This window comes from Haemaphysalis longicornis, unplaced genomic scaffold (assembly GCF_048455015.1).
Source record: "Haemaphysalis longicornis isolate Haplotype H1 unplaced genomic scaffold, Haemaphysalis longicornis Haplotype H1 scaffold_9, whole genome shotgun sequence".
Taxonomy (NCBI): Eukaryota; Metazoa; Arthropoda; class Arachnida; order Ixodida; family Ixodidae; genus Haemaphysalis; species Haemaphysalis longicornis.
The window spans coordinates 156,569,365-156,629,593 of record NW_027526460.1 but is presented as its reverse complement, the minus strand read 5'-3'; the positions used below and the strand labels follow the sequence as shown (position 1 = coordinate 156,629,593).

Sequence of the window (60,229 nt, the reverse complement as noted above, 5' to 3'; positions counted from 1 at the left end):
CAGCAGTGCCGCGCAACCAGACGGCAAAGCGGCCACCTCTCCCAGGCAGGACAGACTTCACCAGTGATTGCAGACAGAGCTCAACTCTGCTTAATGAAACTGCAGATTTATGACTGGAGGAGAACTGGCGCGGCCAGCACGGCACAGCCAATAGCCTAAAGGTGATGCCAACAAAATTACATCACACTTCCATAAAAATTGCAGAATTGCAAAAGCTGGATGCCCTGCTGCCATTAGGGCACAGCTCCTATGTGTTCTGGTCAGGTTTTGCCTAACTGGAACTACTGAGTGCCAAAATGGATGGCGAGTCGGTACATTTTTGAAAAGAATATCGGCACAAAAACACGACAGAGCCAGCGGCGGATCCAGCGCCAGCGCTCGCCAAAAACTCGTGACGTCACTTCATGTGCGTGGCCCCACGAGCGGCGAGCGGGCGCAACACCCTCTCAAGCAGGCGCCGGTGAGTTCCGCACAAAGCGGTGAGGTCAGTCAGGGATTCTGTCATATGCGCCGTTTGGGAATCGGATGAAAGCGCGGGAATTTGAAACAAACGATTTTCAGGCCGTTCAATGTAATTAACTATCGTGCGCTGAAGTATTTGAAGTGCTGTTTCAGGTTCGCCAGACCATTAAGCATCGATAAAAGCAATGAAAGTGTAACATAAAATTTTTTGTGTCAGTGCTGCTTTAAGGGTCGGGGTCAGGATATGTGGACCCTCCTCTGGATCTGCCAATGGACACAGCGATGTGTCTTTTCGCACTCTGTCTTTTGTTGTTTTTGTGCTGTTTGTTCTTTTTAAAAACACTGAAAGCTGTTTCTCATTACTGTCACTTGCTCTGAGCACACATTGATGTCACAACGATCAACTCTTCCAAGAATCGCCACACACTGACGCTGACTTCAAATCACACTCTCCTGGCCTCCCCCGTAGGAGCACAGAGCTGAGCTTGGCTTTACTACTGCTCTGAGGCTTCCATCCTGGTGGGCACATGTCCATGGATGCATACCTACTTTTACGTTCGGTCTTTCCCTAACTGGAAGAGCTACTTGTTCACATAAAGTGTGCAGGATTCGTTCTTTGTGAGTTGGACAATCAGCCAATCACCCAGTCAGTGACATATACTACAGGGTGTTATGATGATAATTGGAACACTAAATTGTTTCCCGAGCGAACTGCTGCTCTGTTTGTGGTGAAACTTCACACTAAGGTTGCATTTTGTGGTCTATTTTGTTGACATTGAGAACACCAATGGTATTTAACTTTATTCTGAAAATAAATAACAATTTGATTGTTGCCCACGGGAAAATGACGGCCCATTCGAACGGGCGAGCCAGTGCAAGGTGATCTTGGAACGACGGCACTAGAGCCACTAGACCAGATAAGCGTAGCTTATTTAGCAGCTCTAGACAGCGCCACCTGGGTAACCTCGGGTATGCAGAGTGAAACGGACGGTGGGGATCCATGGTACGAAGGAGCCGAACGTGGCAGCAGGGGATCTTTCGTCCCTAGCCTACAATGATCCCAAATAGTTGCTTAACAGCCGATACCAATCATAATGAAATATTACCACAGTTTGTCATTGCCAATAAACGTTGGATTTGTTTCCTCGCCTGCTTTCACATTTTCTGATCGTCTGCTACCTCACTTGGCTCCTTCCTGCCATGGAAGGAGCGTGAATCCCCATTGTCCGTTTCGCTCTGCGTACCCCAGGTGGCGCCGTCATTCCAAGGTCAGCTTGCACTAGCTCGCACGTCCATCCTCCATGCATCCAAATCGGCTGCCATTTCCCCATAAGCGAAAATCCTTTTTGTTTGTTTTCAGAATAAACAGGTAAGTACCGTCGTAGTACGTGGTGTTGAACAAAACAGACCACAAAATGCAACCTCCGTGTGAAGTTTCAGCACGAACCGAGCAGCAGTTCACTCAGGAAAAAATTTTGAAGTGTTCCAATTGCCGTTGTAACACCCTGCATATCCACAACAATGACGGAACAGAAAATACAATAATGACATCAAAACACCTTAAGGGCAGCTTGATCAGCACTGGACTTGCACCTACTATTGTAGGCGTCCACAGACGATGTGGCACGCATCGGGGGGATCTCTCCCTACAGATGCCTGTTCTTCTGCAGAGTACTGGTCCGAAATACTGCAAAACCTTTCTGGGCATGCCTTACACACCCATCCCGGCAAAGATCTAATTAGTGTCGCATGATGGCGGCGATGGGAGCAGTCGTAGGTGATTTTACCCAACCGCTTCCACTCACTGACTAGCCAGAGTCACTGCAATTATTAATAATGACTCTGGCTAGTCAGTAAGTGGAAGCGGTTTGTCCGGTTGGGTAAAATCAAGACAGACTGATCTGTTTGCAGTTGCGAAACGACACCAGCGAGGATGGCCGTACTAGATGGGAGCAGTACGTCTCGATTTTTACCCAACCGGCCAAACCGCTTCTGCTCACTGACTAGCCAGAGTCATTATTAATAATTACAGTGACTCTGGCTAGTCAGTGAGCGGAAGCGGTTCGGCCGGTTGGGTAAAATCACCTACAACTGCTCGCATCGCCGCCATAATGCGACACTAATTAGACCGTTGCCCCCATCCCTGCCAAGCTCCCAGCGGGCTCAAAGGGGCCATGAAGACAAAGCATGACCTTGTTCAGCTGGAAAGAACTAGCCCTTGGTCACTCGCACAGCTTTGTTCCAGCCAAAAAATCACACTACGGAAAAACTTTCCGATTTCACACTACACGCCGTCACCGGTGATGCAATGGAAGCCAGCACTAAAAACCCCGTTATCAGTGCATAAACTGCATGCCAGCATCCAAGTGATGCAATGAAATGGAACTGGAGGAACCAACACAATCACCCAGTCTTGTACCTTGGCGACGGCTTAGGTTGGCAGCCGCAAATCACAGAGGAGATCCTGTGATGTTGCAGAGAAATTGCTGCAGTGTAAGGGTGTTAAGGAGCTCCCAGAGACCCTGGCATCATCACTGGAGCAGTGGGAGACTGTGCTGACCAGCGTGGACCTGGAGAACCAGCGTGGCCTGCTGACCCGGGCAGTTCGTGCTTCCGCAGACCATGCCATCTTGGACCAGGGACGCCAACCACCCAGGATGACCACCTCAAGACCAACGAGATCATCCCCCACTCCCTGACCCATTTGGGGCCGATAAACGTCTATACGACTACCATTTAATATCCATTATTTATTTGAAGGTTGTGACAAAATTGCTATCACTACCCACTGCGGTGGCTCAGTGGGTAAGGCATTGTGCTGCTGAGCACGAGGTCGCGGGTTCGATTCCTGGCCGCGGTGGCCGCTTTTCTGATGGAGGTGAAAAGCAAAAACGCCTCTGTGTACAAGATTTCGGTGCACGTTAAAGATCCCCAGGTGGTCAAAATTAATCCAGAGCCCTCCACTACGGCGCGTGTCATCGCCTCCGTTGCGTAGGTGCGTTAAACCCTACAATCAATCAAAGAAGATTGGTATCACTGTTTTCTTAGAAAAAGCAGCCATTTTAATGAACTGAATTTCTATTTTGTCTTCATGGCCTCTTTAAAGGGACACTAGAGAGTAAACAAGATTCGCCTCTATTGGTACAGCATTGCAGTGTCTGAACCACAAATATACCATTCCTGAAAACAGCAGTGGCTTGTTTGTGCATAAAATTAAAGCGCAAGTACAGGTATTGCCCCCTCCACTCGCTTTCCTTCACAACATTTTGTGACATCACAAGTCTCGAATGTGAAGCAAGAGATTGGTGGAGTTTGTCCAAGCAGATTCTCGGATATAAAACATGCAAGTGTGAAATAAACGTACGCAGGAATTCCTGCTGCGCACAGGGTGTTCTTAGAAGCCATTAACCTCAGGTCTTCAACATTACCAAGCAGGTTCTGCTAGTTCAACTGTTGCCAAGATTTCTTTCAGTTTCAGTCCAACGTTTTGCAGAGTCCTAAGTACTAATGCCGAAAGACTTGTGGAAGTCAACTTGGGGTCTCTTTTTTTCTCTTTTCCAAGCGTGGGTTGACAAGCAGTGGTGAAACTCCGAAGTTAGTGGTATAGTTGCGTAAACGATGTGTTCTACTGTCAGCTGTCACAGTGTTTCTGCTGCCTCTCCTAGACGGCAGCACCTACCTCATGGAAAAGCTTTGCGATCTTTGGTGTCATGTGCAGAAGAAGGGGGACACAAGTGAGAGGCACCTCTAATTTCTTATTTTGGTAAGCACAGAAGATCGTCTGCCATCAAACAAAACCAAAAGCAGCCTCTCAGTTCCAACAAAAAGCCACCGAGTGCCCCTTCGACTGTACACATCAGTAACTTCTACTTCCTTGGATCTGGCGGCCGCTTGTCTATCCTCCCCATAGGGCTACTGGAATTGACAGCCTTGCATTCAGCAGCGCAGTGCTTTGGGGGAGGGGAGTTAGTGTACAAAGCCCTGGCTAGCGGAAGACTAGTGGACGACTATTGCCACGTACCGTGCCGACATGCTCGTTTGTTTTGACGACAGCGCATCGCTGCACCGGATATCTTGCGCTGCGCTCTAAGCAAAGCGCGTGTGTACTCCTTCTTTTGTATGCCCACTGCCAATCTTGTTTTGATACAGAAAGGGTGCGGCGTAGCGGTTGGTTTCCGGGACGGTTCTAGTTTAATCCACAACGTTTTCAATCTAAATCGACGTTTCTAGAAACAAGAGCACTGGACATAGATACAGCCACAGGAAACGCCGCGGCACTGGGTTTCCCAATGCTCCTCAGCGAACGCCACTTCCTTGACTGTCTCTTTACCGTTTGTGTCGTCTTGAAGTTTACTGCAGAGCAGAAGATCACTCTAGTAAACGTTCGTTCATTTCAAGAGCCTCGCTTTTCAAGAGGCTCGCTTTTCAAGAGCCTCACTTTTCAAGAGGCTCGCATTTCAAGAGCCTCGCTTCTCTCTTCCCTGTGTGGCGCCATGGCGGCAGGAGACGGGGCTCAGCGCAAGCGCTCGATGCGTGCCACGTACAGGGGCCCCACGTTGTTGGGCAGGAAGGGCAGGGCAAGCTGGCCGTAGCGGCAGCCGCCGAAGAAGCGGAAGGGCAGCGGTGCGAACGTCTCGGAGAGGTCGACGAGCGCGTAGCGGGCACTGCTCTGCTGCCACAGCTGCTGCAGCGCCATGTGCACGACGCCGTCGTTCTGGACGGGCGACAGGGCGCACGTGGAGTACACCAGGCTGCCCCCGGGGCGCAACAGGGGCAGCGCCTGGCACAGCAGCGCCATCTGCCGCTGGGGCAGGGAGAGCCGCTCCTGCAGCCGACGGTGGCCAAACCAGTTCTGGTCGTCCTCGCTCACTGACAGCCGGTCGTTGGTGCACGGAACGTCCAGCAGAACCTGCAGGCGGGAAGTCCCCTTTGAGTCTGCATTCTGTTGCACTCGACATAGAGCAATAATCGTAAGGAGGGCGACACGTCACAGGGCAGGCAGGGGCCGCCAGAAAAGACCAGAAGGAAGACGAGGGACTTTTGGACGCCATGCGCACAGTAGCAAAGAATTCAGTCTAACGTAAATGCAGTTATTCTTTCTTTACTCAGGCCTCAGATTCCTTTCTTGAACACCCTCTGCACAGCGATGGAGTTTTTCACGTAACTCTTTCGTTACCGTGCCTATTCAAAATCGTTCACTTTGAACGACACCTTGGGAGCCCCTTTTCATAGCGTTCCAGGCGTTTCTAGAAAAAGTAAAGCTATTTGGAGTTAGCTCGGAAAACCTCCTTTCAAAATGAGTTTTTTTTTTTTTTTTTCAAACAAAAACGTGATTTTCGACACGCGTTTGCATCAGTTGGCCGTGGTCATCGCGCGTAACTACTCTGCATCAGTGTTCGGTTTTTCTTAGGGCACGAATGGTGAATCAGAAGGTGATTTTCAATCATCAAGTTTGCACTTTGACTGCAATTATCCCTGAAATCGTCTGAGAACATCAAGCAGTGCCTGTTTCCAAAGTTATTTTATGATTTTAGTTAGTTCTACTGCCTTTGCACATGTTGTCCTAAGTGAAGTTGAAGTTCTACTTAGCACAGGACCACTCGCAAATACTTTACAACAGTGTCGCTTTCATTTCTGCATCACGAAATTCATATTTGGCGCTACTATGCCGTTACCCAACTTCCAAGCCTATCCGCCATGGTGCTATCAGCGTCCGCCACTGATTTCGTCCCACCCTAATCCGATTTCTGCGATAAGACCTTCCAATGCAAGTCAAAAAACAACACCCTGTCACCAGATATCAGTCCTAACAAGGAGAGCACTTCAAACTGGCCTTGCACACTGCCGGCTGTTTTCCGGCCAGTTTCATTTCCGTATCAGAGTATCTCCGGAGGTTTTTTGTAGAACTGTCTATTTGGACAGAATCTCCAATAGGTTTGGTATTGTTTCTTTTCGAAAATGTTAAGTGACACTGCAATGCAGGAGGCTCATAGTGCTGAGCTCTTTCGTCGGGCAACACCTACTCGGCGAAAGCTTGCAGGGCACGATTCTAGCGCATCGCACATCATTCCTGCAAGCAGGGCTACAATAGCGAGTCAAAAGGTGATAATAAGCTGCAAGTTTATGTTTTGAGAGACAACTGACAGTCAACGTCAACAAGCATCAACCACAAAGTTTTGTTTTGAACTCCATGCAAATTTTTTCGCATCGCGTGCCTGTCCCGACTACTATGCTGGCCGTAAAGGCAAAGTCATTTTTTGACAAGGGCCCGCTTGCTCGAAGCCGAATAAGACGGAGTTATTCAGGGTCTTATGTTCTTTAGGCTATAAGATGCTTTCCAGAAAGTTACAACACAGTAAACGAGACTCTAGATAAGATCGCAATAAGACCGAATAAGCCTGCTCCGAGCAGTCTTATTCAGACATGCTGGTGTGGTCGGTCGTTTCATCATCAAGATCGGCCTCCATACCGTGAAAAACGAGTGCAGAAGCCGTAGAAGTGGCGAACGATGCCTGGTGGTGGCTGCTCGATGTTCGGCTTCGCCTGCTCAGCGGAGCTCGACGCCTTTGGAAACGCCATAGGGAGAGCGGGTGGTAAGGGCCAGACAACACCGGCGCCGGAAGCCGCAAGGCCTACCCACTCCGATGTGCACTGTTTCCAACTTGCCCTGTGTGCCATGGGCGTGTGCTTGTTTTTACCAAGTAGCACGGCTTTTTTTCTCCCTCACGTCAAACGAAGATGGACAGGAATGGTCGTCTGGGCCCGATATTTGTCCCGAGCAGACATCGGGTGGCTGAGCGCGCGGAGTGAATGCGTGATCGTCTGCTATGTCAACTGTCGGCGCCGTGGCCACGAAAAGGCGGCACGGAAATGACGGAACAAATGTATTTTTTATAAAATCACGCCCATTAACTCAGAAACAACAAATAGGCGTTCACAATAGAACTGCGATGTGACAAGAAAACTAAACACAACTGCAAAACGTAAACGGCCTGCTATACCTCTGCCCGTGAGCATTAAATAAAATCGCGTTTTCAAGGAGAAGCTGTGCAACTTCGCGTCTCCTTCGAAAGTGGCAGTTATGAAGCTTGGTTGTTTGGGTTTGTACAGTGTAGACCGCTTATAACGTATGTCGTGGGAGCCGCAAAAATCCGCACTATAAGCGGTACCGCACTATAACCAAAACATGCTCGAAACCAACCACATCGCAACCTACCTCTCAAGTGATCATATATTTCTCGTCACTCAAATGCACAGCACTTAAAAACAAAGACAGGGTCTTTATTTCGTTTTTTTTTTTTCACATCTAGCTGCTGCTGCAGGGTCTTACTTATATTGCAGGCGCGGTCTTCCAAACGACAAGCACGGCTATATCTTTCGTTGTGTTTGTGTTTTGAAGGACCATGGCTGCGTCTTTTGCGTCTATGAACAGATGCCATGGGACAATGTGATAAGAACGGCAGCGCAAAATGCTTTTTTACCCCACCTTGTGTTCACGGTGCCGCAGGCAGCTGCTTATCAGCGCAACGCAGTAGCGGTGGAAATCTCTGGCTTCGCGCTGCTCGCTATTTGCAGATGTTCGAAAAGGGAAAGGGCGGTGGCTTATCTGCACAACGTCCGCATGGAGCGATTTCTTCTCAGAAAAACGTGCAGTGCATGCCGCAGGCGCGGCGACGCCGGCGCGGATACAACTTGCGTGATGTGTGTGGCGCAGTAAGAGCAGTAAGAGGCGGCAATATGGTGTTGGCACTGGCCGCGAAGTGATGCAGGCAGCTCCAGCGACCGCTTCCAACCGCTCATTGAAATGCCACGCGAGGCGCATGCAAAGTTGCTCATGCAAGAAAAGAGCTCATAATCTGGGTGAAAAGTAGAATATAAAATGCCATCCACGTTGCTTATGGAAGCACCCATCAGAAAATACCGCGGTGGCAAGCCTAACATATCTGGCGCGGCCAGCCAGCTGCTCCGGGCGCTTCGAATGTCCCGCCATTAGGTGCGCGTGATTGGTTAAAGTCGCAAGCTCTTCCCACTGCCACGTGAAGAAGCCGCTGCGAGCGTGGTATTGCCGGTATCGCCGACACGTGCGCGAAAAAAAATGCGAGTGCAACGCCGATGTGCACGAATCGTGCGCGACAACAAGCCATGCGGTTGCCGTGAGCGAACAGGGAGGGGGGGGGTCGCTATCTTCCGAGGTGCGTCAAGCAAGGTCAGTTGTGGTTATCACGTGCGCGTGAAGTAAAAGGTGCCAATTTTCTGTGTGTCGAAGTTAGGGGAAAGCAAGGGGTGCGCGCTGCGTCAGATGGCCGATTTTATCGTTTATTTTTTCTTTTGTTACACAAAAACGATGCCCCAGCTGCGCCGGTCGATCAGCAGACCCGCCGAAAAACCGCACTATAAACGGTATTGTGCCTCGGCCGACCGCATTTTAAGTGGTATACTTATGCATTGAGTTCTATGGGAGGCACACTGGTAGCCACAAAAACCCGCGTTATATCCGGTCCTGCACTATAAGCAGTCACGTTATAAATGGTCTACACTGTACTTTGATTGCGCATTCATTTTGAGCAATTGGGTTGTTTGGCGTGTGATATCAACATTCGGCTATACAATTGAACCTCGATATAACAAACCTCGATTTAACGAAATTCGCGATATAACGAATGTTTTCAAGTTTTCTATCAAAATTTTGCAAAATCCATGTATTTTTATCTCGATTTTACGAAGTAATTTCATGCGGCGCTTTCCATTTAACGAAGTCATGGGGAGAAAAAAGAAGAACAAAATTCCGGTTGAGGCACGTTTTATTTTGCCTCTCAGAGCCTACATTGAAAACATTCAGTACTCACATTAACTCTTAAAAAGCTAAAATGAAAGAAAAGCGGTCAATTATGCGGTTGACAACAATTAAAAGCGATGAAAGAAGCTGCTCAAAAACCGCTAGCGGCCATGGACGGTTTAATAGTGCGGCCACCATTTTAACGTCTCCATCGTTGCTACGCCAGCGCCCTCTATGCTTAGGCTGCCGAAGGCCGAAGCCTACTTCAAGTGTCTTTTTCTACGCATCCTTGCACACGGTGCTGCTGCTCTAGGTTGTGCTCGCTGATAACCACATTAATATTTTGTTCGTCCATCATTAGATGAGTCTTATAAGCAGCATGAGCACTCCAAGGGAAAGAAAAGTGTTCCGAACAAGAGCCTGAGGAAGTGTCGATGAAACCGAAGGCCATTGAAGTGGTGGATGCCATCGACGTTCTGCGGAGGCACGCAGGCGCACGCGAATGTTGAAGAACAAGCCTTGTTAGCGCTGTCAGCATACGAGCGTCACCTTAAAGCCCACCCTGGTCAAGAAACGCCAAGCACTGCTTACGGACTACTTCACTACGGCTTGAACATCGAGTGCTGGTGGCAATAAATTGCTCTCCGAATGTGGTCAAAACGTGTTCATTAGACAGCTGCGATGCGGAGAAATCGGTTTCTTTAGGGCTCAGCGGGCATAAAAGTAATTGCTTAATCAAATTTGGCCAGAAGAATGTAAGCTTTCCGCTTTAGCGGGAGCACGTAAGCGCTGCTCCACACATTGAAGCGGTCCGTGTGTACTCTGCTCAACTCTCAATCATGGCTTTATCTCGAGTGTCGTGGTTGCATCACGCGCCCATACTGCAGAGCCTTTGTGCATGATAAAAGTCTTTTGAAAGCTTTAAGCACCCTTCCACTGTTGGCCCGCCGCACCCCTGAACGCCACGCCTAAGCCTACCACTGAATGGACGAAAAGAGGCGTAACTTCGAACCAGCACCTCGCCGGGGTGAAGTTCACGGGGCATGGATGCGGGTTCAATTGACTAACGGTGGCGTTTAGTCGTGAATGAAATGAAAAAAAGAAAAAGTGGAAACCTAGTCTGCTATCATATTTAATGTGGCATTGCGAAAAAAGCACCGGTTTTACGACAACGCGAACTACTGTCGGCTATCCGAATTCCATTGCCCAAGTGTTGAAGCTCTTAATTCACACAATTTTCGCGGCCAGTTTTAGTACAAATTTCGGTTTAAGAGGAGAGGTAACTACATAGCAGTTGTTTCTGAGCGATGGGCAAGGTTTTGAAGTCTCAATAACTGGTTAAAATAAACTGTAAAATCGAAACCTCGATTTTACGAAATTCTTGATTTAATGAAATTTTCGCCCGCAAGTACGACTTCGTTACATCGAGGTTTAACTGTATTCTACAGCGCGATTGTTTACAGCAGTAGCCCTCACTAAGCGAGCAGCTGGCTAGGCGGCGGGTTATTGCGATCGTGTTGCCGTTCCTGGAGGCGTAATCCGCTGGAGGGCTTGTTGCATCCGAGACTACGTTGCAACCCGAAGCCAATTCACGGTGAGACGAAAAGCACGACTTATGTTGCGACAATGTGAGATAACAGGGGTGCTTTTTGAGTCAGCCCAGTGGGTTTCTCGGGCCCACGCTACGCAGCAGACGATCTTTGTTTATGACTTCGTTTACGTGGCCGGGCGACCAGGGCTCGGAGGCTCGGCCGCGCGAGTTGGCCTACTAAGGATGGCAGGTTGTTGTAACGTACTATTTGTGACAGGGCCCAAATACGCCGCCTGATGGTCAATGTTTCTTGAACTGATTTGATCATCGTTCGAAATAAACGCTTTCCCAACGCCGGTGGCTGCTTCAAGCAGTTTTGCTGCCAATTCCTTGCTTTTCCCTAGAGATCCCACCTGTGTGCGTCTAGGTACCCGCTGTCCCTATAGACTTCAATAAGATTGCTCTGTAGCCTAGTCTGTGGGCTTCTGAGAAAGCGCACTAGTTCGAATCTTATTCGCAGACTTATTGAAGTCCGTGAATGTGGATCAGCAGACTGTGACTGTGATTAGACTGCCCATAAGCACGTTTGTTCGAGCAAGTGGGCCAGGATATTTTTACATCACGTCGGGACAGATTGGTGCAAAGTGCCAGATTTCTTCGACGAAACCACCCAAAAATGCGCATCTTGAAATGAAGGCTGTGCTGCACCGCATGGCGCGGGCACCATGCGTGCTAACATTTTTTTTTATACCTGGCAAACTGTTCCGCGCAAGTCAGCATTTTTTCTAGGACGTGTTTCTCAAACGTTTCCCAGCCAAATGTTATATTCGAAAATTCTTCTACTATCGGTGTATGGTATGCACAACTTCCTTTTTTATCACTTTCTGATGTATGAAAACATTTAAAAACTGGTGTTGTTGGAAAGGGTATTAAATAGGGGTGTGCGAATATTCGAAACTTCGAATATTTGATTCGAATTTTTTGGTATTCGATTCGATTCGAATGACACTTTTATGGTTCGAAATATTCGAACCACCCAAAACTAAAAATTCACAGCATATCCACGGGGTGAATGATGATGAGTGGGCGAAGCTCCTGAGGGGAAATCATCGGTAAAACCGTGACTCTTCAGTGAAAGTTCGCCCACTACACCTGTGTCCGAACGTAACGTCTAGAAAGTCTCGCTTAAACCGCGCGTCGGCACCTTGGGGCTGAGCTCGCCTGATGCGTTTTGCAGACGCCTCACGAGCTCTCACTGCATCGGGGTCTGCCTGCCGATACGCGCGCTTTCACGCCGCTTCCCGTTTTCTGACGTTTTGGAGATCCTCTTCGCGCCGCAGGCGTGCCGCTTCGCGTACAGCAGGGTCCTCGCGCCGTTGCCGTGACGCTTGGGCCTTTCGTTCTCGAACGCTGGGATCTTGGCGGCGTCGTCGCGCAGCCAGATGACACGCTTCGGCCTCCCGCTCTCGTATGGCAGGATCTTGGCGGCGGCGTCGTGCAGCTTCACGGAGCGCTTCTGCCTCGCGGGCTCGCACATCTGCAGCCTTATCCATCGGGCGACTCCGAGCGCGCGCCAACAGCGAACGGATTTTATTACAACGCTCCCCGCCATCTAGTAAACAATCCAAGAACTAAACTAGAGGTAGCCACGCCATCTAGTAAACAATCCAAGCGCATCTTTTCATCATATACAAGTACCGCCATCTAGTAAACAATCCAAGAACTAAACTAGAGGTAGCCACGCCATCTAGTAAACAATCCAAGAACTAAACTAGAGGTGGCTACATACATACGTCGAGGATCGACAGACCCACGCCCTAAGGAGCTTCGCCCCTAAAAAATAAATAAATTCAGAGCGTGTCTCAGCAGCAAAGTGGCGAAGCATATACACGGCGAACGGTACGTGCTTTCGCAGACTGTATCGGTGTTGTTGTTTTCTGCTCGCGAAAACGCTCTGCGCTCGCAAAACGCGCGCTGACACCGCCGGGAAACCACCCCCACGCTGCGCGCGGCGCGGCTGGCGGCGTCAACATGGCGTCGGCTCCAGCCGCTAAGTGGCGCGGGCGCTCGAGCGACCGTTTCTAACCGCTCTTTAAAATGCGGCTCAAGGGAGACACGAAGTTGCTTGTGCGGTAAAGGAGCTGATAATGCATGCGAAAACGGTACTATAAAACATCATCCGCACCCCTAGAAAGTGCCCGTAAAATATTTGCCGGCGTGCTAAGCCTAACCATCTCCGGCGGAGCCAAGCCGGCTGTCTCGATCTCAACACAAGTAGTCAGGCTCCTCCATTCTGCCGCGCGCGTCGTGCGTCATTTTCTGACCGAGGTAGGCGCTACCGCGGGCGCGAAATCGTCGATGCGGGTGTGAAAATACAGCGCTCGGAGAGACGAGGCGAGCGAATCGCGTGCAAAAACACACCATGCGGTTCACGCTTGACTGTTGCGGGCGTGTAGCGAGCTTGGGCACAGCGAGTGAGGAGACGAGCGCTAAGCTTTACGTGCTCCAGAAAGGACTGCTTTGCGACATGGGGGTTAAAAAAAGCAGAAAAAATCACGAATTTCTTCACGCGAAAGTAAGAGAAGAAATAAACGAAAACTTTTTTCAGCTCTCAATTTTTTGGTCTGTGTTGGTTCATACGAATTTCGGATGATACGAATATTTTTCGCGGTCCCGCAAGATTAGTATCATCGAGATTTTACTGTATCATCACGCGGCAATGTGCACGGGCTCGGGCATGCCAGCCACTAGTGTCTCAAGTGAGCGGCTGCTTTCGGTATCTGGTGGAGTTGTGACGAGCAGGAAGTTGTCACTGCTCCCCGAACACGTCGAGCAGTTAACCTTTCTCCATGTTAACATTTAAGTGAGTGCAGACCTTAACCTGTTGAGTGCAATGGTATTGTGTAATTTCTAATTTTACTTTGTATGATTTGTTGTGCAATAAAGTTGCAGTTTTTGTGTCTATAGATGGTGAAAACTTTAATTTTACAAAAAACAATAAGTATTCGTATTCGAAAAATATTCGATTCGATTCGAACTTTGTTTTTATTATTCGAATTCGCTTCGAAATTAAAAAATTGATATTCGCACACCCCTAGTATTAAACCATCTGAATTTTATGCTGGTGCAATTAGCGCCTAACCAATATGTTTAGTAGAAAAAAGTTTTTTCTTAGGCCGCTAAAAATCAGTCAGTTTCTTGCGGTAACAAAAGCGTTTAGGGTCCATGAAGAGAAAATACAACTTTGTTTTAACTTTAAAGAGTTAGGCTTCAGTAGCTCAGTCAGCTTCATTCCGGCCACGAAAGACGTTTTTTAACCGATAAAAACGCAAGAAATACTTATGAACTTTCAAATTTCGCGCCACAGTGACGTGTTAACGGCGCGAGTGACGTCGCATTGACCAGCACTAAAAACATAATTTTTAGTGGATTAGGTGCACGTTAGCATTCAAGTGATTCGATCAAACGGAACTAGCGGCCCCACTACAATCGTCCAGTCGAGTGTCCTGGCGATTGATTAGTTCGGCCACTGTCAATCGCCCAAACAAAATTCTGTGACGTCATAGAAAAGTTGCTGGAAACTGGCTAGCGAGTTGCCACAGCTCCACACGTTTTCTTTAATATCTCCGTTATTTTTTGGAAGTTTGCGATGAAATCGGTATCATTTTTATCAGAGCAAAGCAGCCTTTCTAATAAACCAAACTTTTATTTTGTCTTCATGGCTCCTTTAATACAGAATACATTTTTCAGTTTGAAAGAAGGGGCCTTTGGCAACTCCCTCAGCTCCATAGCACAAACGAAAGATGTTTTTTTACCCAAAAGAACACAAGGAGTATTGAAAAACTTTCAAATTTCGTGCTACAGTGAAGTATTAAAGCAGGAGTGATGTGATATGGGCTACCACTAAAAACATAGCCACCAGCATTCTCGCTGCACGTTGGCTGAACGTTCAGAGACACAATCTAACAGAACCAGAGGCAACTGCCGAGTCATGCTTCTTGCTGGTGGCCTACGTCAGTGGCCACCGATTGCACCAACAAGATTCACTGACGTCAGAGAAATCGCCAGAAAGTGGCTAGGTAGTCGCCACTGCCTCGTATGCTTTCTTTAATGTTTTTATTACTTATTTCAATCTTGTGGTAAGATTGGTGTCACTGTTATCATGACAAAGCAGTCTTTTTGAGAAACCAAACTTGTGTTCTGTCTTCATGGCACCTTTAACCATCGTCACCATCCCTGTCATGTCCACTGCCGGATGAAGGCCTGTCCAAAAGATGTTGCCCAGCCACTCCTGTCGCAAGTATGCCGATTCCATTCTCTTCCCCCGGTGTTCCTCCGTTCATTCCTCCATCCTCTCGGCTTCCTCTGCTTCATGTACCATCCCTTGGCAACCATTGTGTTACACGGATGGTTCACCTGTTGTCCCCCACTCACATTACATAACCTGCCTGCTGGTTTCGCTTTACACTTCAGGTGAGGATGCTCCTCACGAAACAAACTTTTTTTCCTTGTCCGGATAAAGTCGCAAAGAAGACGCCACTGAGACCGCTTACAACAGCGCCCTCCAGTGGAAGAGATAAGGGCCTTCCCGGGTGCCAGCCAGTCAAAAGCGTTCACCTCTTCTCGGCTCCCCCAGCAAGGCTCGTCAACAGCTTTCATGACCGCTCGGCTGTTTGCCACGGCCTGGTTGATTCGAGGTGCAGGAGAAACCAACGTGAAACCAACCAGGAGAAACCAACGTGAAAACGTTCTGCGCTTACTGTGGTGCCTGTGACTGCTTTTCTAACGTGTCCTTTGTAGGCACTTTGGGGTGGTAGCATTTAAACAAGTTTTATAACATTAAACTAAGGTGCATGCGTGCTATACAAGCCATTGGACACTGATGTAAGGGAGGCTTCAGGCTTAGGCAAAGAAAAAAAACGGGGCTCAAATGCTTTGTAAACGATTGCAATGCTGGGTCGTAGAACTGCCGAGAAAGGGTGACAATATTTAGTGTTCATGGCCTGCAACAGTCCCTTGCAAAGATTGTCCCTTTGACCGACAAGGGTGCCATTTGCAGTCACTACTTTCATGAGAGCTCAATTGTATAAAACAGTACTTTTAGGAGCTTGCAAAGGAAGGGCTGCTCAATGTATCAAAGAGACACACACTAGCTGAAAGTGATGAAGCCACCAATTTTCCCATCTTCAGCCACACTACCTGCAACAAGGAAGCGTCCACTGGCAGAGCGGTCACCACAAAATACAGCCAGGAAGATGGTGGGAGCTGGAAGAGACGAAACCACTGACGAGTACGGTTCCAGCGGTCAAGAAAGAGATCGACCTGCTGAAAATGAATGCGTGGCCGAGGTGTTCACAGCGAGTGTTCTCGTGGATTCCGCTATGTCAAAACCCTGTGTAGAGCCCTCGGCGACGCTTTAGGATGACAGAGAGAGCTTCTGTTTCATGGAAATAATGCTGTCCCCGTATTGGAACGGCCATCCCTTACAAATTCCACTTGTACAAGGGGCACAGGGAACAGAGTGTAGTCTTGCAGAGTTTGCACTGGATACAAAATCTACAGAGGGGCCATTCCAAGCTTTCGTGACTCGCGCTATCGGGATGACTGGAACGTGCTGGCACCGAAAGGTGACTGGAGGACAACCACACGAAAAACATAGGAACGTGCATCTCGGGTGTGGCTGTGCGCATCCAACAGCTGTTTGGAGGCATAACCAGCGGCTGGTTGTAGCTGACGGCGGACTGCTGACAGCGGACCCCAATGCCAACTGGGTACAGGTTCTTGCAGGACAACCATGCACTCCTGCTGCAACTCCATTAAGATGATACGGCAAGACATTGCTGCTGTGGGCATTAACTGCAGATTTGATAAAGCGCCTTTCTCTACCTTAATCCGGAATCCTCGGGTGAAACCATGGTTTCGCAGGCAGGGCATGCCTTTGGTTGACGAGGTGCAAGTGTGCCGATGCAAGCATCTCAATTCTAGAATGCTGAGCTATGAATGGCTTAGGTGAACATGGCAAAACAAAAACGCCGAGTTCTGATCTAGCCGATCACGCGCTGGTGTTCATGTTGGCTCAGCTCGCTTCGAAGGATGACACCAATGGAGCAGTTCTGTGTAGGTTTCTCTTGCAAGCAATTGTCCTCCTTGAAGAAACCGGAACTGCTGCCGTCAGTGTGGTGTGTCATGGGCCAGCATAAATATGACCGTGTGGAAGCTTCTGAATGTCAATGGTGACTTGCGCAATGGCAAGCATTTCTTGAGCACTTCGTGGATGCAGACCGGGAAGTGTGCACATTTCCTGACGTTCCTCAAGTTTTCAAATGTGTCCGACACCGCCGGATGAAACAAAGGTGCTTGGAGGTAAGCGATGAGTCATGTGGTCGCATTAGGTGTGCGCACTGAAGAAAGACGAAATGAACACACGGGCTGACAAGGTGCGACTTAAAATAACACGACATATTTGCCCAATGAATATGACAAAAATGCGCGTTAAGTTTGCTACGCATATTTTTAACAGCTCCACAGCTACTGGCTCGAAGTAGTACCACGAAAAAGGTGATGAAGACGTGCACAGCTGCGATGGCACTATTGAGTTTACAAGGATGTCGGTGATTTGTCGGATGCATCAAACCGGCAGCACCCATCTAAAGGAATGACACGAGGCAGCAGCAACCTCAGAGTCTTGGAAGAACTTGGCAGCTGGGGGCAGCAGTTCGTGAATGGACACATAACAGGGCACATGCCCCTGATAAAGACCATAAACAATGGCCACAGGGTGACATTAAAATCTCCTGTCGGCCTTTGTGGACACTTGCTGACTAAACAAAAATTTAAGCGCCTTCTTACCGGCAAATTCACGCAACATTCATTGGAATAGTTCTCTCGGAAATCCCACCAAGCTGCAGGCGGTAATGACCACCCACACATGGTGACATTTTTGCACGTTAACCGAATGCTCTGCATGTACACGCTGCTGAAGCCACTAAACTTCAGCAATTGTGAGGTGACGGGAGACAGGCCCCCCATTATTGATTGTGCAGCACTTCCGGGTGGCTTGAGGACAGCAAAAAAAACTCCCCCCACACACAGCTACCCTCTCCTTTTCAGTTGCAGTTCGCATTCGTGTTCATTGTGGCATTATCTGGTCGTGCGCCCGCACCAGCCGCAACGGGCCGTTTCGCCGCCATGGCGGGGCCCAAGGAAGGTGTGGGGTGTGGGGCACCTTGTCGTAGGACTGCTGTCCCAGGTTTCCCGGCGTGAGGATGTCCCGGTGCAGCACGGCCACCTTGCGCAGCTGGGCCTCGGGCAGGTAGCTCTGCAGGCACTCGCGCAGGCGGGCCACACGCGACGGCGACGAGTCACACGCCACCATGCTGCCTGCACGCAACAAATGCGGCTGTCACTGACAGGGCTTCCCCCGTGGGGTAGCCGGACTGCGAGCTTCTACCTCTGGAACGAGCTGCAGCACAGAAAGCTCAAGTGCAGGTCCTTTCAGAGGAACCGTTGCTATGGCAACAACCCACCACCCATTTCTGATGTGGGGGGGATGTCCAACACGCTCTTTCGAAGGGGAACAAGCAATCAGTTGCCTGTCTTTTGCTGCTGGTACTACAGTCGAGTTCACTTACAACGATACCGTTTCTAACAATATATCGGATATAACGATGAACAATTACGACACTGTCCACTTTCATATGCTTTCTTATGGTTAAAAACAAACCACTTATTACAATGCTCCAGTGCCTCGACATCGGATATAATCTCAATCTGGATCCAGTGTGTGCTGCAAACGAAAGCTGCCACTGGCTCAAGGCGCCAACGGCATGCATCACGAGCCGCCTCGCATCCCTTCCAGCTTCCGAAAACGAGTCAACTGGGTCGCTTGCGAGGAAGCCAGAGGAGGAGGGGAGCAGTTTTCTTCCAAAGCCCCCTTTTGGCGCCACCGCTTTGGCATTGTCCCCACACCCACTCGTGGGATCGCGGCGCCACTCGCCCGCTCGAGAGTCGCACGTTCGCTTGTTGTGTCACATGCACACTGCTTTCTGAATTTGACCGGGTGCCTCTTCAACTGCCTCTGTCTTTCCGCGAATGGGACGTCAGGGACGGTGTTTCGGAAACTTCCAAGTGCCTCACCGAAGAGGCGGTTGTTGCGTAGTTACGTGCTGCGGACAGCGGTGGCACTGACGACTCTGATGAGACGGTTATGCAGCCTACTCAGGTAGTGTCTTCTCTGGAGGCACAACGCATGACACAGCCCCTCGAGGACTTCGTTTCCGCCAAGGACCTTTAGCTCAGCTAGGTGGAGCACCTACAGATGCTCTTGAAAAACATGTGCACCAGCTTCGTGGACAGCAAACAAGGCTGACTGAGTATGGCTTCTTTTTTTGCAAATTACTAGAACAACCTTGCTTGTATGCGAATAAAATGTTTTGAGCGCTGTTTCGTCTATTTTTTTCGCAACCAGCTTATAACAATTATCGGTTATAGCGATGGGACTTCCTTGGCACTTGGATATTGTTATAAGTGGACTCGACTGTATAGCCATATCGCTTATAGTAATCGTTTCTACTTCTGGAACTACCAAACGATATGACACCTATGTTATGGGAAATAGAAAGACGCAACATAAACGACATAATTTTCCTTGGCACGTCGCAACGGCAAAGAAACACAATGTTTCAAACACAAAGCCTCAGAATTCACCCCAGTCCCTGAAACGAAGCACTTGCCAGACCAGTTATATAATTACGAAGACTCTTGATGATTGCTCACTGGTGCCACTACTCGCAACAGAAACACATTTTCTTCAGTTTTAAATGATTTCTGCAAGTGGAGTTCCACTACACTAGGCGTGCTCCGCGGTTAGACTCGCCACGCTTACAAAACACAAGTTTGTTTTATTCAAAAGCTTTGGTGTTTTATAGTGCCCCCAGCGCTTGTCTGGCACTAAGTGATGCTTTATTCACTGAGAAATTAATCAATTTAAGTTTAAATTTTGATTATCCCGCCGAATCGTGTGTTTCATGACATTTGCCTCAAGTCCCATTTACAGGTCTTGAAGAGAACTTGTATAGTGAGTTGTTCAGCCTGCAGTGCGCTGCAGGGCCTTGTTTACCATCAGTCGTCCTAGATGGCGCCACCATACTGCTACGCACCACTATTCATCTTTGCTTTGTTTTTCACCGTATTGCTTACACCTGGCTTGCTTTTGTCACTGTAGGCAGTAATTGTTTCATGAAACATGGGGTACGTTCGACAGATAGGGTCACGTAAAACAACGTCGCTTATGCTATTTGGCCAGTGCCGTATCAGACAACTCCAAAGTGGCATACTGCTGTGCAGATAAAACAAGCATAGTGTGCCCCATAGCAACAACAGCGTGCATCGGTACTTCTACGTTTACGTGTATCTTGGAAACTTTCACTTACCCCACAATTCCTACTGCTGTAAAATGAATACGCATTACATTTAGGCGCAAATAGCTCGTTTGGCAATCTTATAAGCCGTGCCACATTTGCATTTGCTCTTGCCAGCCCCAGCCAATAGTATAGCTGGGCATATGACATCATTTGTGGGAAATGAGCCAGTGGGTCGCATGGCCATTCCATTTTTTCCTAATCATGTAGCTTACTTGAGCAAAGTTCATGTTAAAAGTGGCGTCAGTATGATTCAAACGAGGCAATCTTTCAAATGAACCAAACTTGTTTTGTCTGCATGGCCGGCCCCTTTAAGCTTTTCTGCGCAGCTTTGGCACAGTGCAGGAAAGTCAATCCAACCTCAGAGAACACGTAACTGGACGCAGGCTGTAGGGTTGTCTACTGTTGCGTAAAGCCTCATTATACCCGGTTTTTGTGCCCCAGACATGTTTCAGGAGAATCGGGTTAAGCCCGACTTCTCCCCGAAGGGACGTTTTCAAAGCAGCGATGAGCACAATTGTGCACTGATGAAGGTCCAACCGTTCTCAGCCAGCACTTGCCGGAACAAGCCGCACGAACACCGCTGTCGAACCCACTGAGTATTGGCACGACTCTACCGCTTACTACGCTGGCACTGTTGTGCCCCGCGAATGGAAGCTGTGATGTCGAGAGAACTTGCTCCCAGCTGAGATATGTTCAACATGTTCTGCATGCAGATTATAATGTATGTAGACAATGATGTGTAAGAAACCGATGACCAGCTTTTCGTAAATAAAACGTTTCATTTCTTAGAGGTTATCAGTGCTCTTTACTGTCATCATTACCGATTCATTTCCAAACAAACGCCAAATTTATGTCATAGAGTATTTGCTAGAAAACCCCGATGTCCGCGCAATCACCAGCTTGAAAAAAAAACACTGATTTTAATGTGTAAGAGTTGAGAAGCTCGTGATGCCGGCTGATAAAATAAGCTGAGTGCATTACTTAGTACATCTATAGAAGTAACCCCAAAAAACCAGAATTTCATAATGGCTTTACAAAATAACCCGATTTCTTCCAGATTATTGGTTCGAAAAATGGCACTCGGCTTTTACCCCCCGATTTTGAAAAAAAAAAAATAAATAAAATAAAATAAAAAATAAATATAAAACCCGGAAATCAACAACCCTATGTATATGGTAACAAACGTGTGTAAAAGACAACAGCGACTGAATGGGTGTGAATGTTTCAGGACAACTGTACTGCAGTTGTTTTGCAGTATACTTAATTTTGTACTAGTGTAGTAGCTTAGCGCTTCTTTTGTAATTCACCACACTTGTTTTGTGATTCCTCTCATCATGCTTGACTTGCTGCACTCTGTGTAAGGTGGCCAGGGCCCTCCAAGCTGTTTCAACAGCTTTTTTTCCTGATCTTCCTGCAACGTGGTTGTTAAATAAACTTGATTCAACTCAGTTCAATTCAATACAGTGAGAAACCGAGGGATGTTAATGTTACTGCACTAATCCTAATGACTTCATCTGTCGCTGCAGCAACATCTGACTGGACATCTCTTCTTTCCTCACATGCTTCCCGAAACATCTGCACACATTCGGTCACCGTCATCTTTGACAGGCACTTGTCACCACACACAGCCTGCAACTGATTGACAATTTCAGCTGGTTGACACCCTTCGGTCGTTAGGAACTGGATCACTGCTCTTTGATTGGACGGAGCCCTTATCCCACCAGCCGTTCTCTCAATGGTGTCCCACACAAAACAAACATGTGAGCACTACAAACCCTTGCTTGCTGCTGCTGTGATGTGCACTCATCACGATAAGAGCGACGTCACAGAGCTGGTTTACATGGCATAGCAAAAACGGGTTGCATCGGATCACACTATTACCACCAGGAGCACACATAAAGATGCCGATGGGTTTGGTTTTTTCACAGCGGAGTTGTTGTACAAGCTGTAAGTTCGCCGTTGCAGGGAAAAAAGACCAAGAAAATGGCAAGCACTTGTGATTGCGCGCCTCGTGGCGCATTGGCTTTACAAAAAAAAAAAAAAAAAAAAAAAAAAAAAAAAAAAAAAAAAAAAGAGGCTTGAGGAACACAATATTAATGCATGCATATGACAATTGCTAGTGCAAAGCAACGATGGAACACGAAAATAAACAATTTCAAACTTGTACAAATGCATGGTGATGTGTCCTTCAGTGCTCACGTATAAAGAAATCCTGCAGCTTCGCTATGGTTCAAGTCTTGCGAGTTAGTGCAAGCTTTGCCAGTTGATTGATTGATTGATTGATTGTAGGGTTTAACGCGCCGACGCAACGCAGGCGATGAGGCGCGCCGTAGTGGAGGGCTCCGGATTAATTTTGACCACCTGGGGATCTTTATCGTGCGCCAAAATCTCGTAAACACGGGCGTTTTTGCTTTTCGCCTCCATCAGAAAAGCGGCCGCCGCGGCCGGGAATCGAACCCGCGACCTCGTGCTCAGCAGCGCAACGCCTTAGCCACTGAGCCACGCTTTGCCAGTTGAGCTGGTGGAATGCTACAGTGCTGAGGATGACTCTGCCTCCACCACTCGCCGCGAAGAAGACAATGACGTCTTCAGTGCACACGACGGCGATTACTAGCACTGCAACCATGCAAATAAACAGTGATACTGAAACTTCACTAAATGTCCGGCAATGCTCGCCTGCAGCAGCTTCGCCATTCGAGTCTTGCGTGTGAATGCAAGCTGCCCTGAATTTTTTTTGGCAAGAAATTCACATCTCGCACTACTACGCAGGCCTGCTGGCAAGTTTTCTCTTTGACTGCCCCTCTCTGGGAATTGCTCAAGTTCCAGCGGTGATCCTGAGTACGGCTGCCTGATCGCAAGGATGTTCCAGCAGTTCTGTTGTCTATTCTTTGTTAAGAACTCCTATATGGCACTGCACTTTAGGACAATTAAGTTCCTGGTGAACCGCCTTTGATTTGCAGACTGAGTGAACGCACTTTGTTGCGCAACCACCCCTTGGTAAAAGGTTTACCAGCCTGGACTCTAGCATGTCCACACCTTATTTCTGTACTCAGACCGTTAACTGCAAGTCGCAAGATGACAGTTTCGTCCGGTAAAGTGTTCTATGAACAAGGCTGTGCAAGCTAATGCATTCGACACCACGTTTCGATTTCTCCTCCAAAGCGATTTCTTTCCCTGTGGTGCTTGTGCAAGAACCTTGCACTGTTTGAAAAAAAAAACCGGATTACTGGCAGAGATTTTATATCACATGCTAACAACGCAATGTCAGCTTTCCAAGAAGACCTCCCAAAACATGTGCCTCCTCAAATAAAGCGCCTGCTCCAGTGCATGCATCATGAGAGCAAGTATATTTCTGTGTTAGTGTGTGTCAAAAAAAAATTCTTTGCACACTTTGCTTCTTTTCATTTTAAGTATTCTTAGAACTTTTGTCTACAAAGCCTACATTCTGATTTTATACCACCACAATCTGCATTTGCAGTATGCGATTCTTTTACTCAATTTCTTTTGAAGCCTCTACGAAAATTTTAATTTTGCAAACTCTTTGTAGGTGTTTCTTATCAAACCATTCTTAACAACTGACCTCTTCAGAGAGTTCAACTGACTTAGCGTTAGAGTGTTCAACTGACCATCCATTGAACCGTCTAAACTTTAGTACGATGCCAACTATTACACAGTGAACCATCACTTGAAGCAACAAATATTTTCCTAGACTGCTCAGAACTGGTCTGCCCCTGCACTTCAGCCAGCTGTTGGTGCCAAAGCAAGCACGTGGCGAATTGCCACGAGAAGGGTATCAAAGGGGAGCGAGGTACCCGGCAGGCCTGTCATCATGGTGGCCAGCAGCTTCCCGCCCGGGGCAGCGCACAGGTCAGCCACGTCGTCGCCTTTCTGGAGATCCAGGGCCAGCACAGGCAACACGGACGCTCCGTCCATCAGGTAGTAGTCTGCAAGCCACGGTTGGAAGATGAGACACTGGAGCCACTCTTTACTCCGTCCTCAATGATTCTGCTGCGGACTCTGAAGAAATTCGCACCTGTGCCAAAAATTATTCCCTTCAAATATGCTTGCAATGGCCCTTGGTAGTTTGTAACAGCTTCCATGTTGTTACACAAGTATGAGTTACACTAGTTACAAGTACAAGTTACACAAGCAAGTGTTACACCTCCTGTTACCCAAGTGGGCTGAACTGTACGCCATCACAGTGCTTTTCAATAGCAATGGCTGTCCATTTTAACTGTTTCACGACCATTCAAAATCAAATTAATGCCCATAAGGGATCCCAGTGCCAAGTTGACGTCTCGCTTTTCAGAGCTCAGTTATGACAGTTATGACCTATGGCCTCCTTGTGGAAGGATGCTCAAATTGTGTTGCTACAGGGAGTAATGCTTTTCCCCCAAGGCAACTCCAGTAGAATTGTTCCCACAAAACCAAAAGAGTCCTTAGGCAGAATAATAGATGAGAAGAAACCTGTAAAAAGCAGCTGGGGCGAGTTTTTCATCAATGTTCAGATTTCTGGATAACTTTCGCAATATGTCCATCATACGCTTCTTCATCACACTGAATGACAGACACGTCAACTGTTTTGTCTCCTCATGAATTTTAAGTTGAGTGCCTATGCATCTTATGAGCAGTGGTGCACCAAGCAAGAGGATTTTTTTTATTTATTTATTTACTTGTACTGCAGGGCCGGATAATTATTGACCTTACAAGGGCAATCCTGGCAAACTGATATTCAAGATGCACTCGAGCACATCGCGAACATGCAGCCCTCCGGGGACCACTGCGGAATCTCTCAAGGCACCACCCTCAGCCCGCTCCTATTTAACGTTGCTACGTCCAATCTCATCAAGGTTGTTAGTTCCATCCCAGTGGTTCATGTACCAGCCTATAGGTTTCTGCACTAATCTGCGCATTCCCCGAACTCAGGTTGGTGTTGTTTTGTTTTATTTTTATTTTGTTTCTTGATTTTGTTTTTATTGCTGCCGCTGCTAAGCTTCAAGTACTTCGTGTATCCCCCAGAAATGAAGTTGTAAAGCTCTTGGAAGATTGCAGAAAAGAAATACGAGATGTGCGGGCCGCAATGGAAAAAGACCTCTGGGAAGAATTTAAGGGGACGCGGCTTTCAACTTCTGAAAAATGACCAAAACATCGTTTTTTTGAAACCCGCATATTAGGCTTCTATGTTTCCTATTCTGTGCGTCTGCAAAGTTTTTACGCTGAAAAGCGTCGCAAAGTGGCATAAAAAAATACTTTTGTCAGGCGCGGTGACAAACTATCAGCGCAAAAGGGCGAAAAAACGGCAATTTTCGGAGCGCTCTATCTCCGCAACGGTGCCACCGGGCGCGGCCATTTTGATATGGTTAGATCGGCCGAGCGATCGTCTTTCCGGTTCTGCTCGTCTCTTTTATCTTCGTTCATTCACAAACGCACAAACGGCAGAAAAGAAACGACGCACAAACGAAGCTAGAAATAGATGCTGAAGCGCTATTGGTCCTCCGGTCGGGGCGCAGAACGACGACCCTCCTGATTGGATGTCGCGGGCGCAACGCAAGATGGCGGCCGCCTGAGCTGCGTAGCGAGCGGATTGAGTTCATTTTCGCCGCTTCGCTCGGCCGAGTTTCTGTTCAATCTGTGGTATTCAACACGGACGTTATCGCGATGGGAATGCCAGAGATAACGAGCCAGATTACGGGAAGTTGTGTGGCTCGAAAGGCGGAAGTCATCGAACGCTTCGTGGTGCGCGTGACTCCACCGTCGCCAGACCCCGGAGGGTGACGCGGTGTGCGCGCTTGCGATAGCGGTTCGTGAAGTGAACTTTTAGTCAGATTTGCGATGTTTACACGCTTAGTTATTGCTGTGTTTTGACTGTGGGCTCGCTAGCCTTGAGAAAGAAACGGTCGACGCGTCAAACGCTGCGGCGCGCACGGCATAGCCGACGCGCATTGGAGCATCACATGACTGGGCAACCGGTTACGATTGAACGCCAGTAGTTGTAATTAATGCCTGCGACGTTAGTTTTAATCTTAAAAGCGACCTGACCAGCCATATCAGGTATAATCAAAGCTCGATATGTCGCGGTAAGCGTGCGCTGCGATGCGCGCGAGCCATATCGCCTTTCTTGCGCAACGTTTCCCGTGCACTTGTAATTTTCATGCAAACAGGTTTGAGTTAGTAATATAGGAATAAAAATATGCTCTCTGCGTTAAAAATGTACGTTACTGTGGCAGCATTTAACAGTGATTTTTTTAGGGAAATTATTGATACCATTGCTCAGGGCATACTGGCTGTGCTGCGAGAAATATTGGATGCCTTGAATGTCAAAAGTAGTAAAAAAAATATGCTCTTGCATTGAAGTTGGGAGTTATGCAGAATACTCTACCAAGCTTCAAAGTAGCTCATTTTCAACCTTTGGTATGCAAACTTTTGGCAATGAACACCTGCACTATGAGTACTAAGTTGCTGGGCCAGGCAAGATAAAACATGAAAAAAAGCCAAAAATGTTCAAATTTAAGTTTAAAAAATGCTTAACTTGTTGCCATGGTGACAACACTGCAAAAGGAGGTTGTCCAGTGCGATACAGCCAACCAACTAACCTACTTTGCATTGCAAGCCCATTGAAACCCATCTCCCCTCCGTTTGGTTTGCAAAGGGGGGTATGTACTCTTCACGGAGGAGCTGAAAATGATGTTTTCTGGAAAGAGAAAGGCTGAAAAGGCACTCCAATTTCAAGGCAAGGCCTTCCAGAAGCCCCATGTTCAAAAGGACATGAAAGGCTACAACCGTGACGACTTCTGATATGTGAAACCTATGTTGCAACTTCGGAAGCCGTTTTCTCAAAACAGTTTTTTTTGCCACCTGTGTCGCTTGTCCCAGGGATTTCTTCGTGACTGCTGGGTCTATTTTGATTCCGTTTCTTGCATTACATTCCTTGATGAACTGTTCAGGTCGTGACACTTTTAGTTTTCCAGATTTGTTTTTTGTGATTTTTTTATTCAAATAATCGTTCACAGTTGACATGCCTGTTGCACATTAACCTCTAAAAAATGAAAACTAAAAAACATTGTGTTGTAAAAAAAAATTCTAAAACTGTCACGACCTCGTCCATTCATTTGGGAATGCAAAGCACTTCGAACAAGTTTTCTATCGTGTTTTATAAGCCGCTCAAGCTCGGTACAAGCGGAACAGAAAGAAAATTTCATACAAAAAAAAGTTATCAAAATATTAACTTCAAATTTTTATGGTGTTATCACAGAAGCATTTCCAGTTGCTGTGCCAATTTTCATCAAAATCCACAAAGAAATAAAAAAGTTGATTTTGAAAGCCACGTCCCCCCTTAAGCAACTAAAGCTGTCCATTGATTTTTTCAGTACCCAATTTGACGCCATGTCCACGCGGTGTTAGAAAATTGAGAAGGAAAACTCTGCTCTAAAAAAAGAAAACGCTGAGCCTTTTACGGAATGCACATCACTGAATCAGGTGGTAACCGCGTATAAACAAAGATGACAGGCCTCGAGCAATATTCGCGAAACCGAAACATTAAGGTCAAAGGCATACCCAAAATAGCGGGTGAGAAGCTGAGTGATGTTGTCTCAGAGAACATATCTGAGAAGGACATTGACGGGTGTCATCGTGTGCCAAGGAGAGGGTTGTGGTGCAGTTTTGCTCTCGTGCCGAGTGAGACACGTTCATTGAGAAAGGCGCAAAAAGCAGGTATGCATCACTAATCTAGGTTTCCTTGAAAGTTTGAGCGTCTACCTCAACAAACATTAGTGCCCAGCACTCAAGAAACTGTTGGGGAAGGTCACCACCCGTAAGAATGAGAAGCAATGGAAGTGGGTGTGGACACGGGACGGCAAAATTTCTGCCAGGAAAACAGGCACGTCGTGTACGCTGCGGCCAACTTGCCCCTAGAATCTTGAAGAAATGACGTAGCCCAAATGACAGCGCAAGTGGTATTGTCACAACAAGACACGAAGTACAATTTGCTGACTACAAATGATGTCACTAATCTCTACCATTCTAAGCAACGGTGCGCATCTTTTTTTCAGTTAAACACCCAATTTGCTTGCGGCAAAATACATGGGCTAGATGCCTTATTTCGTCTTTTGGTTTTTCATTTGATGTTATAATGCTAACCGAAACATGGCATCAAGAAAGACACGATATTCTTAAAACGGCCAGATATCACTCTTTCCACAAAAATTGCATCACTGAAAAGGGAGGTGGGTTACCGCTTATTACCAGACACAATTTAAACTGTGCGATAATTGAAGAACCAACAGAAGATTTTGAAATACTTGCGCTCATCTGCGAAGAAACCATTTTGTGTGTCTTGTATCGGTCACCTGCAGGGAGCGTGTAGGTCTATCTATCATTTATGGAAACATTCTTTGGATGGACTAATGAAAATCGTTTGAAACATGTGTTAGGGGGTGACGTTAATATCAACATGTTAAATGCCCAATGTCAATTTCAAAGCTTACAAGGTTCAAATGCCCTTATAAACACAATTGCTACACCCACTCGCTTCACCCCAGATTCTGCCTTGTTAAAGGAGCCATGAAGACAGAACACAAGTTTGTGTTATTCGAAAGATTTCGTGTTTCATAGTGCCCCCAACGCTTGTCCGAATGCACACGATGCTTTATTCACTCAGAAATTAATTAATTAAAGTTAAAATTTTGATTTTCCCGCTAAATCGTGAGTTTTCGTGGTCTGCAATGACATCACAGGGCCGTGTTTACCGTTAGTGAACCTAGATGGCACCACCCCACCGTAGCAAGCCGCTCTCTGTCTTTGGTTTGTTTGTGAGCGTATTTGTACCTGGCTTGTTTTGTTCATGGAGACAATCGTTTCGTGAAACATGGTGCTCGCTTGACAAATACAGTCACGTAAGACATCGTCGCTTGTGTCAATCGCCCAGTGTCGTCTGAAACAACCCCAAAGCCCCGCAGTCCTGTGCAGCTAAACCAAGCATAGTGCGCACAGTACCAACAGCAGTAATGCATCGGTACTTCTATGCTTACGTGTGCTTTTGTAACTTCCACTGTTTGTTCCACCATTCTTAGGGCTTTAAAAAGGATGTGCCCTAAATTTAAGCATAAATAGATCATTCGGCAAGCTTATCAGCTCTGCCTCATTTGCGTTTTCTTTTGCCGCCTTCCACCAATCGCAGAGCTGTCTGGTATGACATCATAGGTTCTGTTGCGGGAAATAAGCTGGTGGGTCGCATGGCCATTGCCTTTCTTCCTAACTATATAGCTTATTCGAGCGAAGTTTACGTTAACAGTGGTGTCCGTATGATTCTAATGAGGCAATCTTTTGAGTGAACCAAACTTGTGTTTTCTCTTCATGGCTCCTTTAGTTTTGTTACGAATATGAAAGCTCGCAATCTGGTATCCCGTGAGATTGGCATTAATTCAGGCGATCATCTGCCCCCATTTTTAATGACAGAAAATAACACAACAATAAAAACACCGAAGCATACTACTGTGACATTTCAGGACATTAATCCACTCACTTTAGAAGCATTCCAAATTGAGCTATCCATGATAACATGGGGAACTGTATTCTGTGCAACTGACCCCAATGAAGCCTACGATAACTTTTGGTTGTTGTTTAAATCAGTATACCAAAGATGTTTTGTTGACAAAGCGCTACTTTCTTAAAAAGCTAGAAAACCATGGATCACACCACATTTGTTAAAGCTGATACAAGAGAAAGATGCCCTTTACACGTGATTCATCCACACAAAAAACACGGATGACCTACATGGCTTTAAGGAGCCATGAAGACAGAATACAAGTTTGTTTTATTCGAAAGATTTCGCGTTTTATAGCACTCGCAGCGCTTGTCCGGCAGCAAATGATGCCGTATTCACTGAGAAATTGATCAATTTAGGTTAAAATTTTGATTCTCCCACCAAATCGTAGGTTTTCGTAGTCAGAAATGACATCAGAAGTGTGTGTATTCAAGCGAACTTCCACTGCGTCATTTGAGTTTGCGGCCTTGCTGTCCGTGAGCCCTCCCAGATGGCGCTGCTATAGTCATCCACGAACCGTTGTCCGCCGTTGCTTTGTTTTTGAGGGTATTTGCACCTGGCTTGTTTTTGTTACTGTAAAAAGTGATCGCCTCATGAAACCTGGGGAATCCTCGACAAACAGGGTCACGTAAGACAACGCCGTTAAAACAACTTCAAAGCGGTGGAGTGCTGTGCAGCTAAAACAAGCATAGTGCACCCAGTACCAACAGCAGTGTGCATCAGTACTTCTATGCTTACGTGTGTTTTTGTAACTTTTATTGTTTTCGGCACCATTCTTACTGCTACACTTAAGCGCAAATAGTTCACTCAGGAAGCCTATAACGCGTGCCTAATTTGTGTTTACTTTTTCCGTCTTCAGCCAATCGCACAGCTGAGCTCATGTGACATCATAGGTTCTGTTGCAGGAAATGAGCTAGTGGGTCGCATGGCCATTCCGTTTTTTCCTAGTTATGTAGCTTATTTGAGCGAAGTGTGCGTTAACGGTGGTGTCAGTATGATTTTATCGAGGCAATCTTTCGAATGAACCGAACTTGTGTTTTGCCCCCTCATGGCTCCTTTAATACATTAAGAAATACTATGACCAGCTCCTTCCAGGCAGGCTAAATGTGCTTACCTTTTTAATATTTTTAATGCTGAAGTAATGAGAAAGACTGATGCTTTGTGGAAAAGACTTAACAATGCACTTGGCTGACAACAGGAACATGCACAGGGTAGAGAACTAATTCTGAACGGCGCACCCTCATCTGGTACACAGCTGGCAAATGCATTTAACGATTTTTTTGCATCTCTTGATAACAGCTCTTGCAATGCGGGTATTTTGGATTACTTGCCACCCAGTATCAGTAGCAGCACGTTCCTATACCCAACTGATGCCAATGAAATCTTGATTGATTGTAGGGTTTAACGCGCCGACGCAATGCAGGCGATGAGGCGCGCCGTAGTGGAGGGCTCTGGATTATTTTTGACCACCTGGGGATCTTTAACGTGCGCCGAAATCTCGTACACACACGCATTTTTGCTTTTCGCCTCCATCAGAAAAGCAGCCGCCGCGGCCGGGAATCGAACCCGCGACCTCGCGCTCAGCAGCGCAACGCCTTAGCCAGTGCGGCGGGTGTTAATGAAATCTTCCGCACGTTCTCATAGTAAGGCATGTGATGTCAATGACACTCAAATCCGACCGATTCATTGGATATCACCTGCCCTGTCCTTGCCTTGCTTTTGTAGAAGGCATTTTTCCAACAAGCATGCAAATAGCAAAAGTGAGCGTTATAGTCAAAAATGGTGATAGAAATGAACTATCTAACTATAGACCAATATCAATGATTCTTGTGTTTTCAAAAGGCCTGGAAAAACTAATGAGTGAAAGAATGTTTGCTTTTTGGGAGAAACGGCTTATAATAACTAATTCACAGTTTGGATTTGGAAAACATCTTTCAACCGAATCTGTGCTTCTAACACAGAAAGAAATAATTCTGCAGGCGGCGATTGAGAATAAACTGGTAACATTAGGAGCCTTCGTAGATGTTTCCAAGGCATTTGATTGAATTAATCATGCTATATTACTACTAAAAAAGCTCGAGCATTATGGCTTTAGATGTGATTATCTCGCTTTGCTAGAAAGCTACCCTAAATTCTGATGCCAGGCTGTGGTGATAGACAATGAAATATCTGATTATAACACAGTTAAATTAGGAGCACCCCAGGAGAGCATCCTCCAGCAATTATTATTCTTACTTTACATTAAAGACTCGGTATAATCGACGACTCTTGCAGATTTGTTTTTTAAGCAGACGACACCATCTTAATTCTTTCTGGTAAAGATACCACGAAATTATTACATGATGCAAACAATGTGCTAAACAGACTGGATCATTGGAGCACAGCTAATTCATTAACGATAAACACTTTTAAACGAAAGCAGTGCTCTTCAAACCAATAGATTGTAATGCAAGTATTAGCAACAGCATATATATTGCTGCTCTGAACCTCAAAATTGTCGCTTATGTGAAAAGCCTTGGTGTTTTTTTTCGAGGAACGCTCAAAGGGACGGACAACCCATTTTTGTCGCATGTATGTTCTCTAGCTCATATGAAAGCCAGCGTTTTATATAGCCGGTAACTACAAGCAATTTACACACAATTCGCTGAAAATAAATTTAATTTGGCAGCGCACTTTCTGAAATCGGAAGGGCGGCGGATCGTAGTGTCGAAACGTGACACTCCAATATGTGTCCCGGTCGCGTGACCTGCAAACCTAGCAGCTAATGTAACTGCTTAAACATTTATTCACTTATTGCAAACCTTTTAACACAAGTTTTAGTATAAGTTTTATTGTGTATGTATTTTTAAACATTATTTTGTAAATTTTTAAGACACGGCGCCCGCCGCCGCTGGGTTTCTCTCAGTGTGGCTAACTGAACCTCCACGCCCAGAATCAGCGGCAGCATTCAGTAAACAGACCCAGCGGAGGAGCTTTGGCAATTCTGCTCATGATGCTCACACACAACCGATTTTCGAAAGCCTTGATGTTCGTCCCGTTCGAGTATTGCATGAAGAAAAACTTATTATAAAGGGCTACAACAGTGCGACAAAAAACAAATTGTAATTTTATTAGAAAACAGTTGAACCTGACACTCCACGTCATAACATTTCCCATAACACACGTCATCCAGAAGCATGGTTAGTGCCCTACGCATGTTTCAATTATGGAGAACAACTATTGTGCTACATGCTACCATGTCTGTTAAATTCACTTAATCAGTGAACAAAGTTGCTTTAGTATTTATTATTAATTGTCACATTTTTGTGGTTCACCTTACTGGTTCAGTGCAAGCTTCTTGTTGCATTGTGCTATTAAGTTTGGTTTTCGCATGAATTGATTATGTTGCTGCCAAGGACTGTGAATTGCTTTGACAACATTGATTCATGTATATATTTTTGTTTTTGCTCTTCTAAAAGTGAGCACATTTGGTTTACAAATACATAACGGGGCACGGACCCTGTCAAACTGCTTCTGTTGGCTTTTTGTCCCTGCTCCTGACACCTGTACTTTTGACGTCGAATAAACTTGACTTGACTCGACTTGGACCAAGAGTGCATGGGAATTTCATAGCAGTGCATAGTCGTAACCCTTGGGGGAGCGGCAGACCACAGCAGTGAACAGCTTGGCCAAAGCTATCGCATCACTCTGTTTTGTGACAGCACGAACCTCAAATGCTGCACCATTTTCCAAGGTGTCCACCTGTCTATGGACTGTGCTGGGGCCACGTGGCCCACTGCATTAGCTGCTTCTTGAGATCATCGACCAGACTTGCGGCACTGCAGTGCCAGTACAGTAACTACCCGGTCGTGCACGGATTACCGTAAGAGGCGTGACTGGGGAGACCTTCCCCCCATGGAAAGAGTAGCTGAGGGTTCGACCCTTCCAGCCTACGGTGTGGAGTACAGGTATGCTTAAACAGGCACTGCTTTAGCCTTGCTCTAAGTGCCAACCTCATCAGAAGGCAGCATGCAGGCCACGGGGTGACCGTGGCCTCAGCAGGAAGCTCTGCCTCCCAGGATGGCACAGCAGTTTCTGAATCGGGCACTGCTACAGCTACAGTGTCAACCCCCAAGCCTCACACGAATGCAGTCCTGAAACCTGCCTGACCTGGGCTCACTCCCACAAATAAGTGCATTCACTATGGCTGTCAAGGGCTGACCTGTCCTTGCACTTTCATCTCGCAGGCCTCCATCGCATCGCTACCCCATCCCTCTACCCGCAAAGGCTTTGCCCTGCTCCATGCCCATCAAGGCTGTTCCTTCTCCTGCCTTTAGGATCGGTACGGTGTCGTGTCACCCCACGCTCACACCATAAACAACGAAGATGAGAGTTTGCACAGGTCCGTGTTTTTGAATACCCAAGTCATCACATACTGTGTTCTCACCAAATTCCTTGAAGGACGAGAACAAGTGTTCAGCTTCTTTTACCCTCTTTGAGAACGCAGGGGAAGCTAAGGAGAGTATCTTGAGCAGTGTCCACAGCTACACGAAACAGCAAAGTTGTTTAGAAAATGCACTTCACGGTGAGGCTGCCACCATGGCTGGAGGAGCAATGCAGCGACTGATGTGACAAAGCCAGGGAAGACGGGACTGACTGACCCAGGAGGCGGTCCTGGCCGGTCCTCCGTGGCCGGGGGAAGCTGGAGATGTCGCCCGTGCCGAACATGGCCACCTGCAGCTCCCCGGGGAAGACGTCCTCCCTGAGAGGCCACCGCTTGAGGGGCAGCTGCAGATCGGCGTCTGGCTTGTAGAAACCGTGGTACAAGTCCTCGCTGATCTGTTCCTCCTGGTAGACCAGCCGCGAGCTCGGCACAAAGCTCATCAACGATGTGGCCGCACCGCTGTCGGGCGGCATGTAGCGGGAGCCCTCGTCGAAGGCGGCGGCAGCGCTGCCCTCCTCCTTAGCCTCCGAGGCTGGATTGTCCGGCTCAACCAGGTCGAAGCTGCGCATCGGAGAGACAGCATGCTGCGCAAGCTCTTGTAGCGAGAACTAGCTGCTCCACGTAAAAAAACTGTTTTTGCATGTACACTGCGAGCCAACATCATGATATTGATATATCAGCATCAGCAATTATTGATCGAAATTATCGCTTGATTAATCTGAGTTGCTCGATTATCCGTCAGTGAAGGTTTTGCCAGTCCCCCCCCATGGGCATGTGTTCACTGCAAACGTCAAGTAAACCATGGATCAAGTTCTTCATAAACACCGAGTATGCCATGCCTGTGTGGATGGTTCAGCTGCCCTATCCTCATGTACCTTTGACAGAATCCGACACTTGATGGCCACAAGTTATCTTTTGGTTCAAGTATGGTACCAGAGCACAGCTGGGAGGCTGCAACATTTTTTGTGGCCTGGCACGTGCAAGAAAATGTAAGCTGCGGATTATAACCCACAAAGTTCGTCATTAAACTTGCAGCAGCTAAGAAATTAAAACATGACATTGCTTGCTGCCTCTAAAACTGAGTGTACACTGACTCAATGCAGCATTACTAATGCAGTGTACAATGTTGCATGTGCAAATCGTTCAAGCAACAGTGCATCCCCCAACGGGAATTCCCAAGACATACTCTCAATCACACCCGTCTAATGACACCCGACAACTAAACAGAAGAAATTCAACTCACAGTTCAAATCAGGAGGTCCCACTTGCGGTTTCTCACCTTGGGACCTCCTCTTGTATACATTATGCAATTACACGTCATTGTATTTTTGCAATAAACTTTGAAAGGTGTAATTACTCACTAAAGGTCCATTACAAAAGTAAAAAAAGGCATTTCAGCTTCCATTCGGAAGCCTTGTCCGCTTCACTGGCAAAATAAATTTGGCATTCATGAACTTTGCTTGACGATCACTGGTTTCTTAACAGTGAATCTTCTACCCGACCAAATGAGGTTTCGTCAAACCAACAATGCCTGCATACAGGCGGCATTGGTCAAACCTTGGACTTCATGAATTTGGCAAGTACTGGCTCGTTGGATTCGCAGGTGAAGCAACGACCATACACAGGGACTCCACGATTATTGGCCCCGGACCATCCCTGGACTGCCCAGGACACGAGTCGGCACTAGATTTTCTTGTGTATTCCTGTGGGACTTCCGGTCCGAAGGGAGTCCTTGGACTGCCCGCGGACTGTCCGGGACTGGTAAATCGAGGATGGCCACAGTCTGCAGTTGCGTTACAAGACATGGCCCCACCTGCTCGAGAGCTCTTCGTTCCCGCCGTGCTCGCCGCCGGCCGCCTTGGCAGCGGCTGCCGCCCGCCGCTCGCACAGGTTGCGCAGGCTGAGCGCCCCCGTGTCCTGCAGCCGCCGATGCACCTCGCGGGCGCCACGCTCGTCCAGGAAGGAGTTGAGCACGGCGCACGGCTTGTTGGGGCACAGCAGGGCCAGCCGCACCGAGGGCCACGCGTCCCCGAACACGCTCGCGTAGAACTCGTCGAAGTGCCGCAGCGCCCGGACCGTGCCCCGGTTCTCCGGCCGAGGACGAAGCTGCAGGACGCAACGAGCCGATGCCACACCGGTGGGGAATTGCTTTGCAGGGTCCGGCAAATTGGGATGGTGCACGCAAGTGCAAAGGCTGGAGAAACAAGCCACGCACTGCTACCTCGCCCGAAGGGTGCAACGTACAAAGTGAAAGGTAAAACACGCAAGAACGAGTAGAGGTGGATGGAAGATGGCAGCGGGTTTACATTGTTTTGAACGCTGTTGTGCAAACTTGCACGCTTCGTTCGCTTTCCACCCTGCACGATCATGGCGTGGGCGTTCCTCTCCTAGGATGCACTACTGCCGCCTCCACAATAAACCGGATACCCAAACAAAACAGCGATCAAACTACGCACCGCCGCACTCGGTTCACAGGACGAGCTGCGGCTTACGATTCTCCCTTTGACATCCTTCTATAACTCGATGCGGCGGTTTGGGCGACTGCGCATTCAAGTACACTGCCACGAGATACGTAGCTCGATATGACAGAATCAACCTGCACAAAGGAAAGCACACAAGGAGCCCACGAACGAACCACTCGCTTTGAAGTGACACGCTCTCAGCAGAGCGCTCAATTACCGCAATGCCTGCGTCGGCATGCGATATGCAATCAATGCTTGTGTTGCGCGAGGTGCGTATCGAGTAAAGCAATGCGCCCCTACCTTGTTAGCGTAGCGACGCACGCTGATTTTGGAAAGGCGACAGACATTCATGTAAACATTTAAGGCTGCTCTGCACGTGAAGGGATCCATGTTGGTCAATTGATGTCTCTGCTCCTGGGAATGCTGGGTGTATATCTAAGTGTTTGTGCCGTACCTTTTTGCAACAAGCTTAGAACTTAAAAAATAAAGGTCTATTTTGGTTCATCTAAGCTATATTGTTAAAGTGTCAGCTATAAAAAGAGTGTAGTGTTAATTTTCACAAGACATTTTCGGTTTCGGTTAAGCATGGCCTGAAGTTGGGTAAACTAGATTCTGTTACAAGCGCCGTGCGCCATGTGTCCAAACCGGCCGCGGAGAGTAACCGTTTAACGGAGCAACCTGCGCCACGCGCAACGCGTCGACCAATGTATCGATCATACACAATAGGAAAAAAAAATTGCGCTGAACATTTCTTTATTGAACCACTGGCAGAAGCATACAAACCGTTCCATTTGACGGAGGCAAACTCAAAACTGGCTGTAAATATCGCGCAGTAACTATTCAACGTAGACATTTGGGCTAGTTGGTGACACGACTTCGACATGGTAAAAAGCGCACTAGACGCATGTCTCTTCTTGTGTCCTCCACTCCACTATCGGCCTTCTCACAAATCTGCTCGAGGTATACCTGAACCTCAGGTCACCATTGCAGGACAGCCAATCCCCAGCGTCCCGCACCTGCGAGTGTTGGGTCTCACTATACCCCGAAACGGCTCTGGACTTCATACCATTTCCCCGCTACATAAAACCCTGTCACAATTGATGCCCCTTTCTGCCACCGCCGTGACCTTAAAGAGCAGGATGCACTAAGAATGCTGCAAGCTTTGCATGCTTACTATAGCCGCTTTACGTACGGAACCCCGTACCTCGCTCTGAAAACAACAGAAAAGGCTCGGCTCAACACAAGGATTCGCCAAGCGCACAAAACTGCGCTCGCCTTGGGAGTAGTTCCTACAACACGTGGGAATTAAGAGCTGCAAGAAGCGCATCATTCAGCTCAATTACGGCGTCTGCAAGTGACTCCCACAGGTCGACGGGGCCTTACAGCATTAGGACTCCGTCCGATACCCCCGAGGGAACAAAAACAGCGCATTCCTCTATCCCTGCGAGATGGCATCCGGGTTGCCCCAATCCCTCGCAATATGCACGCCAGCTTGGCCGCCGGACTGCCCGTGCTCGAGCCCTGACTGCGTGATACGGGGAAGTCTCCACCGGCGGCCCTAGATGCTACCCCCTACCCTTGGCGCGCCGGCCACGCAGCCTGTGTATACGTTACACATACTGGCCAATGCCGCCGCTACTACCACAAGCTCAATCGATGTCGCCGAAGAAGTAGCCATTGCCTTGGCCGCCATTTCCCGTCCTGACCAAGTCACCATCCTCACCGATACGCAGTAACGCAGACAGCCTTCCGAAACTACGAGATTGGCTGAATTTCTTCATCAGCACTTCACATCCTCAAAAACTGCTCAACGACCCCTGACATCCGCATCCTCTGGGCTCCTGGACACGCCGCCATCCCCGGCAATGAAGCGGCTCACGCCGCGGCTCGCGATCTGATACACCGAGCCATTGCCGACGGTGACCAATGTTTACCCCCTCAAGATCAACCCCACCCACTGAGTGGCTACACGGAGATTCTCGCGCATTACAGGCAAACTCTCCGTCGTCTCCAACCACCACACTGGCGCCTCTCCAGAGAGGACGCTACAACTTGACGGCGGCTCCAAAAGAATACCTACCCACATTCCACCCACCTCCTCTTCATCTCCCCTTTCATCTGGGCTCACTGTCCCCAGCCTGGCACCCTCTACAATATACTACGGGAGTGCCAACGTACTCCGGACTTGCCCCTATTCCCAATCCCACTTACGAGCAGTGGAGGGCTTCCCTGGCCAGCCTAGACCCGGATACCCAGCTCAGCCTGGTGACCCGAGCAAGGACAGCCAGCCAAAGTCAAGGCATCCCATATTAGTGATGCCTTCTACGGGGCGAGGCCCATTCATCAGCCTCTGCTCGACAAATAAAATATTTATTCTCTCTCTCCCTCTCTCCCTCGAACTTCAAGCGCCATCTATGAGGCGCTGTCAGCAAAAGTTCTTTTCTTACACGTTGCCACTTGCCACGAGCTTGGTGGCGGGACGACGCGACCTTTGTACGAACTGCACCGTACTTAGTTTCCGCCAGGACTAAGTTTTCACTGTAGTCTTGGGGGTGATATGCGTTATGGCTGTCCACAGGGCCATTTACGACGCCTCTGAGCTTCTAATCGAGGCAGGAACAAATTACGCGGGCGGCTAGGGCACGGTATACGGTGCTGATCCGCCCGCGTATTCTTTTTTTTTTTTAACTTCCGAGTTTTGTGCAAGCGATTATGCATTTAGTACCCCCACACTCTATATAATATTCCACCGCGGCTTTATTCGCCGTAAGACTTCTCAGGCGCCAGGCTACAAAGCGAGCTCTCTCATGGTTCGATTCTCACGGTTCGGGTTCGATTACCGGCAGCCTAGGGTAAGTTGAATTTATGCAGGTGAAAAAACCACTTAGTGTACGCGATGTTTCGGTTCGAAAATTTCAAATATTTGAAACACTGATGCAAATGGAATACAAAAAGTGGCCGCGTATCTGCTCCTTTCGTAGCAAATGTCGTCCTTGTAGACATTGCCCAAAGAAATTCCACCCCCCCCCCTCCCTTTGCTTTCCCGCTCACCTCTCATGCTGTTCCTGCACCGTCGCGCTCATCCCAAGGTAAACACGCCGAAAAGCCAGCGCCTGTCCTACGCACAAATGCAGACTGCCGCCCTGCTGCAATTTTCATCCTGGCAGTCCCTTATGTCTCGAATCCAGGCTGCCACCATCCGCCTCCTATGCCGTCTCTTTGGTCCCGGACACCATACCCTAATGGGTGCGCCACGCCTCAACCGCCGCACAAAGCGCCTCGAGCCCCTTCTGACCCGAACGGAGAGAGAGAGAGATAAAACATTTATTATCATGTCCAGCAGTAGTGGGGCGGGGAAAGAAGGGATGGGGCGGCGAGGTGTGTGGCGGACCTCCCCGCTACGGCCGCCTACTCACTGCGCGTCTCGGTGGAGACGGCGTTTTCGGCCGTTGCGGCGCGAGGATGTCCATCACCTGCCGGACCGTGCCGCGTTGATGGCCGATGTCGTCGCTTCTTATGGCGAGTGCCATGCTTGGTGGCATTGAGTCTTGGGTGTCTTCTGGGGGCCTGCAGTCCCATAAAAGATGTGGTGTTGTAGCCCTGGCTGCGTTGCAGTGTTGACAAAGGTCGGTCGGGTAAACCGTGGGGCAGATGTGCTTGGCGAATACGGGGGTCCATATCGCTTCCGTTTGGAGTTGACGGAGTATCGTCGACTCCGCTCGTGGGAGGTCGGGGTGCGGCGGTGGGTACTTTCGTCTTGTGCCGCAGTACCAGGCTAGAATCTCACCGTATGTAAGGAGCGGCGTGGGTTTGGGGAGGGGCTGTTGGACGGAACGTGCGGGGTCGTGTACGGCTGCGCGACTGGTGAGCGCGCGTGCCGTAGCGTCCGCCTCCGCATTCCTGTTAACAGTTCCGCCGTTCGGTAGGTCGGTGTGGGCCGGGAACCATGTGAGTCGGGCGAGTTTTGCGGGTGCCCGGGAGGGGGTGCAGATCCGTAGGGTGGCGGGGGATAACTGGTTGGTGGCGAAACGTAGGATCGCTAAGCGAGAGTCGCTGAGGATCGTGGTGCACGGAAGTTGGGTGAGGGCCAGAGCGATAGCGAACTCCTCGGCCAGAGTCGTGTGTGTTGTAGGTATACTTGCGGTGTCTTGAGGGCTCCCGTGGCAGCTGATATGACGGCGACCGCGTAAGCATCGGGTCTGCCGGGGTATGGTGCGGCGTCGACGTATAAGCGCTTGTGTCTTGTGCGTACATCTTGGTTAGGGCCTTCGCGCGGGCCAATTTTCAATTTATTTCCGTGTTCCCCTTTCCAAAATAAAACAAGAAAAAAGGTGGGGAACAACACCCGCACCAGCAAAGCTATGGCAGGTTTGCAGCCAATCAGATATAAATGAACAGGGGCAAGCGCCCAAAATGCAAATTAAAAAAAAAACAAATAGTCGAATAAGAAAACACCAAAATACATGAAAATCACAACACGAAGAGAGCATGAGAGCACCACACTGCAGTTTGAAGAGGTCGTAAACTCTAACACATACAAATGCTAGAGGCAGTATCCGCATTTCCGAATTCAGGCAGTCTGTCTCCACCACAGAGTCCGGCTGCAGAGAAGCTCACCACGAAGAACAGCACCAACGCGATGATGTGAGGATGAGCACAAGCTGTCTAATTCAGCACAGGTAGCAACCACTCACAGCACCTTAAAATCCATTAGGAGAGGCCACAAACTAGAACTGACAATCACAGGGGCTCGCACTACACCCCCAAACAACACCCATCGCTTCGGAGACCATTTCATGAGCGCGAAACGTCCGGCATGTTCTTGCTCACAAAATCGACAAGCTCGATGAGGATTTGCACGGCCCGAGAAATGTCCAGGGCTTGTCGCAGATGTGGAGGTTCCAGAGGCAAGCGGACGACATGTTTAAGTCTGGTTATAATCGAGGCTGTCCTTGTGCAGCTCCGGAGGTAGTGGCTCACTGAAGAGGCAAGCTGTCCACAAAAACATCTGTTTTCAGGGAGCAAGTCGATCCTGTGGAAGTAGTGCGGGAAACGGCCATGTCCGGTAACTATGTGGGCGAGTCGTCTTGGCGGAGGAAAGCAGCGCGGTATAGCGAGCACGCTGGGAACCCAGCGAAACAACTCAGTGTCAGCGTTGTCGGTGTTCCATCGCTCCTGCCACTCTAACCGACCGGCCCTCAAAAATCTCTTCCTGACGATGGGCTTTGAGGCACGCGCTCCCACCTCTTCACCAATGGTCGCCGCAGCTTTGGCAACGAAGTCGGCAAGCTCGTTTCCCCACACCCCCGAGTGTCCAGGAACGTGAAACAGGAAAACGGCAACAGAGGAAACCAACAATCGATAGCTGTTCTGAATTTGGTGAATAGTGTCGGATGTGTTGAGGGGGTTTTCGAGAGCAAGGAGTAGGGATAAACAGTCAGTATAGACAAAAACAGTGCTCGAGGGCATGTTATTTTGAAGGTAGAGGAATAGACGATGTAGAGCAATCGCTTCCGCATCATAGGAGCTTGTGGGAGGGCTAATCCGGAAGCGTTGGGTCGTTACTATACGGTCCGGAGCACTGAACACGACGAATGCGGCACCAGCAGATGTCATGGTGAAGGAACCGTCCGTATATGCGTGTAACCCTGGACTTGTAAAGAGTCGTGAAGCCGTTTGAGAGTCAATTCTGTTGTGCGGGATCAGAGGTCGGCGAACTCACTCATGAGTCCACTCCCTCAGACTCATTTGGACTCAAACTCACGCATGAGTTTGAGTTTGAGTGAGCGCGAGGCTAGTGTGGCATGGTGAGTTTGAGCTTGAGTGAGTTTGAGCCGAGTGATCACGACTGAGTTTGAGTCCGATTGAGTTTGAGTCCATTTTGAGTTCTGAGTACATTTTGAGTTTGAGTCCATTTTGAGTTCTGAGTACATTTGAGTTTGAGTCCATTATGAGTTCTGAGTACATTTTGAGTTTGAGTCCATTTTGAGTTCTGAGTACATTTTGAGTTTGAGTCCATTTTGAGTTCTGAGTACATTTTTAGTTTGAGTCCATTTTGAGTTCTGAGTACATTTTGAGTTTGAGTCCATTTTGAGTTCTGAGTACACTTTGAGTTTGAGTCCATTTTGAGTTTGAGTCCATTTTGAGTTCTGAGTACAATTTGAGTTTGAGCCCATTTTGAGTTCTGAGTTCATTTTGAGTTTGAGTCCATTTTGAGTTTGAGTCCATTTTGAGTTCTGAGTACATTTTGAGTTTGAGTCCATTTTGAGTTCTGAGTACATTTTGAGTTTGAGTACATTTTGAGTTTGATTACATATTGAGTTTTGAGTACATTTTGAGTTCTGAGTACATAGGAGTTTTAAGTCCATTTGGAGTTTGAGTACATATAAGTAGCCTAGCAGGCAGCTATGGGTGGCTGTTAAGTTTCATGCCTCACTGTGGGCTCGGAATTCAGGTTACCTGCGGGTATGGCACCAATCGCGATCTGCATGATCGGTTGGGAGGGAGGTGGTGTCTGATTTTTTTTAGTTTCTTGTTGAATTTTCGTGGCCATAAGCACTTGCTGTACACCTAATTATCGCGGCTGGGCGCGTGAGTGATAATTGACTGGTGAGGTCATAAAAAAGGGTTGTCTTAACTTTTCCTCCTAACGGATCCACTAAGAGCGTGGGAAAGGGTGGTGGGAAAGCACACGGCGGCGCTGGCGTGCTGGTTGTTCGCCTGCTACTGTTAACGGCTTGATATACTAGGGGTCACAAAGGAAGAGGTGAGAGCCGGGGGAAATGGGGGCGGGGGCTGTCTTTTCTGCTGTTTCAAATGAATTAGCTAAATTGACTGGGCAGCGCCCCTTAAGACAGAATAATGACCACATTAGATTGGGTGAAAAGTGAAACTGATGAGGCTAAGGCGTGTAAGGTATCAAATGAAAGGTCCGGATTAACGGAATCACGCGGGGTAAATAAAAAAATGCTTCCTGATTGTAGTCATCAGGCAGTCATAATGAGTCATAGATTGGGTTACAATTCAAAATGACGCTGCGAGGGCATGTGGGGAATCAAATTCAAGGTCAAGATGTGGGGAATCATTCGGGACGAACATAAGATATTATTATATCATGACGTAGTTATGGTAAGTCAAAGATTCTGTTAAAATTCATGCTCATGACGCTAGGGCGTATCAAATTAAAGGTCTCGATGAGGGTAATCACGTGCTTCCTGATTATTATCATGACATAGTCAAAATGGGTCATAAAATAGGTTAAAATTCACAATGATGCCACTGGGTGTCCGGGGCATCAAATTGAAGGTTCCGATAAGGAAAATCACGTGGGACAAAAATGTGGTACGGCTATATCATGAGATAGTACTGGTTAGTCATTGATTGGTTTAACGTTCAAATTGATTCCGCTAAGATGTGATGGGTATCAAATCAATGGTCTTGATGAGCAGAATCACGTGGGAGAAATACAAAAATGCTTCCTGGTTATAACCATTAGATTGTCATGGCGAGTCTTATATTGGGGTAAAATTTGAAGTGACCCCGCTACGGCGTGTAGGGTATCAAATTTACGGTCTTGACGAGGGGAATCACGCGGTAAAATAAAAAAAGGCTTCGTAGTTCGAATCATGAGATGGTCATTATGAGTCATAGATGGGGTTAAATTCAAGGTGAGGCCGCTAAAGCATGTGGGGCGTCAAATTGAAGGTTCCAGTTAGGGGAATCATGTCGGACACCTAAATAATGCGTCCTGGTTACAGTCATGAGAGGCATCGTTAGTTTGACTGGTATGAATTTTGTATGACCCTCCTAAGGTGTGTGGGGTATCAAATTAAAGGTCTCGTCGAGGGGGATCACGTGGGTCAAATATAAAAATGCTTTCTGGTTATAATATGAGGATATAGCAAAAGGTATACCCAGGCGGCACAGAAAGTGTGCCCCAAGACCGGCCCGTCTATGGCCGCTTTCTGGCATGTCCGGCCAGCATCCAGCTTCTGGCAGCCACTGATCATGCGTTGGACGGCCAACATTCGGCAACCAGCGCTTCGGTATTTTTCCGTCCGCCCGTGTCCGGACGCACAACGGCACCTAACCGGCTGCCAGATATTCAGTTCTCTTACGGCTGCCGATGTTGAGAAAGAGAACGGCCGAAGTACGGCCTTAGGGCATCCGTTTTTTCTTCGGGAAGCGGTAATCGGCCGAAGCACGGCAGGCGACCGGCCACAGAATATGCGTATTCTTGCGGCAGTTGGTGTTCGAAAGGAGACCGGCCGGAGCGCGGCTGCCGTGCATTCGTTGTTTCAACGGTGAACCGCGCGTCCGGCGGACGTACGGCCCCAGAATATACGTTTTGCATTCGGTTAGCTGTCCTCGGCCGAATTCCGGCAAGCGAATGGCAACAGAATATTTGGCAACCGGTGTTCAAGAGGAGACCGGCCTACGTAAGGTATCTGGTTATACGTCCTTTTTTCGGCAAACGGCATACAGCCGAACAACGGCACGCGCCTGGGCGCCGAGAATTCATGCAAAGACGTGTTTGGAAGGAGACCGACTGGTTTTTTCCTGGGGGCAGAAAAAGCCGTTAGGGAGCCGAACGACGGGGGCGCGTTTTTCATCCGCTCCGTGTTTCTACGTTTTAAATGAACGAACATCGTTTTTCAAACAGTAATGAGTGTTCTCGGTGAACGGGCAAGGTGCAAGGACTCACTGGACATTAGCAGGGAACGTTTTAGGCCATCGAAATGTCATTTATTGCCACAAGAAGACTGTGCCACACCGACGGGTGAGCTAAGCCTCGCCAGTCATCGCCGCTACGACGCCTCTGCCGCCGGCTTCGTCGACGCATCAGCTCGAGGATATTAGCCCCCTCAAGAAATGGAGAGCATTGGAGACATCGACCCGGCAGAGTTGTCCGATCCGAGATGAAGATGGTTCACCAGAATAACTGGCCTTCAAGGGCGTCGAGCAAGCGGCCACCACGCAGGAGCTAAAACGCCACCATGTTAAGGACTCCCCACCAAAGAAAGGCAAGTGCGAGCAAAAGCGCAAGTTATTCTGCGTACAATTAAACTGCGACAAGCAATGTTGCACTATGTTGTTGGTGATAATCGTAGAAGAGACTCGCTCGCGCATTGGTAGGATGAACTTCATGCCCTGCACTATGTTACTTCATGGGATTTTACGACTGCCTATTTAGAAAAAAAAACTATTTTAAATTTGCGATAACAACAGAGCCTTGTAGCTGACGAAGCCTAGCTGTTAATTTAGTTCCGATGTTTGAAGGTGAGCTTAGCTACTCTTGGGATATGACTCATTTGGTTAAACATAATCGCCAGCATCCTAGCAAACACTGATTTTGTCAGGATTTTCTTGCTCAACGCAGATTGTTGAGTTCACGCACGATTTGGTTCTTATAAGCTTACAGTGGTTGACTATATTCTTGGACTGCAAAAAAGGAAATGATGGTATTCCATATCCCCTTCTGCGTAGTACATTTCGTCCTATGAACTGAATGAATCGGTTTTTGCATTATTATTACTATTGGCCCTATAACTTTGTTAAAAAGTACTGTGTAGTTTACCGGACTATAGCGAATGAACGTGATTCCGTATACCTGCAGCTTTATTCGAATTTAATAACATCCTGTTCTGCTGATTCAGAAAAGTTTTTGGATGTTAAACAGTGTGTTAACGTGGCACCTTTACAAGAAAACCTTCATTCCAATTGAATACGTATACCGTAAATTATGCTGCTGTGACAACGGCCGAGGAATATAAATACCTAGGAGTTTATTTAGGGAGTGGTTAGAGGTTAAATAGGCAGGTTCACACCATAAACGTTACGGCTGCATATGCTTTTGTCTTTCTGAGACGAAATTTCAGTGAACCTCCATCTAACTGAAAATAACAACCGTATTTCACTCATGTGCGCTCAATCTTGGAGTACGCATGTGTTTTCGTGGATCCCTGTATACACCAAAGAGCTGGTTGATACGCTCGAAAACATACAGAATATGTCAGTGCGATTCGTATTAGGTAATTGTCACGCTCAACTTAGCATGAGAGAAATTAAAGTAAACTAAAATGGCAGGACGTGAAAGATCACAGACGAAACCACAGGTTGAACTTTTTTCGTAATATATATCATTCGAAAACTGAAGTAGAAGGGGAGAAGTATTTCCAAGCGCCATTCTACATATCGCAAAGTGGGACCGCTAGCTTAAAGCAAATTATTAACTTTCCTTTAAAAGTGGCGCCTTGCGCGATTCATTTTATTTTACATCAATACTGCAGTGTAATTATCTTCCACCTATGATTGCATTAACTGTTTATATTGACGATTTTCAGCGCGCTTTGTAGAATTATTTTGTTATTTTGTCTCATATTTAATGCTTAGTGTTATGTATCTCCCTTCTGTAATGCATGCAAAGGCAAGCAGGCATCAAATAAATAAATAAATAAAACAATGAATAAATAAATGAATACAAATAAATAAATAAATAAATAATAAATAAATAAAACAATGAATAAATAAATGAATAAAAATAAATAAATAGACAAATAGATAAATAAATAAATAAATAAATAAATAAATAAATAAATAAATAAATAAATAAACTTCCAGAGGCGCAAGTTTGCCTCCGACGGGTTGAGAACCCTATGGATTCAACCTTGACCAATAAAATATTTATTGCCCTATTCGTTGCAGTATGCAAGGTTTCCTGTATGCATGCTACCATTGCTATGTTATTGGTTTGAAACAAATTATGTAACTCTAATTTTACGCGTTTCCTTGCGTGATCACAGAGGTATACAACTGCAGCCACCTGAAGCAGGGCGTCATTCGCAACGCGTCTAGAATTTTTTGAACGTAGTCTGACATTAGAAGTAAATTAAGTTCTTTTGGACTATTACGTGGTGTGGACCTATACTCATGAAAACAGCATTAAAATAGATTGAAAATGAAAGTACCTGTTCGCTCCTTGTTAGGATCAGCCCTGCCCAAGATCATCAGAAAAGTTGATCGAGTAGAAATGTCTTTGCAAGAAAAATGGGCAAAAACTGGACATACTTTTTTTGTGAAGGAGTTATATTAAATGCTCCTGAGTGTTTTGTTGAGAACCAAAACGCTTCGTAAAGGCATTCACGCCGGTTTTATATACAGCAAAATTGGTCAAGCAACTGTTATAAAAATAGTTTATGTAGTCATAGCATGAAAGTGTTCCGGAATATTGCCCTAAAAGAAATTGGCTAAAAGCGGCGCAATTTATCCTTCTGAAATTCAACCCACTAAAGTATGCGCCCTCTGCCGCCCCCCCCCCCCTCCTCTTTCCCCGTTTATTACAGGTAAGCCGCCCCACAGAGGATATCAGGACCTGGACAATACATCTATTCAAGCTCTACAAAGAACTGAATATTTTCTGGGTTGGGCAGTAAAAGAGGCACAGCAATTAAAGGAACGACAATTTGTGAGTGTCACGTGAACGGATGGTGGGGTGGTCTTAACCAGCTTGGAGCAATGGACACGGGGAGGCCGTTGGCGAGTTTGACATAACACACATTTAATGTACCCACAAAAAACCCTCACGCAAAGCACTCAATGATTAAACTACACACAAAAGATAAACACCCACATCTCTAACTAACCCAAAACACAACTCAAATACAAACCCCTAACTTCACAGGTCAATATACAATTCAAATCAAAACCCAAAAATCTACCATAAAGTCCTACACTCTCAGTTCAAATACACTCCTTAATCGAGTTCTAGCTCATTTCTCTCGTATCACAACTCCCTAGTTATGTCCTTACAACTACGTCCCTACTGGACTGGCCTACCCCGCTGTCGTCGGCGCTGACGAGTCGCACCCGTTGCGTGGCCGCGACCCGGTGGTAGCCGTCTTCTTCTCGCTTCGGTGCCGGCGTTCGATGCGCGCGGTCATCCCTCGGCGGCGCGCTTCCTCGGTGGCTACCCCCTGGTAGCCGCTGCCGCTGGAGGTCTCAGGTAGGCTTGGCACGAACGTCGCCTTTCGGGGCCGTCGAGACGAACGTCGACGGCGCGTGGACGCTGGCCGCTGGTGTCCGACCGATGCCGCTGGGGCCACGAAGGCACAGGTTCGTGGTGCACCGAGGATGACGGTGCCGATGCGCAGTCGGCCCGCTCCCGCCCAGGCTCAGATGGCGTGGTCGATGGCCTGGCGGCGTCCCCCTGGCTCGTTCGTTGAAGCGCACGTGCTCCGTACGCCTCCTGGTTGTCTTCTGTTTCTTGCCTCCCCCGCTCTCTTCGTGCGCCCCGCTTTTATATTGTCACGAAGACAAGGACGATGCAGTGGTGTTGAATGAGAAACACGTTTATTGGAGCGAACTTGTGCTCCCCTAACAACTCAAAAGAATACAGAGGCGGCGAAGCAGCGGTCAACAAAGTGACTTGCACAGGCGAGTGTCGTCGAATCGAACGCCCCGGCGTCCGCACCGCAGGCCTCCCATCCTTTGGCGCGCGTGGCTCTCGAAACGTCGACCCGCACCGAGAACATAGCAGATCCAAGAAGACCACTCTGGGCCGTTCACGTTAGATCGGAACGCCCTCCCCATCACAACAGACAACACATGCGGCACAGAAAGAAAGAATGGAACACGCGCCCCCCCCGGCGCAGAGACAACACAGACCGGCGCAGCCGGGCGGCAAAAGCAAAACACAAATAAACAAACCCAATGTATGGTTCGCGGCATTACCCCCCCCTCTAAGGGTGCATCGACCCGATGCTAACATAAGCGACAGTCCGAACAAATGAAAATAAAAGTTCGTCATCGTCCGTAGAAAGGTTTTAAGCGAACCACGTGGACGACTTCAGGCCGCGTGCGTCGTCGTGATGTGCCGGAGTCACCATCGGGGATCACTTCGTAGGTAAGTTGGCCAACACGTCGTAGAATCTGGTAGGGTCCGAAATACCTTCGCAGGAGCTTCTCACTGAGTCCGCGTCGTCGGATGGGAGTCCAAACCCACACACGATCCCCTGGTTGGTACTCGGCGTCTCGGCGTCGGAGGTTGTAGCGGCCCGCATCCACCAGCTGCTGGTCCGTTATACGAACTCGAGCGAGCTGGCGGGCCTCCTCCGCACGTTGAAGATATCCGTGGACGTCGGCGTTGAGGTCGTCGTCTTCTACGTGCGGAAGCATGGCGTCGAGCATCGTAGTCGGCCTTCTACCGTAGACAAGCTCGAACGGCGTCAGCTGTGTCGTCTCCTGGATAGCCGTGTTGTACGCAAACGTGACATACGGGAGCACTTCGTCCCAAGTCTTATGTTCAACGTCAACGTACATTGACAGCATATCTGCGATTGTCTTGTTCAGACGTTCTGTTAGTCCGTTCGTTTGGGGGTGGTACGCCGTCGTTCTTCGGTGATCCGTGTTGCTGTAGCGTAATACTCCTTGCATCAGCTCCGCAGTAAATGCCGTTCCGCGGTCTGTGATTAGGACTTCCGGTGCTCCATGTCGCAGCACAATCTGGCTTATAAAGAACTTCGCCACTTCTTGTGCAGTCCCCCTCGGAAGAGCGGCGGTCTCTGCGTAGCGCGTCATGTAGTCTGTCGCTACGACAATCCACTTGTTCTGTGATCGTGACGTAGGGAACGGGCCTAAAAGGTCCATTCCAATCTGTTGAAATGGTCTCGATGGGACGGCGATCGGTTGCAGAAGTCCGGTGGGTCTTGTCGGCGGCGTTTTTCGTCGCTGGCAGTCACGGCAGCTCCGGACGTAGTGGGTGACGTCAGAGGTAAGGCCGGGCCAGTAGTACCTCGCCTTGATTTTTCCGATAGTGCGGGCTGTGCCCAGATGTCCGGAAGACGGGTCGTCGTGGCACGCTTCCAAAATTTCGTCACGAAGGTCCACGGGGATGACGAGAAGGTAATTCGCTCTTGTTCCGGGGCTGAAATTCTTCTTCACAAGGACGGAGTTTCTCAGGCTGAATGCTGGTAAACTGCGTTTGAAGGTCCTAGGAACGGCAACGTTGCATCCCTCGAGGTACTCGATTATGACGCGTAAGTCGGGGTCGGCACGCTGCTGGGCGGCTAGGTCGCTCTCCGTCACGATCCCGAAGAACGCGCTGTCTTCATCAGAGTCTTGTGGTGGTGGGTCGACGGGGGCGCGGGACAGGCAGTCGGCGTCGGAGTGTTTCCTGCCGGATTTATAAACGACTGTAACGTCGACCTCCTGCAGGCGCAAGCTCCACCGCCCAAGACGGCCAGAGGGGTCCTTCAAATTGGCGAGCCAACACAGCGCATGGTGGTCTGTTACAACCTTGAATGGCCTTCCATACACGTATGGGCGAAATTTTGAAATCGCCCATATAATAGCCAGGCACTCTTTCTCAGAGGCAGAATAGTTTTTCTCCTCCTTCGACAGACCACGGCTAGCATAGGCGATTACCCTTTCGCAGCCGCTTTGCTTTTGGACAAGGACGGCACCCAAGCCTATATCACTGGCGTCCGTATGCATTTCCGTTTCGGCATTTCCGTCGAAATGAGCGAGCACGGGCGGGCTTTGCAGGCGTTTTTGCAGCTCGCCGAATGCTTTTTCTTGGTCGTTTTCCCAGCTGAAAGGGGTGCTATCTTTCTTCAAGCGGGTGAGTGGCTCTGCAATGCGTGCGAAGTTTGCGACGAAGCGCCGGTAGTATGCGCACAGCCCGAGAAATCTCCGCACGCCCTTCTTGTCTTTTGGCCTTGGGAAGTTCGCAATGGCTGAAGTTTTTGACGGGTCAGGTAGGACTCCCGCGGCGTTGACGACGTGGCCCAAGAACTTGAGTTCCCCGTATGCGAAACGGCACTTTTCAGGCTTCAGCGTCAACCCCGACGTACGAATGGCCTCGAGTACAGACTCCAACCTTGCAAGGTGTTCGTCGAAAGTCCGGGCGAATACCACTACGTCGTCGAGGTATACGAGGCAGGTGTGCCACTTAAGGCCAGCTAGCACAGTGTCCATGACTCTTTGAAACGTCGCTGGTGCTGTGCACAGCCCAAACGGCATCACCTTGAACTCGTATAGGCCGTCTGGGGTTATAAATGCAGTCTTCTCTCGGTCTCTCTCGTCCACTTCAATTTGCCAGTAGCCGGTCTTCAGGTCCATCGATGAGAAGTACTTCGCGTGGCAGAGGTGGTCGAGGGCGTCGTCGATTCGGGGGAGGGGGTACACGTCCTTTTTCGTGATTTTGTTCAGTCGCCGGTAGTCAACGCAAAACCTTAATGTGCCGTCTTTTTTCTTTACGAGTACGACGGGCGCAGCCCAGGGGCTTTTCGATGGCTGTATAATGTCATCGCTCAGCATGTCGTCGACTTGAGTCCGGATGGCTTCCCGTTCGTGTGAAGAGACGCGGTACGGTGACTGTCGGGTAGGTCGGGCTCCATCTTCGGTTATTATTCGGTGCTTCGCTGGAGGGGTCTGACGTAGTTTTGCGCTCGACGAAAAACATTCGCTATAGCGACGCAGCAAAGCCAATAATTTTTTCCGTTGTTCTTGCGGTAGCGCCGGATTCACGTCGAATGGCTGCGGGAGCTTGAATGTTTCTACGGGTGTGCGTTCAAAGTCGGCGACTGCGATCACATCACTTGCTTCTTGCGTTTCTTCGAGGAACGCAATTGCAGCTCCCTTGTTTAAATGCTGGTACTCTTCGGTGAAATTAGTGACCAAAACGTGAGATTGGCGTTGCTTAAAGTGCGCAATGCCTCTTGCGACGGAGACACCGCGGTCGAGAAGCAACCTTCGATCACTCTCTACGATAGCGTCGATGTCAGAAGCAGCATCCTCACAGTAGACGGCGATTATCAAGCTTGCGCGGGGTGGCAGGGTGATGTGATCGTCGGCGATCCTGACAGCAGCACGGTGATCGGGGTTCGGCTGCGGCGTCGTGGAGTGATTGGAGGAAAATGTTATCGACTTGGTCTGCAGATCAATTATTGCGCCGTTGTCCGTCAAAAAGTCCATTCCGAGAATCACGTCGCGGGAGCAGTTAGGCAGAACGACGAACGCCGCAGGGTACGTTGTGCCGTCTATGGTGACGCGCGATGTGCACGTTCCACTTGGCGTCACGAGGTGGCCTCCTGCTGTGCGTATGTGCGGACCGTCCCATCTGGTCATAACTTTCTTCAGTTTAGACGCAAATGGTCCGCTCATTACCGAATAGTCAGCTCCCGTGTCTACGAGGGCGACTACGTCAAAGCCGTCGATGGACACCTTGACGTCAGATGCAGTCGTCCTCGAGTTGCGGGTTCGTCGGGGCGTCGTATCTCTGCTTGTACGTGTTGATGGTCGGGCACTGTGCATCGTCGTTGTCGTCGTCTTCTCAACGGACGTCTTGGTCAGGTCGGGTACGCGTCGCGCCGTGTAGCTGTCGTCGTGTTCAGGAGTCTCGTTAGGGCTAGGTCGGGTCGTCGGGATGAGGGCATGTCGTGAATGATGGTCTTCAGCGAGTCGCTGCGTCGTTGGAGGGTTTTCATTTTTCCGCCGTTGTGCAACTTTACCTCCCGAAGTTGCTGCTTTTAGTTTCCCCCGCGTGGGCTGGGGGACCTTCCACGTGAGAAGTCAGCAGTGCTGCGGCGGTTTGGTGACTGAGACGGGTAGGGCGACGGTGAACGGTTGAAGCGGGCTGGTCCTCGGTTGGTGTTGGAGAGGTATTCTTCGATCTCAGCAGGGCGCTGGCCGTATCGGGGGCGTGGGGCGTCGACGGAGAACCCTCGCAAACCGAGCCTCTTGTAGGGACAGCGACGGTAGATGTGGTCGGCCTCTCCGCAGTGGTAGCACAGCGGGCGATTATCGGGCGTTCGCCACACGTCGGTCTTCCTTGGCGTCTGGTATTGGTCTACAGGGCGTCGGGCGGGCGGCGTTGGACGGCGGTATGGCTCAGCCTCTTGACGACGGGTTGGAGCAGGGCGGGGTTGACGAACAGCCGAGGAGTAGGTCATGGCTTGTGGTTCGCGGGGTGCTTCCGACGGCGTAGAAGTTCCCAGTGCGTTTTGGACTTCTTCTCGGATTACGTCGGTCAGGGAAGCCACTTGAGGTTGCGGCGTCGTTGGAAAAAGCTTCCGAAGCTCCTCCCTGACCACTGCTCGGATGGTCTCTCGCAATGTATCGGAGCTTCCATTTGCAGCACCGATGGTCTCCGAGAACAGCGCGTTGACAGGGCGGTCGTACTGCCTGGTTCGAATTTCTAGCGTCTTCTCCATCGCGGCCGCCTCAGACGCGAATTCGGCCACTGTCTTCGGAGGGTTACGGACTAGACAAGCAAAAAGCTCTTGCTTCACTCCTCGCATTAGAAACCTGAGCTTCTTTTCCTCGGTCATTTCAGGGTCCGCACGACGAAAAAGTCGCTTCATCTCCTCAACGAAAATCACGACTCCTTCGTTGGGGTGCTGCGTTCGAGTTTCAAGCAAAAGCGCAGCTCGCTCTTTTCTCACCACGGTAGTGAAGGTCTTAAGGAACTCCCTCTTGAATTGAGTCCAGTCGGTCAAAGAGCTCTCATGGTTCTCGAACCAAGTTCGAGCAGCATCTTCTAAGTAAAAGAAGACATGCCGGAACGTTTCTTCATCGTCCCACCTGTTGAAGATGCGGACGCGCTCCAACTTCTCCAACCATTCTTCGGGGTCTTCAGCGGGGGCTCCCCGGAACGATGGCGGTTCTCGGGGCTGCTGCAGGATGATTGGCGACGTTGTTTCTTGCACCATGGTGTTGGTTGCAGCGTTCCTTCTCTTGGGCCCTTCTGGCAGAAGACCGAACTCGGGCGGTAAATCTTGCAGGCGGGGGCTGGCTCTTGTTGGACTGGCTTGGCGGCTTTTCGAGGTTGTAGTGGGCATGAAGGGTGCGTACCCCGCACCTCCACCAGATGTCACGAAGACAAGGACGATGCAGTGGTGTTGAATGAGAAACACGTTTATTGGAGCGAACTTGTGCTCCCCTAACAACTCAAAAGAATACAGAGGCGGCGAAGCAGCGGTCAACAAAGTGACTTGCACAGGCGAGTGTCGTCGAATCGAACGCCCCGGCGTCCGCACCGCAGGCCTCCCATCCTTTGGCGCGCGTGGCTCTCGAAACGTCGACCCGCACCGAGAACATAGCAGATCCAAGAAGACCACTCTGGGCCGTTCACGTTAGATCGGAACGCCCTCCCCATCACAACAGACAACACATGCGGCACAGAAAGAAAGAATGGAACACGCGCCCCCCCCGGCGCAGAGACAACACAGACCGGCGCAGCCGGGCGGCAAAAGCAAAACACAAATAAACAAACCCAATGTATGGTTCGCGGCAATATCCTCCGGGCTCTCCCGTGGCGCACTCCCATTGGCTTCTCGCCTCTGCTATGTCCTTCTATGGCCATCTCGCCACTTGTCCCCAGCGTGGCCTCCCCTGATTGGCCGAACAGTGTGCTGCCACCTTTTCCCAGGATTCCTTGGTGCGTCGGCGCTGGCGCTTGCTGATTGGTGCGCTCCTGGCGCGCACTTCAAATTTCTCGCTCCTTTGTTCTCTTCTATTTTTCGGGGGGTTTCATGCATCCCCTTTCGGGGGGGTGCCCTGACACATGACAATTACCCCCCGCTTTAAGAGTTTTTTCTAAAAAAACTGCTGTCCTCTTCTTCCACAACCCTTGGTCACTTCTCCTGAGCCCACTGTTCACCACCACAGCTCACTTCTTGCGACGTACTTTTCATTTCACACTTCACCACTTTTTTCACCTTTGTAGTTCACTTGTGTCCCGAACACACACACTTGGTTTACACAACATTCCCGTTTTATCAACAATACATCACTTTCTTAAATCCCACTCTACTCAAACACTCCCCTCTAACACATCACCAAAAATCTTTTTTTTTTCCACAATTATCCTATTTACATGTACATTTCATGCATCTACACCAACCTACTCATACAATCTGCGCCCACGTTTTCCCTGCCTTTAATATACTCTATATGGAAAGAATACTCTTGCAGGGCCAAACTCCATCTCATGACTCTACCATTGGTTAGTTTGGCTTTCTTCAGGTATTCTAGCGGTTGGTGATCCGTCTGGACAATAAAATTGTTGCCATATAGATACATGTGGAATTTCTTTACTCCCCATACCAGCGCCAAACATTCTTTTTCCACCGTAGAGTAGTTTTTCTCCGCATTGTTCAACTTTTTGCTAGCAAAAGCCACAGGATGTAACACCCCTTCTTTCTCTTGCATGAGCACCGCCCCTAACGCTTTCTCTGAGGCATCCGTCCTCAGCGTAAATTCCTCTCGTATATGGGGTGCCAGTAACACTGGTGGGCATGCCAATCGTGCTTTAAGCGTCTCGAGTGCGAGTTCATGCTCCTGCGTCCATTTTACTAGATTACTGGCACCCTTTTTGGTAAGATCTATCAAGGGGCTTGCTATATCTGCATAATTCGGTATATACTCCCTATAGAAGCCAGTGAGTCCCAGGAAAGACTGTACCTCTTTCTTTGTCTTCGGTTGTCGCACCGCTTGGATTCTATCTATTATATCTTCCTTGGTTGCTATTTTACCCATGCCTAGCTTGTGCCCAAGGAACGTGACTGTTTCAAACCCTAGTTCACATTTCGTGGGCTTCACTGTAAGATTTGCTTCTTGGAGTCTCTCGAAGAGTCTCTCCAACGCTTCCATATGCTCTTCCCAGGTATCTGTCGCTACTAATATGTCGTCAATGTAGTGCTCGACATGGGGTAGCCCATGTAGCACCTGCCGCATCAACTTCGTGAACGTTGCCGCAGCGGTTTTTAACCCAAAAGGCATATATCTAAACTGGAAAAGGCCAGAAGAGCAGGAAAACGCTGTTTTCTCCTTTGACTCTTCACTCAAGGGAATCTGCCAGTAACCTTTTGTTAGGTCCAACTTTGAGTAATACCTCTTTCTAGCTACTTTAGCAAAAACCACATTCACTCTTGGTATCGGTTCTGCATCCGACACCAACACGTCATTCAACCTTCTAAAATCAACACACACTCTGGTGGAACCGTCCGCCTTTTTTACCGCCACCAAGGGCGCATTGTATGATGACTTTGACCGCTCAATCACGCCCTGCTCTAACATTGCATCCACCTCTTTCTCGATAGACTCTTGGACAGCCAATGGTAGCGGATATTGTTTCACATGTATGGGCGTTTGCGAAGTCAACTCTAGTTTGCATTCTATGACACCTGTCCTCCCCGGCAAATCGGAAAACACCGCCTCATATTTTCTAAGCAGACCCCGCAGCTCTTCCACTTCCCTTCTGTGCAACCCCGGGCTAATAACCACACTCTCCACTCCCACGCTTCTTTTAATAGAGTAGGTCGGCACATCAATGTCCTCTGCCTCCTCAGCTACTACCATGCACGGTACCTCTGGGGGTCGGGTTACTTCTCTTTCCTCATACTTCTTAAGCATGTTCATATGAAATACCCTTTTCCGCCCGTTGATTAATACTTCGTAGTCAACCTCATTCTTTTTAAGCGTAACAACAAATGGTCCTTTCCATTGCATGAGGAGCTTGTTGCGATCACATGGCAGGAGTATCAACACCTTGTCTCCAACCTTTAACTTGCGCTCTACAGCCTTACGGTCATAGGCATTCTTATATTTCTCCTTTGCCTTATCCAAGCTTTCGTGCGCTAATCGGCAAGTTTCTTCAAGCCTCTCCCTTAGCTGTAGGATGTAGGTATACGTAGTTTTCACTTCCTCGTCCAGTGCCGAACTTGACCACAATTCCTTAAGAATTGTCAACGGCCCTCGGACCGTCCTTCCATACAACAGTTCAAATGGGGAGAACGCCAAACTAGCTTGGGGCACCTCCCGATACGCGAACAGTAGGGCCGGTAAGTATCTGTCCCAGTCTTTCGGCCTCTCGTGGCACATTTTCCGTATCATGTTTTTTATCGTGCCATTAAATCGTTCTACCAAGCCATTTGCCATTGGATGGTATGGTGTAGTAAGGAGCTGCTTGATGGACATCAACCGGTTGAGCTCTTTCATCAATTCTGACGTGAAGTTGGCTCCTCGATCACTTAATATTTCCTTGGGTACCCCATATCGAGAAAACATCTCCAATAGAGCCTCAGCCACATGAACTGTATCAATGGACTTTAAAACGACTGCATCAGGATATCTGGTGGCCATATCGACTAGCGTCAGCACGTACCGGTTGCCTTCCCCTGATGCCGGCTTTATCGGTCCAACTATGTCTATTGCTACTCGTTGAAACGGTAGGTCGATGGTTGGCATGTTAGCTAGCGGAACACGCCCTACCCGTCCTTTGGGAAAAGTCCTTTGGCATATGTCACAAGACCGCACGTACCTCTTGACATCACTCTGAACCCCCGGCGAAAAGAACTCTCCTGTTATTTTAGCCATAGTTCGCTGCACTCCTTGGTGCCCGGCCATTATGCTGTCGTGTCCGAGGCTAAGCACAGAATCTCGTAGATTCTTAGGTACTACGACTTGCCTCACTTCCCTGCCCGAACTGAAAACACATCTGCGAAACAAGACTCCTTCCACCAGCTGAAACTCATGCACTGTGCGGCTTCGGTTTCGTCTGACTTCCTCTCCTATTTTTTGGAAGCATTGTTTTAGAGACAGATCCTTTTTCTGCTGGTCCGCTAATTCAACTGGTGTAACTGCTAACACCTGCGATACTGGCGTCTTGAGAGCAATCACCCTTTTGTCCACTTTACATTTGGCTCTTGTTTGTACTACGGATATCATTCCCATCTTTTCCTCACCTTCATCCACGGGATGCCCGTGATTCTGCCTCATTCGCTCACATTCCCCCTTCCTCGCTTGGATCTTCCAACTGTGATCCGGGTCATCTACATTCCTTACCCCTGCGATATTTCCCAGTATAAGATCATACAATGGATCTTCCATACATTTGGCCCTCACCTTTCCCGAGTAATAAGGGGTAGACACTTCAATCACCGCCTCAGGAAGCCATTTCTCTGTACGGTCCACCAGGATGATAACGGAGTTTTTCCCCGTAAGTTCCTCATCTCTAACCAGGCTTCTCCGGACAAGTACCGTATCCGAACCGCTATCTCGTAGCACCGACACCTCTTGTCCCCTTATTTGTCCACGTACCACCGGCATTCTGGGCCCTATATCCCCGGCCAACCGCTCCCTTACCTCTGCCCGCTCTACCTGAACCTCTTTTTCCTGCTTAGGACCCATTGGGAGACCAGCTCGTGGGCATACCATGCACGCCACTTTGTCTTGGGTACGCACCCAGCAGTCCTCTGTGCGGTGTCCTTTCTTATTGCACGTTTGACATACAGTCGGCGGGGCCCCCCTACGGGATCCCACCCTGCACTCCGCGGCCTTATGCCCTACCCGACCACACAGAAAACATTTCTGGGGTGCCCAGGACCCTGCCCCACGAGTTTTTTGTCTCTGATCATCTAACTTGACTGGTTCTTGCTTCAGTTTGGCTAAGTTCTTTAGGCCCTGAGCCTCCATGAACCTGTCCGCAAGCTCCACGGTTTCTGCCAGCCCTCTCTGTTTCCTTTCTTTCAGGAACACCGTCAGCTCCGGGCTGCAGCGCTCGTAGAACTGCTCGGCAATCATAAGCTCTCTAAGACCCTCGAACGATTTGGTCGTTCCAGCCAGCTCTATCCATCGGTCAAAATAGTTAGAGAGGCGCGCGACAAACTGCTTGGCTGTCTCAGCGTCTTCCGGTTTGGAAGCACGAAACTTTTCGCGGAAGCCCTCCGTGGTAAGGCGGAACCTCTGCAGCAACGCTACTTTCACCTTATCATAGTCCATTGACTCCTCCGCGGGCATCCTACCAAACACACTCAATGCTTCGCCAACCAAGCACATGCTCAGGGCTGTGGCCCACTCACTCCGTTTCCACCCCTGCCCTAAGGCGATTCTTTCAAAGCGGTGCAAATAAGCGTCCAAATCGTCACGCTTTTCATCAAACGGGGCAATCAGTTTCCTGGGGCATATGCTCCCTGAACGCGGCGTCGCCTCCCCTGTCAAGGTAGTATCCAGTTCTATTCGAGAACTCTGTTCACTTGTCTCTGCCAAGCGCAACTTCATTTCCAGCACCTCCTTCTCCTTATCGAGCCTCTCGTTTGCTTCACGCGAACATTTGTCCAATAGAGCCATCGCCTCTTCCTTACTTAATTCTAATGAGCTGCACAACGACAACAACTTTCCCAGATCCATTCTCGCAGCTGGTAAGACACGTGACTGGGCCCGATGGAAATATCCTTGGTGAGGATAAATCTATCCTGGCAGGCTCGCCAATTATTTGTCACGTGAACGGATGGTGGGGTGGTCTTAACCAGCTTGGAGCAATGGACACGGGGAGGCCGTTGGCGAGTTTGACATAACACACATTTAATGTACCCACAAAAAACCCTCACGCAAAGCACTCAATGATTAAACTACACACAAAAGATAAACACCCACATCTCTAACTAACCCAAAACACAACTCAAATACAAACCCCTAACTTCACAGGTCAATATACAATTCAAATCAAAACCCAAAAATCTACCATAAAGTCCTACACTCTCAGTTCAAATACACTCCTTAATCGAGTTCTAGCTCATTTCTCTCGTATCACAACTCCCTAGTTATGTCCTTAC

At 48.6% G+C, this 60,229-nt stretch overlaps 1 protein-coding gene across 1 annotated transcript; it reads right to left on the bottom strand.

Moving 5' to 3' along the window:
* Positions 1-4,630: 4,630 nt before the first annotated feature.
* L(2)10685 (5-methylcytosine rRNA methyltransferase l(2)10685) lies at positions 4,631-37,074 on the bottom strand. The gene is made up of 6 exons (XM_077684504.1): positions 36,918-37,074; positions 35,969-36,261; positions 34,373-34,716; positions 24,004-24,135; positions 17,995-18,149; positions 4,631-5,371 (listed from the first exon to the last, which is right to left on the bottom strand). The coding sequence occupies exons 1-6, from the start codon at positions 37,005-37,007 to the stop codon at positions 4,976-4,978; spliced, it is 1,410 nt and encodes a 469-aa protein (XP_077540630.1). The 5' UTR covers positions 37,008-37,074; the 3' UTR covers positions 4,631-4,975.
* Between the last annotated feature and the right edge of the window lie 23,155 nt (positions 37,075-60,229).